This window comes from Saccostrea cucullata, unplaced genomic scaffold (genome assembly GCF_032062105.1).
Source record: "Saccostrea cucullata isolate Sc308-1 unplaced genomic scaffold, CSIRO_AGI_Scuc_v1 ctg2372, whole genome shotgun sequence".
NCBI lineage: Eukaryota > Metazoa > Mollusca > Bivalvia > Ostreida > Ostreidae > Saccostrea > Saccostrea cuccullata.
The window spans coordinates 4,991-77,079 of record NW_026928602.1 but is presented as its reverse complement, the minus strand read 5'-3'; the positions used below and the strand labels follow the sequence as shown (position 1 = coordinate 77,079).

Here is a 72,089-nt window from a genome sequence, read left to right as displayed (position 1 = left end):
TTTAAGTGATCCTAAAGAAATAATATTGCGAGAGAATATACAATGAACAAATATTATCAATGTTATGTCAATTTGTTTTCATAAGAGATTGATAAAGTTTTACCAAGATAGGATCTCGCCGTGCCTGGTGCAAATCTTTTCCGGGCATTAGCTAACCACTTTTCTCTGATGTTTTGGGGAGACAACAAAGAATTCAACAGATGACCAGATAGAAAAGACTTGCTGAGCATATTGCTCAGCAGTCCTCTCCCCTCTTTTCTTCTCCAGGCTCATCTGCCACATCTTGAATTGCCTTATTATTTTCTCTAGAAGTATTCATTAATAACTTCTCATTTTTCCATAACGAGTACTTCAAAAAAATTAAATTTTTGAAAAAATAAACTTACCCTTCCTCCACTCCGCGTTTGTGTGTAACCCTGTGTCAGCAACCCCTCCATCCATATACATTTCTTCTCCTCACTAAATATAATCATGACACTAATATATGATAGTGCTCTTGAAATAAACAGTTAATTTGTCTATAAACATGAAGATAGTATACAACTGACCTAATCTCTGCTGTTTTGGCTGTCATAATCTTCACCCCTCTTTTTGTTGTGACAGTACACCAAGTGAGAATCGAGTCGTCTAACGACAGACTCACATCCCTTTATTGGGCACTTCTTTAATCTTCATAGAGAAAAAAATGTTATCAAAAATTCATAAAGGTTAACAATTGGAGTTAAACTTAAATTTATAAATCTATTCATTTGAATCTTGAAAAATTTTCTTACTTGGTTTTGCAGGTTTTTACCTTCTCTTTCGCCGCTTGCTCTTTATGCCCATGCGCGATGGTTAGATGCCTGGGTAAATGGACTACTTCAATATGGCAATGCGGACATGCCTTTCTTCGCCTTTTTGCAGTTACTTGCCTCTTGGGTCCTGTTCTTAGCCATTTTCTGGTGACTTTTTTTCTTTTTTTCTATACAGATAAATGGATTGTAAAATACTCATGCTTATCCTGAAAACAAAACAATCCCAAAAGAAATTATACCAGTAGTCTGTCCAGCTTCCACCACAAGGGTTAGGGTTAGTTTCAGGCATTGTCTTTCCAAGTTTCACAACAGGGTTAGGGTTAGTATCAGGCATGGCCTGTCCAGCTTCCAAAACAGGGTTAGGGTTAGTTTCAGGCATGGTCTGTCCAGCTTCCACAACAAGGTTAGGGTTAGTTTCGGGTAGGGACTGCATTGACTCTGTGGGTATGGACCCTTTTCTCTGCAAAACAAAAATGGATATCATGTAAATTGATCCATTCTTCCAGTGTCATTAAACACCGAAATATATTATCTGGTTCCTTGTTTAGTTGCATTTTTCATCTTCTCCTTCCTCTTCCTCCTCTTCAAGATGGTACATAGTCCGGATCTATATCTTTTTCTATCTCTTCAACTACTCTTCGGAATTCTTCATCATCTTTCTCCACTGCTTTCTGTAACAAAGGGATAAAAAGAAAATTGTGTTTGATGAACCAATGTCTATGAGCATTTGTTATAAAAAAAACTTGTATTTACCCTTTTCTTGATATTGATTTTTCTTTCCGATTTGTAATTTGTATTATACATGAATACCTTAAGTTAGGGAATAACTGTCCTCTGATTTGGTATTTGCGACCGTTCAAGCTGATATAACGGTCGCAAACTGCATTAAATCAGCATTAACGGTCACAAACACCAAATTAGAAAGATAGTTATTCCCATTCTAATGCAATCTATGCATTTTGTTTGTTGTTTACGACATATTTTGTTGAGTTTCGTTATATGAAATATGTCACAGAGCATTGTGTTTTTGTGTCGCTCTATTATGACGTCCCAATTAAAAGCTTTCACTCTCGTTAATGCTCGTTTTTCTGCTTCAAAGAAAGTACATTAACCAATAAAAACGTGTTTTACAAACCGATTGCATTAGAATATGCAGCATATATACCTTCATCAGCTGCATGCGAAGTATATATATTTCAGTTGATTCGATACGCAAGAGCATGCTCTACGTATGAACAATTTCTAAAACGAGGTAAATTACTGACAAGCAAGTTGATGAAACAAAACTATCAGTCTCGTTTGAAGTCATCATTTCGCAAGTTCTGTGGTCGATACAATGACCTGGTCAGCAAATACAATTTATCTTTGAGTCAAATGCTGACTGACGTTTTTCATACCAGTTGTTAGTCCATTATTTATACACTGACTTGACGACGGATTTTTTCCGTTATTTCCTGATCATGACAACGAGCACACGGCGGGTGTGACCGGTCAACAGGGGATGCTCACACCTCCATGGCACCTGATCAAACCTCTGATGTTTCGGAGGTCCGTGTTTGCTCTGCCCCTATTTTGTATTGTTTAATAGACTTTGGTATTGAATACTGTTCGTTATCTCCGTATCCTTCACATAGCTACATGTAGAAGAACAAGATATTATATTGTAAATCAGTCTGGGTGATAAACCATGCATATGTTGCATATATGAACTTAACTTCTGTTCTGTACGCTGTTCATTTTTTAAAATTATAATTTCGTTAAAAATAAAACTGGCGGATAACAATTGGAACAACTAATCCTGATTCGTCAGCATCATTGGTTTTGTAACAAAACGTTCTCCCCTTGGATTGGAGCGACTAAGGCTAGTGGCATAGCACATTTTCTCTTTCTCAATGTAGTAAGTATGTTATGTACACACTTTCTCTTATCGTCGGAAACCCACGGGTGATCTCGTCTTTACTTATCACCCGTGGGCAAACTAGCTGAAATATTGCCGTAAAATATGCTAATTCGTTGTTTTTAGTCAACCAATCAGGAAGTTGGAACTCTTCAATTTTGAAAAATATGTTTATTACTTTGCTATTTATGGCAAATATTTTGACGCTCGTTAAAATATGCGAAGTTTGATTTAAAATAATGAAAGTCAATTCGTACAGGTCACTGAAATTAATATCCGTCAGATATTATGAAGGAGTACCTCTTTCTAACTGCAAAATGCACCGGTGAGTGAATTTAACAGCTGTGTTAACTACGGAATGAGTTTTTCATGTTTTTGGAAATGCTGAACATGCATACGTAACGTGAACTGTGATTCGTTGTTTCGCATCGCGACTCTGTGATGCGGCCAATCAAATGAGCCATGCATATTTAATTACATACGACGATTTTTCAGCGAGTTTGCCCACGGGTGATAAGTAAAGACGAGATCACCCGTGGGTTTCCTACGATGACTTTCTCTTTACGTTCTTGCGAATTTGATGTAAGCGAATGACGACATGCCAAGATTGCCACAAAGAAAGACGTTAATGCATATGAATTGCTCCAGGAAGGTAGAAGTTCTTTTCCTGACAAGAAATAGAAAAGGTTTCAAAATACTAACATATGACAAATATTTTGTGTTATAATTATATAGCGAATTAGTATGTTTTGCTAGTAAAAGGGAGACTGCCAAACATCACATGGTTTTAAACCAGTGTATAGATTTGAGGTGTGCAAATATTTTGAAATATATTTATAATTTGTCTGAGAGGAAAGAAAGGCTATATTAATCCAAAACAACATCCTTGAATTCATTTTGTTGAGTTGTAAATCAGATTAACATAATTTTGTAAGCTCCGGGGTCAAAGACAGGCTCTAAAAAAAAGAATGAGCCATACAACACCTTGACACCTTTTTTAGTACCATAAGCTGGATATCCCAAAACAGTGGTAGTGGTAGAGGGCAGCTATGTTGTTTAAGTATGTATCCCAAAGCGATTTTATATTATAAAGATATTTTTATTTCTTAATTTATTTTGTGCATGTGAAATTCGCCTATAAGTCGGCCCGCTTATATGTCGGTTGTATTTTTGACGTTATTTTGGTGGGATCTGCCATTGACTCGCTTGTAATTTGTTACAATTTTATGCCAAAATCGGATGACAATTACAAGTGAATCCTGGTTTTGAATAATATTTTTCAAAATGACACCGATATTTAATCTTAAATCATTAATCTTTTATGCTCACATAAGATACAAATAAAATTATTCCATTATGTAAATACTTGTATTTCATGCATAATTTTAGAATACATAAATTATTATATAACGGTTATTAATTGAACTCGAATTTGGATAAAAAACATGGGTTTCCTGGAAGAAACAGTCTTTTCACAAAGTTTATAAGCATTACACAAATATAGTTGATATATTTAAAACGATATGGGTTCAACAAAATTTGTTAACTTCCTTATGCTTCCAGTTTTGAAATAAGAGTACCATCCAGGACATTTCATGTATGTTTTTATAGCTGAAAGCCATTTACCTATTCATGTGTTTTATGAAAAATTTCCAGAGTTTCATTTTCCTATCAAATCAATACTAGGCATATATTTCTAAACTATGCTTTGAGAAATAAAACAGAGTGGGCTCAAGCTTCTTTCTTAGAAATACGACAATAAATGTAGTCAAAAATATGCCAAATAATACAAGAGTTATATCCCTTGTTGCAAATCTTCACTCTAAAGTCATATAAAACCTATGTAAATAAACTTGGTGAGAAGCAGAAGACAGTTATCAAAGTATGAAAATGCAGTTTGAAAAGCATAGAGTGTAGGTTCTAGTCCTATGGGATAGCTGACAGTGTAGGCATAGAGTGTAGTCAACTGATATTATCACTTGACACACTTGATCAAGACGATAGTGACAATTTGTTATCAGAGATAGGATTTATCTCTGGTTTTGCCACAAGGAAATTTACAATCTGCACATAGATCATTGATTTTAAAACAACTTCTCCAACAGTTAATGCACAGTGGATATTCGTCTGACCCTGTTTCGACACATGCACAGTAGTCTGCTTCTTTACTTCACTGAACGCCGTGATACGTGTGTGAAAAAGTAATGGTATCCTGCACAATGGTAATAAATTTCCGACATTCTTTGAAATGAATACATGGTGGAAATTCCATAGCAAATCACGCTAATGCACTCGCTATGTTAGTTACGGGTTTAACGTTTATCATGCGCTCTTTTGACAGGTCCTATCGAGATTGTATTCCAACGTTGACAAGACTCAAATGCCAAAGCGACAAAATCACAAGACGAAAGACCACCATTAAGCAATGGCTTAATGGTCACTCAATGGTGGCTTAAAGAAGTTAATTCCTTTAAGCCACCATTAAGGTCCATTCAGCAATAGCTTAATGGTCACTCAATGGTTGTTTAAAGAAGTTAATTCCTTTAAGCCACCATTAAGCTGCAACTTATAGGTGCTTAATGTCCAAACCTCATTAAGCTACCATTAAGCCACCTTTTATGTCAACAAGCATAAATTCGGGCACTGAGAACAAAGTTAGTTAATAGAGCCATAGGGGCTTGCTCCCGGTGTCTAATAATTATTTATTTTTAAAATAATCATTTACAGTAATAATAAAACAAGACATGCTTTATCATTACCGTATTTGATTTTATTTGAAATAAATAATTATTACATGCGTTGTTTTTATTATTAGTGTATATGATTTCTTTTTTTTTGAAATAAATAATTATTATACGCCGGAAGCAAGCCCCTGAGAAATATCTTAATTTTTCACTACCGAAAATAAATTTGTTGTTAAAAATTATCTTTATACATGAACACAAAATATACGTTACTTTAAAAAAAGTATTTTTATTTCATGTGTTAAAAGCAACATTCCGCTACAGAATTCACAGGAATATCAAGTCATATGTTCACATGAAAAAAAAAATCTCGTCTTTTTTTTTTTGGAGGGGGACTTCATGTACCGGTATAAAAATGTTTAGTTTTCAAAGATTGACTTTTACATCATGAATAATTTGAATTAGTTCGTTATTTTCATAATTATATAATGCAGCGGTAAGTATCTATCAAAATTTAGTCGGTCTTCAATGATTGTTTTTTCAAAATCGATTTTCAGAAGAACAACTGATCAGATGGAACATGACATCCGACCAAATTTATACACATAGAGAGAGGTCAGAGGTCGCCGAGCCGGTAAGAGCTGTTTAATTTCGGTGAAAAATGGGATAAAAACCATGGCACCTGATCCCACCTCTGACGTTTCGGGGGTCCATGTTTGATCTGCTCCTTTTTTGTATTGTTTAATGGCCTTTGAGATTGAATACTACGGTGAGCTGAGTTCACAGGTAAACCCGACACATATTCAAACAATGGAAGTTTCTAATATTGCAAAAGTACTGCCAAATCGTTGACAAAATTAGTCAAATAATATCACTAAATCATCACAAAACCACTTTCAACACAAAATACACAATCTTCACTTACTCGAATTCAATGAATATTGTGGCGAAGTTCAGCTTCTTCAAAGACCGTGAATATATCCGCACAAACGCCGCAAGGAGACTCAGTGGAACCAATATCTGGGTAAATGAACAATTCCCTCCACAAATTGAAGAGAGAAGGAAGAAGCCAGTGATGCGTCAGGCAAGGAAAGACAAAAAAAGAGGATACATCTAGTCCGTGATGTTCTTTATATCGACGGAGAAGGATACATTCCACCCGTTGGATCCGCTCCCGAGACAATTACATGTACAGCCCAGCAAAACCACCGACACCTGAAGTATGGAATAATACCCCCCTTTTTTTAATGTAAAAATGTAAGAGTGTATAATATCTCAAAAATATAAAATTTCCCCGTCAGACACATCTATATTTATCAGAGTGTCAAATTGATCACTATAGTAAATCAAAGTGCTCAAGTTATAACTACAGTGAATCAAATTTTTCATTGTGCCAAAGTTAACTTTAGAAAAACTATAATTAGCTATAGTAAACTGAAATTAACTTAGTATTTCTGTAAGGGGTACAGTAATAACTGTCTTATCCGACTGTAAATACCGATGTATTATTCCTTTCCCATTTTACGAATTTCATGTTAGTTTATGCTGTGCAATCCGACACACTGTCTTTTCCGACACAGAATTCGTCTCCCAGATACTCGCAAATAGACAAAGAAGCCCTTTGTTTCTACTGGGGAATACGGATATTCATACGTACCTATCTGAAAATTATTTCACTCTAATCACTGACCATAAGCCCATACTTAATATGCATTTTCCTCTCTGAACATTCCTATGACATAATTTACAAAATACGCACGAACACTGCAATGCAAATATGGTATTTAGATTGCTACTTGACTCTAAATAGACTGAGGGGACCGATGAAGTAGATATGTTTTAGAGTACACAGTTAGAAATGTTACCTGTAACTTCCGAAGAAGTACGAAATTCAACACGAAGAGACCCAATCTTATTCATTTAACATAATTTGGATATTATCTTCATTTAAAGTAAAGGCAGACATTATTTTAGAGATTCTTTGAAATCTCTTTTTTTTCATTTTTTTTAAGGTAACATACGATATTAAATAATGTAAAGAGAATAACATGATAAGCCCCTTTTTTGCAATTTTCTAAGCACCCGGGGCGTAAATTGGGATTCTACGGTATTCCATAAAGAATCCCCCCAATCTAAAACAAACACCATGATTTATGTCCGTGGCCCCTGATGAGGCTTCTTATAGCCGACACACTCTACAATTACTTGCATAATTTAAATCAAATATTAATTTGCTCTATGCAAAATACATATCTACTAGAAGTGAGGTTTCGAGTGTCGGGTCCTAATAAATCTCTTACAAGTATGATTGATTGATGTCGCTAATTTTCACACTTCGACTAGGGACAATGTCCCACCGGCATCATCCCGTGCATCGCCCTCCCTAGGACTGCGATCGACTTGTGTGGTTTATTTGGACATCCAACAATCCGGCCACACTTTTTGCTTCTATTGTCTTCTAAGACATTTTATTACCAGCACTTCCTTTACCAAATTAGCACTTGTTTGTAAAGGAATGAATTGCAACTTCAAAGATTCTTCATTACGATTCTATTATAAATCAAAATCATCAACTGGTTCTAGTATGCTGACATGCATCAGTACCCTTTATTCTGTTACTATGTACCAAGGATTCAACAAGCTATCTCTCAAAAAGGATTCCTCAACTATGTCAAACTGCGAATAAATGGATATCATGAAGGACCAGGTCCCTTCAAAGCAGGCAGCAGTCATAAACGATCTGGACATGTCCATCAATCTGCCGGAGTCCGACAGAGCAGTGGCTGCCACAAACTCTAAAATCTTTGACAAAATCGAAGGAATCTTATCCAGCCGACTACTAAACGCCAAGCGTAAAGAAAGTATTTCCCATGGACTAAGATCGGGCAGGTTTCCGTCTTGGTTTGGAGCCAAACTCCATTGCGAACTGAACCTACATAAAGAGGAAAACACAAAGTTTGCCACATTCTTAAAGACTTGCAGCAAAAAACCACTAGCTCCTTTGGCAATTCTGTGATCACATTTCTTGAACGCTCAATCCACGAAAAAGTGGCAAAAAACAACAAGCTCAGGGCAGATTTCTTAAGACAAAGGAAAGAAGAATTGGACGGCTTGACCTTTGCCGCATAATGAGGCTATCAAAGCCATCACAAAAAACACACTTCGGAATTGCATGACCACAGAGTCAAACTTAACACTCTGCCAAGCCACCCGTCCAGACCTAGCCACTCAGCCAACAAATCGGCCAGTAACAAATTCCACGACCGATCAAGGAATGAAAGCCATTACCAATACCGTGGTCACCGCTATATGCAGAGAAAAAGGCCATATTAAAACAACCTAATTACCTGGCGCTGAGTTTTACACAACGAGCATATTATAGACTTACTTTACGCCACTTCTATACGATGTACATAGTGACGGACTTTTATTTACTACCATGCCTGTGAAGTACATTACTATTCAGTAGACTTGCATTTATGTCTCTATATTTGATTTTACAGTTAAATTTATTCATGTAAACATCAATGCCAAGTCTCATATCTTATCAGTTCATGTTTGGTCGTTTGGTCTGAAATCGTATATTATTTGTGTCATTTTTGTTAATCTTTTAACAAATATTAATCCTCTTATTATCATCATATGATATCAAGACAGATGCTCATTGCCGCCTCTTTTATATGTCACTACGTATATCAGACGGATTATAATTCTTCAAGAAATAATTACAATAAAACCATAGAACATAACAGCCATACGCAGCGGTTAATATAAGTAATATTCTTAATCACAAAAGGGTCCAGTCTTGTATTCCACCATATTTCAAGTTAAAGACTACACCTTGTATTTCCTACAAATGTACATCGACCATTGCTTCCAAACTTTTCAATTACAAAAACACTTTACAAGGCCTGGATACCGACTATCTGAAACATAATCCTCCTTCGTGTTCATGTTCTTCTTCGCCCTATAACTATAGTCCTGCTGGACACGTTATTACAGGTGATATGAATATATAGTTAGTACTTAGGACCTTAGATCACTAATTTTAAAAGGTCCTAAATATAGGGAACCCCGATCCTTCAACTGGCGTCGGAATTTCATCAACTTTATGGATTCTGTTGAAAATTACGCCAGATAATGGGCCAGATATGAAAAAGAAGACGTTGACACCTTGTCAGAATGGATAAAATGTATTAGATCTATGTTGAAGTCGCGTATTAGAAGATTGAGGGGCAAAATGAAAACCATCTATATCCTTCTGTGTTCAATAAACCAGAAATGAAAAAAGAATTAGATAGATTACATGATCAGTACGTACTGGTTCCTGCCGACAAAGCAGGTAGCAACATTGTCTTTGTTTGTAAGGTTCATTATATAAACTGCATTCTAGAAGAACTTGGATTTAATTCTACAAATGGTAATCCTACTTATACTCATACTTCCTTTTCTAAGGAAGAAATTCTTCAAAATCACGTGTCAGTTTTGAATACTTTTAATATTCCACAGAGCCGAAATGAATTTGAACTACCTTATGTATATTGGATTCCGAAACTTCATAAAAATCCTTACAAACAAAGATACATTGCAGGTTCCAGTAAATGTTCAACCAAGCCTCTTTCGTTACTCCTCACTAAGATATTGACAGTAGTGAAGGAAAAACTTCAAGCGTACTGTGCAACTATATATTCAAGGAGTGCTGTGAATCAGATGTGGATACTAAAACATTCTAAAGAACTCTTGGACAATTTGAAATCACAAGACTTTACAAAAATCAACAGCTTAAAAACTTACGGCTTTTCAACTTTATACATAACAATAACCCCACGACAAATTAAAGTCCAGGCTTTTTGATATCATTGACAGCTGCTTCTTCATTAAAAATCGAACTCGTAAATTTATTTACCCTGTCATTGGTCGTTTGCAAAATTATTTTGTTAAAACAGATTCTGATTGCACACATAATTACTCTGAAGTTGACATCAAGAAGATGCTTGAGTTTCTTATTGACAATATCTATGTGGTTTTTGGAGACCAGGTATTCCAACAATCTATTGGAATTCCCATGGGTGCAAATTGCGCTCCGTTATTAGCAGACTTATTTTTATATTCATATGAAGCAGAATTTATGCAAAATCTTATGCGTGAAAAGAAGAAAACACTTGCTGTGGCCTTCAACTCGACATTTAAATATATCGACGACGTATTGTCAATTAACGATGGTAATTTCCATTCCTACGATATATCCTGGTGAGCTTGAGAAAAAAGATACCACAGAGTCTGACAATGCTGTTTCATAATTGGATATTTTACTTGAAAAAGACGCCAATGGTAATCTAACAACCATAACTATATGATACACGTGATGACTTTAACTTTTCTATAGTCAACTTCCCTTACTTATGCAGCAATATACCTTCATCACCTACATACGGAGTATATATATCTCAGTTGTTTCGATACGCAAGAGCATGCTCTACATGTGAACGATTTCTAAAACGAGGTAAACTATTGACAAACAAGTTGATGACACAAGAATATCAGTAGTCTCATTTCGTAAGTTCTATGGTCGATACAATGACCTTGTCAGCAAATACAATTTATCATTGAGTCAAATGCTGACTGACGTTTTTCATACCAATTGTTAGTTCATTATTTATACACTGAATTGACGACGGATTTTTTCCGTTATTTCCTGATCATGACAAGGAGCACACGGCGGGTGTGACCGTTCGGCAGGGGATGCTAATTCCTCTATGCACCTGATCCCACCTCTGATGTTTTGGGGGTCCGTGTTTGCTCTGCTCCTATTTTGTATTGTTTTATGGACTTTGAGATTGAATACTGTTCGTTATCTCCATACCCTTTAAAACGAAATCTGGCTACAAACCGCCATTTACATGCAGCGAACTCGAGGAGTATACAGATAAAACAAAACTGGAACTTTCCTCAATGGATATTGTAAAAAAGAAATCGAACACCTCAGTCTGAAAAAGCAACTATTTTATCTCTTAAAAATAACAACGACATTGTTATCAAAAAAGCATATAAAAGCAACACAATTGTCATCATGAACAAGGATCAGTGTGTCTTAGAAGCACAACGCCAACTGCAATCTAAACACTATATGCAAGTATCTGAACCCAACATGCTTAAACTGCATAACAGCATTCAAAATAAACTTTCCGAAATGCACACTAATGGGTCACTGGACAAAGACACTTCTAAGTTCTTTAATGACAAAACACCTTCACTAAAATGTGGGCACTTAAACCTTTTACTTAAAACCCACAAAATACCAGCAAACATTTACAATGCTCTAATAAACGGTCAGTGCAGCATTAGAAAATTACCACCTGGTAGACCAATTATTTTGCATTGCGATACGCCAACGAGGAAAATAGGACAATATTGCGATTACTCTCTTGTACCTATTGTACAAAAACAATCAACTTATATTAAAGACACTACGGATTTTATCACCAAAATCGAAGGCCTTACACTGCCAACCAACGCATTATTAATTATTTATGATGTGACGAGCATGTACACAAACATGGAATTCAACGAACTTCTTTCTTCAGTGAATGAGGCTTACACACAGGCCAATAAAACGCAATTACTCATTCCATATCCTGACCCTGAGGATCTACACTTCCTGCTGAAATGCGTCTTGGAAAACAATTACTTTGAATTTGATGGAAAATATTACAAACAAATAACAGGAGCCAGTATGGGGGCAATCCCCAGTCCAGAGCTCTGTGACATCAGAATGTATCAAATCACACAGATATAATGGCACAATTTCGTCATGCCAGCAAAATTGTCTTCCACGGCAGATACCGTGATGATGGTTTAATAATATTAAATGGAACGCGACCAGAAATAGAATTCTTCAATATCGGCAATCACTGTCACAAGCATCTAAGATTTACATTTGAAATTCCTCCATCTGCTGTAAACTTCCTTGATACTACAGTTTACAAGGGACCGAAATTTCAAAATCTTAACAAACTTGATTTCAAGTCGTTTATCAAACCAACAAATAACTTTCAATATCTACACAGACGGAGCGCTCATAGCCCAGCTGTGTTTAATGCATTAGACATGCAAGAAATACTACAGACCCGGAAATATTACATACAACACTCAATGGCTTCAAGGTGCACTTATCAAGGCGAGGCTACTCTACTTCGGAAACTTGATCCTACTATCGAAGAAACGATCAAACTAAGCGATCAAAACTCATCATCCCACACAATAAAGAACAGCCATTACGTAACCCTACTACTGGTTACTAAATTTAACCCTTGCGTTAAGGCACATTGATACTCTGATACGAGAGATAACTCTTAATGACACAAATTTCTATTATTCCTTTACAAGTTTAAGTGCCTTTTTGTCAAATTTTGCCCCGCAAGCCATGCTATAATTGCATGTATTTTATTCAGCATATACATTTGCCTTGGAAAATCATATAAGTTAAAAGAAAAAGAACTTTATTCGGTAATAACCAATATTTGCGCCCCAAATCAAACTTTGATGGAGATATATTTAATTAAGTTCTTAAACAGGGGAGTATATGCTGACTTCAAAGCACTGAAAATTTTCATAAGTAATGACGCCATATGTAAGTAATGACGTCACAAACATGACGTAAATTCAGTTTTTTATGAATTTTACAGAAAAATGTACATATTTCATCGATATTTTGAGTAAAAGTCACCGAGCGCATGTGTGTTCAGGATCAATATTTTGATATAATGTGTAGAATGATAATATCAATGAAATATGTCAATATTGTTCCTGAACAAACTTGCGCTCTATAAATTTTAAAGCTAAAATTGTTGAAATTTTGTCCATTTTGTCCTCTTTCTGAAAAAGGACATGAAATCGGACTAGTTTGTGACGTCATAAAATCAAAAATTATGAATACACTGCTTTGACACAATAATATTTTCTGTTAATTTATATTTCTCATACAATTTATTGAATTCAGCACATTTCAGGAAGTTTTCAAAACTTGACTTTTGTGGGGGCAAATATATGCAATATACCGCATATAGTTCTTTCATATGAGTGAGGAGAGGGTTTATGAACCTTAAAGGACTAAAAAAAAATAAAATATTGGAACACCATTCTTAGAAATCCAGAATGCAAAACTATTTAATTCTCAACCAATCAAAGCTTACAGCAAACACAAGAATATAGGTGACGAGATAATCCGATCTCACCTAAAACAAACACCATGATTTATGTCCGTGGCCCCTGATGAGGCTTCTTATAGCCGAAACACTCTACAACTACTTGCATAATTCAAATCAAATATTAATTTGCTTTATGCAATATACATAACTACTAGAAGTGAGGTTTCGAGTGTCGGGTTCTTATAAATCTCTTACAAGTTTGATTGATTGAAGTCGCTAATTTTCACACGTAGTCTGTTCTTATGCACAATAACAAATGCTTATCATTACCACAAAAGCCTAATTTGTCAGACATCAATTTTTATTTAATGACACTATGCATGATAACAAGCAAAGCTGTTTATGCTTCATATTTAAGTGATAGTATATATGATTTGTCAATATGAAAGATGATAATATAAAGGTAGGAAGAACTTTTGTTGAGATCAAATAGAATGGTTAATACACTTGTGGTGCATCTTTAGTTCCAAGTGACCATGATAGTGTATATATGGTTGTGAAGGAAGCTGTTATGTGCTTGTTGGGGATGGAGACAATTTAATTTTCAGCTTCACTGCAACACTATCTACCTCCAATCCGCATTCACTGCGGCTCAGCAGAAGATCTTCTTGACGACTCAGATCCATATATATATATATATCTACATTATGGGAGCAATTCTCTGTTCTACGACTAATCTGTTTGAGCTGTCGTAATTCGGGAAAGGACTTAAGGGCATCGGGGGAAAATTTTATTTCAAAGAAAGCAAGAGGCTCAACAGCCAAAATCATTCATCTGAACAATAATGCAGAATTTCCTCATTTGTTTATTTCTGTTAAGTAGTGTTTTAGCTCATCTCAACAAAGTTTTTTGGGCAGATTTTTTTGGTCCTTTTTGAATAAGAGTTTCATTGATGATGCATCAAGTGTTTCTTTGTACCACTCAGCTTCAGATACAGAGTTATGAGTAAGTATTTTATTGAACATTAATACAATAGTTAATATTTTCTTGGTTCAACAGGTAAATTTACAGTGCAAAAACGGAAAATTTTTATTTTGGCTATAAATATAATTCCGCATCAGGACAACTTTTGGTTGACAAGTTTTCCTGTATGTCATTTGTTTAGGAGATCGATCCCTCGGAAGTTCCTAAACTTCTTGAGGATCAATCTAACAAACGGTAGGGTTGTAGAAAATCTCCTTACCATAAGTTATTCCTTTTTAAACGTTTTGATGCGGATTTATGATATTTATTGCCAAAATAAAAATTTTCAATTTTTGCACTGTAAATTTATAGCCCATTTGGGATATTATATCCCAAGCAGACTATTATATCCCATTTGGGTGATTGGTCCCAACCTGTTCAACTAGGTTTAAGTTTTGGAGAAGGTCTGGCTCCTAAATCAACTTTTTCCTACCTTTAAACCTAAGTGGGTGTTGGATCTTTCGCCAGGGATGTACACAATCATGATTTACATATGTGTTACCTTACTGATCCAATCTTTGTATGTGATGAAACAATTTTTAAAGCATTACCAAGTAACTACAAGCCTTATATGTCTACCAAAACTTTTGTTTGATGTTGAACTTAAAATTGCTGTTGATTAGCTTTGATACCTATGTTCATACAAGTATTGAATCTCGACCATTTTATTATGTACACAAAAACAATTAATGCTAATAAATAATTCATGAATGTTGCCCATTGTCTGCTGTGGGGATTTCCCCTCAGCCAGCGATATGTTTAGTTGGCTTTTTTACATAATGAACTACTATGCATGCGCTATTTCTCTTGAACTTCGGTTAAAGTAGAAGCTTTCTGTTTGTAAAAGGTTTTCCTGCATTTCATCACCACAAAGATTTTTTGAGCATTTTTCAAGTCAACGGATTTCACGTCTGGCGACTTCCATATCACCGTCCATATAGGTAAATTGTATGATTTCGACGTCTAGACAGAGTAAATGCGATAGAGTCACTTAGTGCATTTTCTTCAGGTCGTCGGCCATTACGGTAGGACTGCACTGTTTGTAAACATTGGCCTTACTGTTACGATAAGTGAACCTTTCCGTCTATTTTCCTCATCTGAAATATGTGATCCGTAGATAAAGTACCTCCACCGCTGTGATTATTTAACACTTAAGCATGTGTCTGTGAATCAACAACTATATTTATTTCGCGCAATGTCGACTTTGTGTGAGTGAGACTCCCATGTTAACAGACTGAGCTCCTATATTGGTACACACTCATCTAGCTCTGTAGTGTTCAATATAGCAGGACTAAATGTAATTAAATTTAACGGGATAAGTGGTGTATTAATTTCCAGTGACTGACATTTGAATCTGATAAGCGCTGCCGTCCGCCAACATCAACCCCGCTACGCAATAGTGTGTTTGGGCGGGAACTGATGAGACTTGTGACGTTTGTGACTCAATAAAAGAACTGTTTGAATTTACAGAGGGTCACTGTCCTCAGTTTCTTTCCCAGGGAACGCTCCAGACACACCACACCAGATGAGTATAGGCATTGAACGTCGGATGCTAACCGGTTTCTTCGTGATGCATATCCCCAGTATCGAATTTCATTTATGAAATTAAGGGGGTTTACAGACAGCCAAAATCAATTTTGAGTGATGAAGTTCACCTCAATAGACTGGGTTTTCATAAACTAATTAGACAACTACGAGGCATTTCATTGTCACAACGTAACATTGTGGACTACTCTTTCCTGTACATATCATACTCTATACAGGTTAGAAGACAGGGGCTTCTAACTACATTGTATTAATGTTTATAAGTGCAAAAACTCTTGTTTGTAACATTCATTCACATTTACATGTCAACATTTTATTTATATTAAATTTGTTTTTTAAAAATGTACATTAATTTACATTCCATATATACAACTTACTTTGCCTATTTAAAGTGCTTGTGGCTGTGCTATGGCTGGTCATTATCGTAACCTTGACATTCTTAAGACGCAAAACACAGGTACATGTATCAATTAAGTACTAGACTTGAGTATATTTCGGTAACCAGTTGCTTGCTGACGTGGGAAACAAGGAACAATATGATTTATTTTTGTTTTGGAACCATTTGCTTACGTGGTCTCAAAACTATGTATAGCGTTTCTCGCTCAACAGGCGAAACAGTAGACTTGTTACCTACTGTTTTATCAACTAGATATTCTGTAGCTATAAGCATATAACGTTTGTGTTCCCGGGTTAACAACAATATGATACCTGTTAGAGAGTAAATTTGCTCTCAGTATGTATTTATTATACCCCCGCTCCGAAGGTATACTGTTTTACCCTTGTGTGTGTGTCTGTCCGTAACAAATTTTCGTCGCAGTTTTCTCAGCAACTACTTATTGTACATGCCTGAATTTTTGACACAATCTTCTCTGAGGCATGCTATACGGTGGGATACATTTTTGTTAAAATCTGATGTCAACTTCCTGTTTGTCTGTGCGTCTGTCCGCTTCATACATAACAAATTTTTGTTCATAGATAAATTTATGTTGCAGTTGTCTCGGCAACTACTCATCACAGGTGCTTGAAATTCTTACACAATCTTCTTTCATCCAAGCCATACGCTGGGATACATTTTTAAATTCTGATGTTAACTTCCTGTTTTTCTGTGCGTCTGTCCGTTTCATCCATAACAAATTTTCGTTGCAGTTTTCTCAGCAACTACTTATCACAGATGCTTGAAATTTTAACACAATCTTCCCTGAGGCATAACATAAGTTTGGATTTATTTTTGTTCAAATCCGATGTCAACTTCCTGTTTGTCTGTGCGTCTGTCCGTTTCATACATAACAAATTTTCGTCGCAGTTTTCTCAGTAACTACTCATTGCAGATGCTTGAAATTTTAACATAATCTTTTCTAAGGCATGCTATATGGGATACATTTTTTGTTCAAATCCAATGTCAACTTCCTGTTTCTCTGTGCATCTGTGTCCGTTTCATATATATAACAACTTTTCGTCGCAGTTTTCTCAGTAACTACTCATCGCAGATGCTTGAAATTTCAATAGGATCTTTTCTGAGGCATGCCATATAGTGGGATACATTTTTGTTCAAATCCGATGTCCCTTCGTGATCGGGAGGCCCGGGTACGATTCTCGTTCGCGGCGCTGCGTCATACCTAAGACGTAAACAAAGGTAGTGACTGTTCCTTCGCCAAGCGCTCGGCACTAGAAGTGAAAGTCACGGGTTTTTCGGATATGACCTTAAAAATGTGTCATGGTAGGCGCTGGCACGATAAAGAACCCTCACTGCTCAATGGCCCTGAGTGCCGGGTATAGGTCTAAATTTGAAGCCCTTTACCGGCATACGGTGACGTCTCCATATGAGTAAAAAATTCTCGAGAGGGATGTTAAACATACAATGAATCAATCAAATCCGATGTCAGCTTCCGTTTTGTCTGTCCGAGTCATACATAACAAATTTTCGTCGCAGTTTTCTCATTAACTATTCATAGCAGATGCTTAATTTTAGTACACTATTGGTTGAGGCATGCCATATGGTGGAATTAATATTGATATGAATCTGATGTCAACATCAAATTTTTCTGTGCATCTGGCTGTAATTGAACTTAAATATTAACACGATAGTGTTTATTTACATCAGAGCGAGGGTATCACTAGTGAGCATTGGCTCACAGATTTCTTGTTAGCTTTAAGCATTATGTAGCTCTAAGCATATTTTAGCTTGAAGCATGAACCACATGCGATTTTCCCATTTCTGGGTTACATATCTAGTGGTCAGGAATATATGGCTAGCTGAGAGCATATGAATAACTCCAAGCATAACACTAGCTCTAAGCATAAAGACAAGAGAAATAACCTTCCTAATTAGGAAGATATATGTAGCTTAAAGCATGTAAAAGCATTTTCTGCTTTAAATCTGTGACAATATCATATATTTTTATCTGACTGTTGATTATATATAGAAATTGTCACCAGACCCAAACGGCGAAGGGAGACTCATCCCCAGTGCACGTGGTTCCAGGAACCCCAGCAGCTACAAACCAGTCCGTTGAGGATCTAGTGAGAGCCTGCATGAACTCGATAATCCCCACCATTGAAAGCACGTGTAGGCAGGTCATTTCAGAAAAAAATGTCTACCGCGCAGACATTGACAGCATCAAACGCACCAACTTCAGAGCCACCTTCTAATGTACCCCAACACCCACAACGCCAAGATTTCTGCAGGAGAGATGTGGAGATTTCCCCTCAAGTTCTCTTGAACTTCGGTCTTAGTAGAAGCTTGCTGCCTGCCACCAACCACCCCTCCTCCAACTTGTACTTATTCATTTGTTGTTACTCATTTATGTTTTTCAGATTGACACCATTCTTGAGACCCATTTGGGTATATATTTTATGTCAATCATGCCACAATTGTATGTAGTTATTTGATGAAACTTGTTGCTCTCAGGTACAAACTAAATTTTATTTGTCTCTTATTTATTGATGTTGATGTATACATTTTATGTTACTTTTGTACATTTTTTATACTGTGCTTTGGATCCATTTTCATTTATTGCATTTTTCAATAAATGACCATTCTTTAAAGAAGGGCTATGTTCTTATTTGATGTGGTTGGTAAGGCAAGGCATATATAACACATGGATAATTCCATTTTCACAAGAATGTACCAGAGCTCCAGATAAGGTGCGTATTTGCAGAAATACGCATTAAATTTACAAAATACGCATTGAAAATTAAAATAGAGCGTACAATTACGCATTAGCAATCATAGATACGCATTACACCACGAAAGTACTGCGTACAAGTTGAAGAATACAGGTACGACTTACTTAATGTTACGAATTAAGGTTAACTCGGTGTTTGATTTTCCTCAAAACGGAAGTACAGATTTAAAAGCCTTTTGGTGACCAGGAATATTCTAATAATGACGACGGCGATTTCCATTTCGGGAGGAAAAATCGGAGATTTAGATTAAAATCAACTTCTATTTAGAAAGACTATGCACCCGGCAAAACATTTTTTAATTATGGGTCCTCAGCCAATTTTTCATCTCTCTCAACTTGCCACATTAACGAAGATTCTTTTCTCTCAGTTTACTCTTAGATGAGGGAAAAGTTATCTGTGTCTCTGACTCTATGGTCCTTGACCTACTGTGTAATCTTCCATGTAAAAAAAGACTGCTTCCTAATCTTAGTATAAAGTCTTGTTGGTATTTACAAATTTATTAATGCAGGAACTGACCTTTGAAGTTTTTTCCCTCTTCAGAAACACATATTTCGATCACAAGCTCAAAATAAAGTTCGAAACATTTATATATAAACAAAATACTCTTCAAACATTTTGCTGAAAATCAAAATCTGCATTGATTAAAGAATCAGGGAGTAAATACACTTTGGGGTAAAAAATTATATGGACCTCTGATGTACAGGTTTTTTTTAATCGAATGTTGACTTACAATGGGTTTAATATATTTGAATCTTCATTAAATGTTCCATGTTATGATATGTGTTCATGGAGTAAAAAATGGAACCATTTTTCTAAATTTGATTTTATGCCATAGTTGAAAACATGTAGTAGAATGAATATATATCTAGCAATACATGTAATTCAATATCAACATTGCTAAACAATATATTGACATGTGTGAAGAAAGGGGGTATTGTTAAGTTACATATACATGTATTTGTTCAAGGAATTATAAAAGGACTTTTTTATGTTTTACATTTAATATATATGTACACAAGAAAAGAATTAAACATGAATAGCTCGCTATAGTTTTTAGTTGTATCGCCTTAAAATTATGTCAGTAGAAAATAATAATACTACAATTATCAAATTGCTCTCTCGCCCCATTTTTTGGGGGTCAGTTGTCCGAAGAACAAGAAATTTTATTGGTGCGGCCTTAAGTTAAATAAATAAACTATTTCATCTTTATTGAGTTGTTTCCTTTTTAACTATTAGTGGAAGGCAGACAGACATAAATCTTTTCATAAACCACTCGTCCAGAAAAGCTAAAACTAATGTTAGTTTAATTATAAAATTTTCAAATCATGACACCATCAGGGGGGGCAATAGAAAAAAGTAGTACATTAAATATAAAGAAAAATTCCTTAAAATCTACTTCTCAAGAACCACTGGACCAGAAAAGCTAAACCTTTATAGAAGCCTCATGCGCTAGTGTTAATTCCAAAAAATATTGTAAATTGTGTAAATCATGAACCTGAGTCATAAATAATTGATGAAAAACAACACAAAGCTTACTCAGGTGAGCTCTGTGTCCAATGGGTCTTTTGTTTCTTTTCTGTTCGTTGTTTAAAGGTGACTGTCTGTATTTAGATAAATTTTGTAAATAAAGTAGAAAATATGCAGTTATTGGTTAAGGTAGTCCGCACTTGACAGCGGCAGTTAAGGGAGGAAAATTAATGAAACCAGAAAAATACCCGCGCAAGCGCGGGAAATTAAATTTATAGTTACAACTAGGGCCATGACAGCCTACAAGGAAGAACTTTGGCCTGAGCCTTAGCCAGTGTGTCGTACATTACTATGGAGTGAGCGGAGAAACATTACAGAAGCTGAAGGATGATATAAACTTCGTAAATAAATTACAGACTTCTCGGCCTAGTACTATAATAGTTTAGATTGGTGGTAATGATCTGTATATGACAAATGTAAGACCAGAAGGTTTTGCTTATGAACTACTGGAGTGCATGGAAACGTTACTTGAGCATGTCTTTTTACAGAAGGTATTCATTTGAGAACTGTTTATTCGTCGCAAACCAAGGTTTGTTGGTGCACAGTCTTACGAACTTTGCAAGCTTACAGTAAATCAGATGTTTAAAGACATGCTGGAGGTGCAACATGGCCTTTTGGAGACATTTAAGATTAATGCACAGCTCCCTGTACGTTTTAGACAAAGATGGAGTTCATTTTTAAACATTGGGGACTACGAAATTTTAAAGAAGCTTGCGATTGCCTGTACATCATGCAATACGATAGATTTATGAATTATGTAATTGTTTATGTTGGCGTTCTATAAAATATTATGTAATACCATGTGCACGCTATCAGCAATAAAAGTAATAATGAACATAGTCACTCATGATTCGTTGTAGAAATAGTCAGTCATGATTCACTGTAGACCGATTTCAAGTTTGGTTCCAAAGTTAAGTAAAAAAGTTACCCTGCCATGTAATTTGACAGAGCTTTCAATTTATTATTCAGAGAACCTGCGACTTGGAAAGGCAAATTACATAAACACTTAATCAAAATGAATGCATATTAATTTTCATGTAATTTGGAAATCATGACGTAACTTGGAAATATATTGCATTCTTGGAATATAAATCACATGTACTTTGGATATGGTAACTTACCTGATTTATGCCTTGTAATGTGGCAGTTATTATACATAATAAACGGATCCATCGTGTGAGCAGGTATCCAGCTTAAAGCAACAACACGGGAGCCCAGCGACCACGGGATATTATTGTCCGTTTTCTGTCCTATAGAGACAGAGCCATGGAATTCTCGAACAAGAGTTACCTGAAAACTTTCAACGACAATGAGACCTATGGGAATTTTCATTAACGAGGCCCTTACTTCTGTGCGATACAGAAGTATTTGTGAACAGTTGGTTATTTGTTAACTCGTACGTATATCCAACAATGCCCTAGGAAGCGACTGAGGTTCCCTCTCTGAGGACAATAGATGCAGTGGTGCGCCATCTGGGACATTCGTGTATATATATATAAATATATATATATATATATATATATATATATATATATATATATATATATATATATATATTGAAACAGAAAAAAATCCACAGTGCTCGGTAGTTTACAGGTAAATCTTTAATTAAAATTTAATTTAAATTAAAGCTAAACTAAAGGTTTTCGTGTTTCTTTTTTAAAAAGATTTACCTATATATATATATATATATACTGCACAAGTTCGCGTGTAGAAAGACCTCCTTTAGCACGAATGTTCAGCGTGAAAATTTTACAATCCAAATTTGCACACAACACAATTAGCATTTCATAAAGTTCCAAGGACACCTAATGCATATGGAACTTTATGAAATGCTAATTGTGTTGTGTGCAAATCAAATTTGGATTGTAAAATTTTCACGTTGAACATTCGTGCTAAAGGAGGTCTTTCTACACGCGAACTTGTGCAGTACGCGGATCTGAATTATATTAGCAGAACCCTCATCGTGTGTCTGCCTCAGAGTGCCCAGTGTATTCTATCGATAGCTCGTTATCACACGTGGGAGTCGGAATTCGACGTGTCATCATAGAATAACCGCTGTGAAGACAACCGTGGACAACCTTAATTAAAAAATGTCAACAGTAGGTCACCGTAACCTACTTTTTGATCGACATTTTCCAAAGACCCAAGATGCATCAACTGGCAAAGTTTGATGATCATAGGTCTAAAGTGGTTAGAGCATCTGCTCTAAAGTCGCGAAGTAAGGAGTCAATCCTTACGTCGCGGGTTCGAATCCCACTATGGGACGTGGAAACCGGTCCTTTGAATGAGACCGTATAAACCGAGGTACCGTGTCGCAGTAGGTGCTGGCACGAAAAAGATCCCTCCCTGCTCAATAGCCCTGAGTGCCGAGTATAGGACAAAACTTGCAGCCCTCCACCGGCAAGTGGTGGCGTCTCCATATCAGTGAAAAATTCTCTCGAGGGGTACGTTAAACAATATACAATCAATCAAAATATGCCTTTTAAACAATTGGAAAACAAATGCCTACAGAATTCAAAAAGTAGGTCACAGTGACCTACTTTTTCATAAATGTTTTAAGGCCTCAAGATGCATCAACTTACAAAAGATTTGGTGATTCTAAACTTCTCGGTGTCTGAAATAATGGGATTAAATGTTTTACAATAAAATTCAAAACGTAGGTCCCGGTGACCTACGTTTAAGTTGTTCGAGAACCCATGATGCATCAACTGACAAAGTTTGATCATCATAGGTCTTTAATTTTCCAAAATATGCCTCCAAATTAATTAAAAAACTAAAGTCTTTAAAATTTAAAAAGTAGGTCACCGTGACCTACTTGTGTTAACATGATGTGAAGTCCTTAGATGCATAATCTTACAAGATTTGAAGAAAATAGATGAATTAAAGTTAACAAGTGAGCAGCAAGAACGATTAATTGATTTGTTTCATGAGGAACCTGATCTATGGAATGTTTTATCTCCATCTTATTCAAAAAAGGACTGCAGACAAAGAGCATTGAGCAATATATCAGAAAAACTGAGAGAAGAATATGAAGGTCAGGAATGTAAAAGTAAGTTTTTTTTGTTTTCTGTAGCACACTGTCACATGTTATTCAACTTATGAATTATACTATTTGTTATTTGGTGAATATACAAAAAAAAATAGAAGTAACTTGAACTTGTACATGTATTTATTAGGTCACCTGAGTAAACTCAGGTGACCTATTGCTATCCGTTTTCGTCCGTTGTCCGTCGTGCGTTAACATTCGAACATTTTCAGCTTCTTCTCTGCAACCACTGAACCAATTTCAACCAAATTTGGCACAAAGCATCTATGGGTGAAGGGGAACAAAAATTGTGAATTTCATGATCCCTGACTCCCCCCCCCCCCCCGGGGCCTGAGAGGTGGGGCCAAAACCACTAAAATTAATGCTATCTTTAAAAATCTTCTTCTTTACTCCTGGACATCAAGCAGTCAAACTGTTTGCATGATTGTAATCAGCATTGAGTCCTCTACCAAAATTGTGAAATTCGTGGCCCTGGGGTCAAGGGGTTCTAGTGCTACGGCGGGGCTAAATAAGTATATAGTGAAAATGCATTATTTCTTTGAAAATCTTCTTCTCTGCTCCTGGGTATTAAATAAACCAACTAAGTACATGTTCATAGTTATGATGAGCAGTTGATTAGTTGAAATGCATTTTTGTTCCCCCACCTTGCCTATGGGTATTAAGTAACCAAACTAAGCAACTGCTAAGTGTATAGTTATGATGGTCATTGGTGCCTCTTTCAAAATTGTGAATGCCATAGCATCTGGTTTTGAACATGAATCAAATTCAATCACTAGGAAGTTGTTGCATAATGCTCAGGTGACCTATAATGCCTATGGGCCTCTTGTTTTTTGCTTATAGTCAATCAAATACAAGCCAAAATATCTTATCTCACAGCATATTATTCTAAGGAATTATCCAAAATAACCAAGTCTAGAAAGAGTGGCTCTGGCACAGATGAACTCTACACCAGTTCATGGGTTCATTTCAAGTCCCAGGATGCCTTTTAAAAAACACAAATTGTTCCCAGGGGATCACAGTCCAATCTTGTAAGTTACAGCAATTCCCAATGCCAAGAAACCTGACCGTTTGTATTAAAATAGTCACAAAATTCTTCTCATATCTCGTACGTCGTTACTTGATCGATTCCCACATTGTCGAATAAGACCAGGTAGATTTGTGCCCATTTCTTGTCTCCAAATCCCATAATTTATTGTCCCATTCTCAGTGTCCTCATCATCAATCATCTCTGGGCCTATATATTCTGTTGTAGATTTCCTTGTTCTCAAAAAGATATGCAATGCACAGCATGCAAAAACAATTCCCTCAACTTTTTCTGGTTCTAGAGGAATAGCCTTTTTAAATACCCCAAATCTACTTGTTAAAATTCCAACATTTTCAACTATTCGACTTGCTCTTGAAAGCCTGTAATTAAAAATTCTCTTCTTTTGTCCAGATTTTTAAAGAAATATGGTTTCATAATACAGGACTTTAAGGGAAATGCTTCATCCCCAACAATGACATACGGAACAGGTGTATGCCCCTGTGGTAAAGGTTTTTTTTAGGTGGAATATTAAGATCAGTTGATTCCAAAGCTTGGTATATGCTTGAATTTGCAAACACACCACCATCACTTACTCTACAATCTACATATATGAGTTTGTAATTAGCATCAACCAAAGCCAATAAAACTATGCTATAAAATTGTTTATAATTGTAATGATTTGATCCACTTTTCAGAGGACACTGAATTGTGTTTCCCATCCATGGCCCCAATGCAGTTAGGAAAATTCCACTTGTCTTCAAACTCATTAGCTATTTTCTCCCAATCTTCCCATGAATTTGGAACCTAAAATAATAAAATTCATACATAAGGCACAAATAATACAGTGGAGGATGATGATGAGCAAGAAGGTGATAGTACTTACAATATGTCAGAGACATCACAGGAAGAGAGACCAAGTCCTACTTGTACAAAAAAAAGAGCAAGACTAAATGGACCAGAAGCTGTGATGTTTCAGGCCATGTCCTGTCTACAGGATATCAGGAAAAGAACTAGCTTTAAGATCAGCCACCCCTTCACCCATTCCTGGTGAGGATACCCTTTATGGGAATTATATAGCCGAAGCCCTGCGCAAATTAGATGGGCGCGTAAAGTCACTTGTGGAACTGAAATTTCAAACCATTCTTTTTGAAGCAGAGTATGGACATTTGCAGAGTCAAGGGACTATGGGATATTTTCATCCTCAACTATTCCACAATACGGAATGAGCCAGCAACATGGAGTGGTAGCTAGCCCCCAACCTATGACTCATCAAGGAATCAGCCCCCAACCATTGAGTCAACACAGAGGAATGGGCGCGAACTCTGTCTTTGACCCATCAAGGATTAGCCCCCAACCAATGGGCCAACAGTATCTTGATATATGAATATCATACATTCATATTAAATTTTAACCATACCTTCATATAATCATCTTTTAGGCTATTGTATATAGCAGCACACGTCTCAGGAATTATACTAGACAATGTTGGCATTGGAATACGATACAAGTATGAAGACTTGTAACTTTCCCCTGAAAATAAAAAAAAAATGCATTTTAGTGTCCAACATTTTAAAATATTTGTGAAATCAAAGTACTGAAAGTACTGATACGAGTTGATGGTTGTTCAAGCTTATAAATTGAACACTGCTTTACTGATAAGGAAATGAAATTGCCTTTTAAAAATTGCAGAAATTTAGACTTCCATTTGATTTCTGATGTCAATTTCATGAGATGATGCACTGTATTATTAAATCCCATAAAGAAATAATGTCATGTGAAATAATAAGGAAAGCAATTCTTTTTACATTATATTTAAACATTTATTGTGTATTAGCTGCCCTATTTTAACAAATGAAATGAAACGCTCTTTTATACCTACAGTGTATCATGGTACAACAATATCTGAATGCCCTTAATGTGGATACAGCAAAAGTAATATCTCTTTAAAACAAGAGGCCCATGGGCCACATCGCTCACCAGAGTAACTTGGGTGATGCAGTTCTTTACCAGATTCCCTCTCTTTCTTTACCGATGATGCCCACTACCCCCTTCCCTTTATGATTTTAAAACTTTAGAATCTACACAACCCAAGGATGCTTCCACATAAGTTTCAGCTTTCCAGGCTCAGTGGTTCTTGAGAAGAACATTTTTAATTTTGTTCTATATATTTCTATGTTAAACTTGGATTCCCTATTGTGGCCCCGCCCTACCACCGGGGGTCATGATTTCAAACAATTTAATATCTACACTACCCAAGAATGCTTACACATAAGTTTCAGCTTTCCTGGCCCTGTGGTTCTTCAGAAGAAGATTTTTAAAGCTTTGTTCTATATATTTCTATGTAAAACTTGGATTCCCTATTGTGGCCCCGCCCTACCCCCGGGGGTCATGATTTTAACAATAAAATATCTACACTACCCAAGGATGCTTCCACATAAGTTTCAGCTTTCCTGGCCCAGAGGTTCTTGATAAGAAGATTTTTATTGACCCCACATATTTTTGTCTTTTCTTGATTATCTCCCCTTGTAAGGGGACTTGGCCCTTCATATTAACAATTTAAACTTCCCATCACCCAAGGATGCTTTTTGCCAAGTTTGGTTAAAATTGGTCCATTGGTTCTTGAGAAGAAGTCGAAAATGTGAAAAGTTTACAAACGGACGGACGACGGACAAAATGTGATCAGAAAAGCTCACTTGAGCCTTCGGCTCAGGTGACCTAAAATACTTTTCATTATTTTTGACAATTACTATTGTTATACTTATCATATAAGATTTTTTTAACATTGCAGTCTTCCAGTTTGAATGTGTAAAAGCACAATATACAGTAAAATACAAGAAAATGATTTTTTTTAGAAAAGAGAAAGTCGCCGTCACAATTTTGTTCATAATTTTCTCACAAGTGTAACGAGCATTAAGAATGCAAAATGTGTGTAATCTTAATATCAGAAGTTTTACACAGGACCCTGATTTACAAATAAATGCTTCAGTAATCTAAGTACGAACACAGTTATAATTGGACTACAGGAGAAAACTAATAATTATGTTCTTGAGCATATACACTTTACAACTGTTGCAAAAACACATGGTCACGGTAAAATATTTGTTGCATATCACAATAAGCTGTAAGATTTTACCTTCATGACACACAATAGACACAAGTTGGACAACTGCATTTTTTTCCAATGTAAATTGTAGTAGCTGAAATTCAAACATGAAATTAATATGATATATATAAACATATGCCTCCAACATTTTCTTGAGAATAAAATTTCTGCTATCAAACTGCGGTTTAAAAATGATATTGCTTCTAATTGATGTCACTACAAAGTACATACTTTGTACATCACCTGAGTATCTCGGCTTGAAAAAAAGAAGATCAGTTCCATTTTGAGAAGTTTAACTTTATAAATGGTCTCAAGCTCCCAGGGGGGAAGGGGCATCATTTGAACAAAAATTAAGTTGTAACAAGTTTACAACACAACAGACAACAAAGAAATCGGATCAAAAAACTCATTTAAGCTTTTGACTCAGGTGAGCAAAAATGTGTTTCGCCATGTTATTTTAAAACAATTACAAATAAAAAATTAGACCAGATAATGAACACAATAAATTGATATGAAATAAACTTTTTCCCAGAGGTGATTTTACAAGGAAAAGTTCTCAATATAAAGATACACATTCTTCATTTCACATTTGTTCCAGTTTTCAAGGGGAAGCTTGTCCTCCAACATACAAAAGACTGACAGCACAATTTTCTAATATATATCAATGCTCGAAATTGTTCTCCTACAACAGTAAGTTTATCAAATCTCCCAGCCATCCTTTATGCTCTGCCATTTGTGGTGTATACCTCTAGAAAAATAAAATATTTTACATTATCATTAAAACGACATATAAATAACAAGTAAAATTGAAGATCTGAAGGGTATTTTATTTATTATGACATTTTAAAAGTACCTCTTTGCTTTCCTGGAGATGCCATCTGGCATTAGGGAACCCCCAACATGGTAGTGATGGAGTTTAATTTCTCCGGAATGAGAAATTAACCAACAAACCTCCAGAAGCAATGAAAAAGGTTTCGTAAACAAATCCTTCAAGGAACCATTATGCTCTGGCCCTTATGGTTTATACATGTACTTCTAGAAAAATAACAAATTTTAAATTCTAAATTAAAACAACATATAAAATAAGATTTGAAGGGTATTTTATTTATCATGACATCTTAAATGTAAATCATTATCTTTCCAAAGCAATAAATTAAGATCACTTGAATTCCAATCCTCTGTAGGAATTCAAACCACTTCTTTATACAAAATGCTTACAAGTGCATTAGCAACACGTACACTGTTTACCTCTACTATCTTCTGAGAAATTGTTTGATGCTTTATGCATATCTGCTGCAATGCAAGTAATAGCTGAGACTTGCTTTGACAATTTTTCTTTGAACCTGATATTTTCCAGAAAATTTTGTCTTTTTCTTTTTAGAGCCCTTGACCACTGGCGGATTTAAGGGGGGCGTGGGGGGCGCACGCCCCCCCCTAAAATTTTCAAAGTATTATGTGACTAATATTTATAAAGCCACATTTTGGAACAAAACTAACCAAATAAGTGTTATTCTTCCTGGTTTTATTAGCTCTACTGGTCAGAGACCAGAAGAGCTTATGCGATAGTAATGCGTCCGTCGTCCGTCCGTCTGTCTGTCCCTCTGTCTGTAAACAATTTTTCAAAATGCTACTCCTTTTACAATTTTGATCTGATTTCAATATAACTTGGCACACAAGTAGACTACACTAAGATACATAATTCTGTGTATCGGTTTTTGATTTTGATAAACGGTGTTGCCGTGGTAACTAAAAATAGAAATTTCTGTGAAATTTCTTTAAAATGCTACTCCTCCTACAGTTTTGGTCTGATTTCAATATAACTTGGCACACAAGTAGACTACACTAAGATACATAATTCTGTGTATCGGTTTTTGATTTCGATGAACGTTGTTGCCGTGGTTACTAAAAATAGAAATTTCTGTGAAATTCTTTCAAAATGCTACTCCTCCTACAGTTTTGGTCTGATTTCAATATAACTTGGCACACAAGTAGACTACACTAAGATACATAATTCTGTGTATTGGTTTTTGATTTTGATAAATGGTGTTGCCGTGGTAACTAAAAATAGAAATTTCTGTGAAATTCCTTTAAAATGCTACTCCTCCTACAGTTTTGGTCTGATTTCCATTTAACTTGGCACACAAGTAAACAACACTAAGATACATAATTCTGTGTATCGGTTTTTGATTTCGATGAACGTTGTTGCCGTGGTTACTAAAAATAGAAATTTCTGTGAAATTCCTTTAAAATTCTACTCCTCCTTCAGTTTTGGTCTGATTTCAATATAACTTAGCACACTAGCAGACTACACTAAGATACAAAATTCTGTGTATCGGTTTTTGATTTCGATGAACGTTGTTGCCCTGGTTACTAAAAATAGAAATTTCTGTGAAATTCCTTTAAATTGCTACTCCACATACAGTTTTGGTCTGATTTCAATATAACTTGGCACACAAGTAGACTACACTAAGATACATAATTTTCTCTATCTGTTTTTGATTTCGATGAACGTTGTTGCTGTGGTTACTAAAAATAGACATTTCTGTGAAATTCTTTCAAAATGCTACTCCTCCTACAGTTTTGGTCTGATTTCAATATAACTTGGCACACAAGTAGACTACACTAAGATACATAATTCTCTTTATCAGCTTTTGATTTCAGTAAACGGTTTTGCCGTGGTAACTAAAAATAGAAATTTCTGTGAAATTCCTTTAAAATGCTACTCCTCCTACAGTTTTGGTCTGATTTCAATATAACTTCGCAAACTTGTAGACTACACTAAGAACATAAAGAGACTTTATCAAGGATCATTATTCTTTCTATTGCTGTTGTTAAGTTTCAATTCCCAACTGCTGAAGTACTTTTCTCTTCCTTTGCTATAAGTACAAACCAGTAGAGCTTCAGTCTCGACAGAGACTTCTGGTTCTTTAAATACACAAAAATCCAGGAGCTTCCGGTGACATGACTGTTATTAAACACGTCGCACTTTGGTACATCACTAGCCAATACCACTATTAGTAAGTAATAAGTAAATCGTTTATTATATAGTGGCATGTGTTACAATACAATGAGAATTGAGAAACATTCAATACATTTATTATTTAAACATCCGGACCTATATGCTATTTACTTTTATCAAAAATAATGAAAAATATGCACTATTATTGAGCCTGGTTTTATTCTAAAATACACGAAAACCCAGGAGCTTCCGGGGGCTTCGCCCCCTAGGCCCCCGCCTATGTGCTATATACTTTTAACAAAAATAATTGAAAATATGCACTGGTTAATATGTGCCTGGTTTTACTCTAAAATACACGAAAACCCAGAAACTTCCGGGGGCTTTGCCCCCTGGGCCACCACCTATATGCTATATACTTTTAACAAAAATAATTGAAAATATGCACGATTATTGTGCCTGATTTTACTCTAAAATACACGAAAACCCAGGAGCTTCCGGGGGCTTCGCCCATGCCAAGAAATCTTGTCCGATTTCGACAGCGATGGAGTCAATAAAAGTGTAATTGATGCAAATCACCCATATTCCCTAAACGCCAGCAAGACAATTTACGGCAGCAGTCTTCTGGGGGTGGATCCTAAGTTTTAAGCTTTCTTAGTTAAAGAAAAAATAAATTTCTACTCCAGGAAGTAGTACAAATACCCTAAAAAGTTACTGTCAAATATCTTTATTTACAAAATACGTTTATTTTTAAGAAAATATTGGACTGAAGAAAATAAGAAAAAAAACAACAATCAAAAGAAAATATTCACTTTAAAATGAAAATATACACATAGCCAATCGGGTAACGTCTACCCATTCAGTACTCGTCTCCATCTTGTTCAACCAGGAAATGATGTAAACTTCCGGAAATTTGGTACTCTTTTATTTATATTTCGACGCGGTATACTTCCACAACTACCCGATGACAATTTATTTTTTCTGAGAAAAAATATTTTGAAATTGAATTACGTAAAAGAAAATTGAAAGGCAGCTTATTTTATTGAAGAATTACTTTACTATAATTAATTTCATCCCCCCACACCCGAAAAAGACAATTGGGGGGGGTGCAAAGGCTTCTAAAAAAAACTGATATTCTACCTATAATTCTAACCCAGTAAATTTTAAGATCCCTCCCTCAAAACTGCAGACATTAATTGCTTCCGCACGTCTCCCAGGGGAAGAATCACAGATTAATGTTAATTCGGCTTTTATTGAGTTTGCTATACGGAGAGAATGCTAAGGTTTTCTTGGCATGCCCTGGGCCCCCATCAGAGCTTCGCTCTGGACCCACTGGGGGCCTTAAGGCGGCCCCCAGACCTCTTGCCTCGACAAAGTTATCCACGCCCCCCCTAACCACAAATCCTGTATCCGCCCCTGTTGACATCATCAATATAATGCATCTTTAAGATCATCAAAATCTCAATCTGATCTTTATTTTTTTTTTACATCTCAAATTGTTAATTCCATAGTTGTATGACACAGGATGCCTTTGTACTCGCATGTCATCCAGAACATGTGTATTTTTTTTTTTCACATATTCCCATTTATGAATATTTTTTTTTTTAATTTTATAATGAAAATAAATAAATAAGACACTTTCACCCTGTTATGTTACACTAAAAAAGTGGTCTATATTTTTCTGAAGCGATATGAGTAAACATAAATCAATTAAAATAACTTATTCCAGATTTATTATGAACAGGTGCATGTGGTGGATTTTGATCCGCTCCTGGCTAAAATAAAAATGGCGTCGTTCAAACAGATGCTTCGTTCTCATCGTATTTTTCGTGTGATACAACAAATAGAAATATTAACTTGGATAATTTCGTTTCGTATCATTGCATGCAGAAAAATTTTCATTCGATTTTCACTAAAACATGACCGATTCTCTCAAGAAAGTGGAAATCTAGTCGAAATTTCAATGGCATGTCCTGTCGCACGACTGCTGTTTTGTGTGTTTTCAAAGACTTGAAAATAATATTTCTAGTGAGGCAGTTGCCTCATTACTACAATGGAAGCTACTTTTGCGGAAAAAACACAAGGAAAAATTTATATAGAATCAGGCCCCTAAAGCCGCAAAAACAAGGTGGCGCTAATGTTTACTCGGTCAGTACCATACGAAGTCCTATCGATAAACTACTGGCTAAGTTTATATTTCAGAGCAACACGTGCAACTATACTTAAATGTACATGTAATTACATTTACGTACCTTCTAAAAATTTCCAAGTAAGCCTCCACAGTCCCGTCAATTTCTTTTGAAGTCACTGTTGTGCTGCCGATTTTGCGTGTTTTTGTTTACAAAGCAAAGTAGCATGGTGTGTATGAATATGAAAAAGTAGTTCGATCTCTATGTTAGGCCTATGTGTCATTTGTATAAATCCCAACGAACAGAAAAATTAACCAATGTTTTATGCAATTAGTTTGAAAATTTTAAAAATCGACAAGACATATATGCACATATAGGAATATGAGAAGTGACGAAATACACTTTAATTCTTCGGCGGTTTAAAATGCACTATTTTTTTGTCGGAACGACACAATAAGGCATGTCTGATGTCAATGAAAATGTTATTGTTTATACTTAAAATAAATTTCCTTTCAAAAAAAGAAACATTGACATGTCTTCAATATATATGTTCGCTTTTATTTATGTAGAGTTTCTCAAGATGTGATACAATTCATCGTAGAAGGAACTGAATAAACGAGGTGTGTTCTTTGGTCAAAATTAGGTCAACATTGTAAGCAGTAGCATTACTGAGTTGATGTCCATCAACTCGTAATAAAAATTGTAATTTGCTACTTTTTATTTATTATTCTTACCTGTTGCAAGATATCGTAGAGTTAAAGAAAGTCGTTCTGCAGGAGAAATTGATTTTCTCGTAATGGTGTCCTTTTTAACAATTAAAGGTGACACCTTATCCAGCAGCTCTGTAAAATCCACCTGTGTCATTCTCACAAAATTTCTGTAACTTTCAGGATCTTCTCGAAATAATTCTCGCATAAGTGCATGATAAGCCCCATGCTCTTGTCTGCGCAGAATCCATGGTCTAGTCCAACATGTCCTTCTTTTCCTTCTATTTCTTAAATGCTACCGATATGCAGCAGCCATAATAATTATTAAAAGAGGGGGCAAAATATCAAAATCTTCCATTGTGTTTACACGTGTTTATGCGACTAATGGCGGGAAATGATAAGCTAATAAAGTGAAAGCAGACATGGTAAGCAGAGAGTTAAAACTCTCTGTCTGCTTTGTAGAGTAAAATGCAGACCTAAACGCAGCTGCAAAAGCAGAGCGTGTAAAGCGGGCTTAAAATTGCCATATTGTGGTATAAATACATATCGGTGCAGATGGATTAACGGCGCAGATAAAAATAAAAATAGCATTATTTACATTGCTAGTACGTTTCTTTTGCATCTTTGCAAATTGCCCCTTTCCGTTTCTCTCCTCCATGGCACCTGATCCTACATCTGGTGTTTCGGAGGTCCTTGTTTGCTCTGCTCCTATTTTGTATTGTTTTATGGACTTTGGTATTGAATACCGTTTGTTATCTCCATATCCTTCTTACATTCTTAGATCCAATTACAAAAAAGCAGTAATTCGTCGAAAACTTAGTTTTGTAGATCTGAAGCGTCAACTCCAATCAAATACATTTTCCACTCCTCGAAATAACTTGGTTAAAACGTTTCCTTTTTCATCCATTTCACTCTCACTGAAGAGATCAGACACAGGTTATCTGGGATCAATCATCATTTTACAGTAGGTAAGCGATACTCATAACAGTCAATTGAAGACCATTAAAATTCTTCAATCACAAACAAGCTAAATGTTTTACAATTGCAATGACAAGTCGTATGTCAAGATTTCACAAAAAGCATAAAGAAACAAAACAGTTTGGTGAAACTTTTCAGAAAAAAAAAACATTCACTGTACCATACTGGCTAATCAAAAAGGACATTCCAAAGACAACCGATATCCCTATTGGACTTGATAGAACAAGTTGGACTTGAAACCATGAAATATTTTAACCACAAGGGAAAGGGTCACTTTAAAAAATGTTCCTGACAATAAGAAATGCAGTGCAAAAAACAAATTACAACAAAAACTAGAAAACTGACCAGTCAGCAAGGCCCCCGCTGAGGGGTATGAATATAAGGGTGCAACTCATGGAAGGAGGAATTTGCTTGATTACATTTTTAAAAAAATGAAGAATATAAGCAACTACTGTATTTTTGAAATTTAAAGAGAATTCCTGAATGTCCAAAAACCTGAAAATAGTAACCTTGTATTTACATAAAACAGGAAAGATCTCGTGTCTATATAAAAACTCAATTAAATGATTTAAGCAGGTGTTTTCTAAAATGCAAGCTTTCACTGAATGCAAATATCACCCAGGGTTGACCTCAACTTCAAAACAAATATCAGTTGCAGACAAAGGTGTTCATTAATATTCATGTGACAGATAAAGATAAGCCTCAAAATTTTCTGCAGCAAGCTAGATAATTAATCCCCAGGGATTAATTGTACTACTCTCTTGTCCTTTTCTTCTAAATTTACAATAAAAACTCTTTTCAGGAATGACAGAATGGGGTTATTATCTCATTACCTGTTAAAATTAACAACATTAAGGCGGCCAAACAAAAATAGATAAGAAAAATAAAATTAAATGATATTAATAAAGAAGGATATCTTAATATATATCTTGATATTAGAATTCAATAAAATTACCATAAATCATTGTGTACAGTATTTTAACCAAAATAAAGTATGATCAGAGAGAGAGGCCATCTGGCTCCATCCCACTTACGCTTCCGACGATCTCTACAGTAAGAACAACACCCAAAGTGACCACGAACAACCCACCCAGAGTCATTGTGCACCTTACACCATATGACGGGGCCTCATCAGCAGTTCAGTGGTGGCTGAACTTTCTGTCATATGTCAGCCTCTACCAAATGACGGACAGCCAGGCGTTGCACATAATTCCATTCAACGTCACCGAACCAGTTAAACATTGGTTCTACCAACTGGCCCAAGCGTCAAAGTCATCTTTATCAGCCTTCAAACATGTTTTCTTTGATAGGTTTAGAAAAACAGATGAGGACCTAGACCTGGACGATATCAAACGGGGCGCAACTGGACTCATACCTGTTCAGGTTTCAACAAGCAGCCGCAGACCTCACCATATCTGAGTCGGATCTGGTCAAAAAAGCCATCAAGGGACTACACCAATCCATTCGAGGTCACGTGTATATGAGGAAACCCAAAACAATGTAGGAACTGAGGACAGCGGAAAAACTGGTGGACAGGGGGCTCAACATGTCCCAACCAGCCAACGTGGACATCACCGCCACCATCAACGCATCAGTCAATGCAGCAATGGCCTCTATGTCTCAGATGATGTTGGAAACCCCGGTAGCCGCCTACAACCAGACGTCCACCACACAATACCCCCGCCAACCACCCGCACAACGCAGTCATGAATCACCACGAACCCTACATTTACAGTTTCAGAGAATGAATGAGACAACCCACAAGAGAGTCTGCTTCGGATGTGGTAAGTCATGTATTTCTAGATTTAATTGTAGAGCTAAGAATGAAAAATGTTACCAGTGTGGTAAGTTTGGTCATCTGAAGAAATTTTGTAAAGATTATTTACTTAAGAAAGCCTTAGGACTAACACAATAGGGACTCGAGCCTGCTCTCGGTTTTTCTGCTCAAGGGCAAAATTGCAAAATCAAACAATGGTGCTGCCAATATAACCTTTTAGATAGAATCTTAAAGTGGTTAAAACAAAGGTTAACTCGAAACAAAATTGTGCATCTGTGAATTTTACTCAATCGATAGAGAAAAAATACTGTAAAGATCTCAATCTTGGGTTCAAAAACGTTTGCAATAATAGATACAGGACCTTGTATTTCATGTGTGAGCCAATCATTTTTGAACAAAACAGATTTTTCAGATTCAAATTTTTGTGTAAAAGTGGGCCAAGGTCAAGGTCAAAAGGTCCAATTTGGTGGTACATGTTCCCTAAAAAAGGTCTTGTCACAAGGAATACACATGTGAAATATGAATGCCGCTCCACTAGATCAAAAGTTATAGGCAAGGTTAAAGTTTTTGCGGACAAACAGAGAGACAAACAGACAGACGGACACGACAAAAACTATATACCCCCGAAACATCGTTTACGGGGGCATAAAAATAACTTCGTTTTTTAGGAAGAAATATTCCGAAGCGATAATTATGTAAAACCTGTGTGCAAACCTAGAAAGAATTTGATATTGTTGATTTTAATCAACACGACAATTATCAATATTCCAAATGGTAGAACTTTTTTGTAATGTACTTAAAGAGCTGTAAAAAGTATATCATAATGTGTTTATTCACCGTTCGAGTGATACTCATCAATACTCAAACTTATTAATAACATGCCAACTCGAAGTAAAAACGAACGAGTCGAAGAGATAATCCGAATGAAAAGTATGTTAACTCGTTCGTGAACTATTTCCGAAAGAGACGAGTTTTACACCAACCCAGCAAATAATTTCTCGCCAAACTATCATGGATAGAAAATATGTCAATGATTTTCGCCTTTCAATTTTAAAGTTGTGAAAGAGAGGATTGAATATTGTTTAACGCCGAGTCGGCAATATTTCAGCCTTGTTTCGTCGGAATGAAAAGGAGGAGAGCTCTCTGTTCTCGTTTAATAACTTTTTAATATTGTAGACATTTACGTCATTGAGTAGTTACATGTATTTCACAAGGATTTTCATAGATTTATTCCGAGTCCCAAGTGAAGCGCGTTTTTCTCCATATTTCTGATCTACATATTTACTACATTGGGACACTCTTTGTTGAGGAGAAAGGAATATTTTTTGTTGATTGTTTGGAATAACTTTCTGTGCAATTTTGGGGGTCTATGTTGGTGTATGAGGCAATTGTTGATCATGAATGTCCTCCATGCTTATAGATTTCACTGAGGGAAAGATGGTGTTTTCAAGTAAATTTCTTCAGTTAAGATGTCATCTAATGACTCTCTATCAAAATCATCAAATTTCCACTTCAAGAAATGAAAACAATTGTCAGAAGGATATGGAGATAACGAACAGTATTCAATCTCAGAGTCCATAAAACAATACAAAATAAGAGCAAACACGGACCCCCGAAACATCAGAGGTGGGGTCAGGTGCCATGGAGGAGTGAGCATCCCCTGCTGACTGGTCACACCCGCCGTGTGCTCCTTGTCATGATTAGGAAATAACGGATAAAACCGTCGTCGATTCAGTGTATAAATAATGGACTAACAATTGGTATGAAAAACGTCAGTCAGCATTTGACTTATTGATAAATTGTATTTGCTGACAAGGTCATTGTATCGACCATAGAACTTACGAAATGATGACTTTAAAGGAGACTGCTGACATTCTCGTTTCATCAACTTGCTTGTCAATAATTTACCTCGTTTTAGAAATTGTTCATACGCAGAGCATGCTCTTGCGTATAAAATAAATGGAGTATATATATATATATATATATATATACTCCGTATGCAGTTAATTCGGTATATTTTGCACCCTATGTAACAACTGATCCAGAGCAAAAAAGATTCCATGATTTATTTTTTTCATTATATAAGTCAACTGTAACTTTGATAACAACCGGATTTTTGAGATTGGACGTTAGTTTTCCAAAATAATGAACCATGGTGTATTTTTCCAAAAGTGATGCAATCTCCATCTGAGTAAAAAAAAACTCGAGAATGAGTAAAAAAAACTCGAGAGAGGGACGTTAAAGCTGAACACGATTTGTAAAAGAAATGTGTCCGCCATTTTTGTTGGGATTCTCGCTATATCTGAAGACCCTTATATATAGGGCTTGACTTAAGACACTTTTAATTGTAATCAGTCGACACCGGTGTAAACGGACGTATGCTATACAGCACTTGGTAGCAAGACAACAAAGAAATTTACAAGGATAGTTGTACAGGTCATTGCAGTATACAAAAACACAGACACGTAACTGCAAAAATGGTGAACAAAGGCAATGCAAGGTAAGCAACCCGAACACGGGTCGCCATTCTACGTTGATACCCGTGACAAAGCAATCAGATGAAACGAATGCGAAGAGTATACCCTGGTGTTGATATAATGTAGATAATGACATCGAAGATGATGTATGCCTATTTACGAGTCGAGTCTAGCTTTAAACAATATACAATCAATCAATCTATAGTTTCTTCAGGTTCTTGATTAGCCTGTCTGAATTTGTAGACTTCAAATTCCCAGTTCTTTACTCGAGCAAAGTACTCGGTTAACCTTGTTACTACTAGGTAACCTCTGGAAGATTTCTTTTACGTCCTTTCTAGCATAGCTAAGCAGGAGACTTTTCTTAACTTTATCCCCTTTTCAAGAATAAGACTATCAAGTGTCAATTTCCTTTTCCGATTTCTTACCAGTAGCTGAATTTAGGAGACTTTTGATATCATCCGTGTCATCATACTCATCAGATGTCTCCCTCATATTTCATTTACCCGAGAACCATAAGCATGGTTTACCTCAAGAACTTAATAGATGGGGATCCTAGTTTTAGATGGTAACCTTCTGAATCATATCAGGCTTTTTTATTCTACCACGATAAAGTTTTGTTTAAGTGAACAAGTCTTTGATTTTTATGATAGAAAAAAAATCTTAGTCCCCCACGTGCCGTCTTAGATGGCGAATGCAAACACTGCCTATGTTCGCTGAAACGACTTATTTAAAATTATAAATCGATGGGAGAGATAGGGTACATGTTTCATAATTTGAAACAATTAAATTCAATGATAATCTAAATAGGCTCTCCCTTGGTCTTTTTTCCAGCCTACTTGTACATTATTTCAACTACTCCCGTCAAATGAAAAGAAAACACCATGCAGGTTCAAAAGAAAACATAATTTTTCAACCTTTGTATAGACAAACAAAGAAAAAATGTACAAAATAACAACGGTAAATTCCTGCATTGTGAAAAAATCTTATCATAAAAAAAAAAAAAATAAATCCTCCAACCTTGCTTAAGAAAACGCTTGCTTTGTAATCGAGTTGCAGGCATCTGCTGAGGTCAGGAACAAACTCCTTCACAATAGCCTCCAGATGAGGTCAGCCTTGCATAAAAGTTTTTCAAGGAATTGTTCATGAACACCATTATTTGTTATCACTACAACATGAAACCCCTCGCTTGCAAAAACCCTGCACCATCTCTAAAGAAAAAAAAACTGAATAATAATGACATTCCAAAGGAATCCCTAAAGATTGATCACAAAAAAGAACAATGCTAAATAATTCCTGTGGAGTCCCAAATTTATTTCAAGTTGTAATAATTGAGTATCGGTATAATTGACTTGATATTGTGCAATGTCAAAAACTTTATCAAATGTTAATTTAAGTATTACCCGAGGAACTCTTTTAAATAAACAAACTTAAGAAAAAAAATGAATGTTTGACTTTCCTCTGGTATGTTTCACCATCGTTTTTCCAAGTAAGTCTTCACCTTCTAAATTTCAGCGAAAATTGAGAGATCAATAAGAGAATCCCTTGTTTTCTGGAACAGATCCACTGAGGGAGCTCTGGCCATATTTTGCAATGCACCCATAAGTGTTTCTTTCTCTCATTCATCGAGATCAATTTTTCAGCCCTGTCATCTTTCAAATTCAAGATGTTGAATGAAAGAATAAGCCGCTGGAAATGTATTTTATAGACAAGTATCATATTGTCTTGCTCTGTTTACACCATCAGATCTAAGCTTGTTCCACGCGATAAGTGCATGCATAGGTGTTTAGCTGCATCAGGAAACAGCTCATGTAGATAAGATATATTTTGAATCGGGAAGTGATAAATGTTTTATAAACACTTTTAAATGACCACATGTGATAAAAAAAGAAACTGCATGTCAAAGACTTGGAGAAAAAATCAATTTCTAGATATACTGCCTTTCAGTCAATTTGCTATGTAGAAAGTTTCTTGCATCTTTATCGGGACTGTTATCAACCTCATCATTCTTGTTGGATTCTTCACAAAAATGTGTGTCCGTCCGTAACAAATTTTCGTCACAGTTTTCTCAGCAACTACTCATCGTAAATACTTGAAATTTTAACACAATCTTCTCTGAGACATGCCATATGGTGGGATACATTTTTGCTCTAATCCGATGTCAACTTCCTGTTTGTCTGTGCGTCTGTCCGTTTCATACATAACAAATTTTCGTCAGAGTTTTCTTGGCAACTACTCATCGTAGATGCTTGAAATTTTAACACCATCTTCTTTGAGGCATGCCATATGCTGGGATACATTTTTGTTCAAATCCAAATTCCTATTTGTCAGTGCGTCTGTCCGTGCATAACAAATCTTTGTCGCAGTTTTCTCATTAGCTATTCATAGCAGATGCTTAATTTTAGTACACTTTTTGTTAGCTCACCTGAGCCGAAGGCTCAAGTGAGCTTTTCTGATCACATTTTGTCCGTCGTCCGTCCGTCTGTCCGTCTGTCTGTCCGTCCGTCTGTAAACTTTTCACATTTTCGACTTCTTCTCAAGAACCACTGGGCCAATTTTGACCAAACTTGGTACAAAGCATCCTTGGGTAAAGGGGATTTTAAATTGTTAAAATTAAGGGACATATCCCCTCGCAAGGGGAGATAATGAAGAAAAGACAAAAATAGTGTTGGGTCATTAAAAAATCTTCTTCTCAAGAACCACTGGGCCAGTAAAGCTGAAACTTATGTGGAAGCATCCTGGGGTAGTGTAGATTCTAAATTGTTCAAATCATGACCCCCAGGGGTAGGGCGGGGCCACAATGGGGAATCAAAGTTTTACATAGAAATATATAGGAAAAATCTTTGAAAATCTTCTCAAGAACCACTGGGCCAGAAAAGCTGAAACTTATGTGGAAGCATGCTGGGGTAGTGTAGATTCTAAATTGTACAAATCATGACCCCCGGGGGTTGGGCGGGGCCACAGTGGGGAATCAAAGTTTTACATAGAAATATAAAGGAAAAATATTTGAAAATCTTCTTTTCAAGAACCACTGGATCAGAAAAGTTGAAACTTATGTGGAAGCATCCTTGGGTAGTGTAGATTCTAAATTGTTCAAATCATGACCCCCGGGGCTTGGGCGGGGCCACAATTGGGAATCAAAGTTTTACAAAGAAATATAAAGGAAAAATCTTTGAAAGTCTTCTTCTCAAGAACCACTGGGTCAGAAAAGCTGAAACTTATTTTGAAGCATCCTGGGGTAGTGTAGATTCTAAATTGTTCATATCATGACCCCCGGGGGTAGGGTGGGGCCACAATGGGGAATCAAAGTTTTACATAGAAATATAAAGGAAAAATCTTTGAAAATCTTCTTCTCAAGAACCACTGGGCCAGAAAAGCTGAAACTTATTTTGAAGCATCCTGGGGTAGTGTAGATTCTAAATTGTTCAAATCATGACCCCCGGGGGTAGGGTGGGGCCACAATGGGGAATCAAAGTTTTACATAGAAATATAAAGGAAAAATCTTTGAAAATCTTCTTCTCAAGAACCACTGGGCCAGAAAAGCTGAAACTTATTTGGAAGCATCCTAGGATAGTGTAGATTCTAAAATGTGCAAATCATGACCCCCTGGGGTTGGGCGGGGCCACAATTGGGAATCAAAGTTTTACAAAGAAATATAAAGGAAAAATCTTTGAAAATCTTCTTCTCAAGAACCACTGGGCCAGTAAAGCTGAATCTTATGTTGAAGCATGCTGTTTTAGTGTAGATTCTAAATTGTACAAATCATGACCCCCGGGGGTAGGGCGGGGCCACAATGGGGAATCAATGTTTTACATAGAAATATATAGGAAAAATCTTTGAAAATCTTTTTCTCAAGAACCACTGAGCCAGAAATGCTGAAACTTATGTGGAAGCATGCTGTTTTAGTGTAGATTCTAAATTGTTCAAATCATGACCCCCAAGGGTTGGGCGGGGCCACAATAGGGAATCCAAGTTTTACATAGAAATATACAGAATAAATCTTTGAAAATCTCCTTCTCAAGAACTACTGGGTCAGAAAAGCTGAAACTTATGTGGAAGCATCCTTGGGTAGTGTAGATTCTAAATTGTTCAAATCATGACCCCCGGGGGTTGGGCGGGGCCACAATAAGGAATCAATGTTTTACATAGAAACATATAGAAAAAATCTTTGAAAATCTTCTTCTCAAGAACCACTGGGCCAGAAAAACTGAAACTTATGTGGAAGCATACTGGGATAGTGTAGAATTCAAATTGTTTAAATTATGATCATTGGGGTAGGGTGGGGTCACAATATGTATTACAAGGGGGAAATCTGGTAAAGAACGGAATGGCCAAAGCTTCTCAGGTGAGCGATGTGGCCCATGGGCCTCTTGTTGAGGCATGCCACATAGTGGGATTAATTTTGATATGAATCGGATGTCAACTTCATATTTTTCTGTGCATCTGCCTGTAATTGAACTTGTGTATGTTAACATGATAGTGCTTATTTACATCAGAGCGGGGGGATTACTAGTGAGCATTGGCTCACAGATTTCTTGTTCACAATCATTGATGTCTGCTAAACAGAGTCAACCTGTGCGCAAAGCTCCCCCAATTCCTAAAGTCATGTCTTTTCTCTACTCCTATTTCGTATTGTTTTATAGACTTTTGATCTTGAATGCTGTTCATTATCTCCATGTGTTTCATTAAAGGATATCAGGATCCTTCACATGCTGAGATCTTTCTGGATGTCACCTGAGTACATTCCGATAACCTTGGTTGGTACATAAATGTCGCCTGAAAAGTATTAAGGTGTGGTCAGGTGACGGAATGAAATGTTCTTGAGACACGGGGGCAAATCCTGTAGACACCGGGCTATACTCTGGCACTGATGGCTTGAATCTTGATACCAATGAAGGTGCGGTTGACGCTAGGTCAGACGTTGACAGCGTTGTCTTGGCTTGCGAGATGAATTCGGGTGACGTCGAGATGAACTTTGACAACACCGGACTATACTTGGTTGATGATGAGCTACATCCTCCTGACCCTTGGTTAAAAGGAGACCGAATAGATTTTCTTAAGGGTTTCGTATTTTTCAGGGCTGTCATGCCTGTAGCCAAAAACATTATTTTGTTTTGCCCAACACTTTATGTAGGATGCTTGCAGTATAATTGCTGCCGCTGTCTGAAGATTTTTTTTTAAATAGATGAGGTGAAACTTTTCATAAATTACTTTAACCAGTTCTTATTTTTTTTTCTTTGAAAAAAAAAAAATTAACCGATCGAGAAACTCTAATTATAACAAACGTCTACAATTAGTGTTTATAAGACTTATATTCTTACTGAATCTGCGTCGAGTAAAATATTTTTAAATCTTAATAAATGAGCTACATCCGCCTGACCGTAGAGTGAACGGAGATTGAATGCAGTGCTCAAGGGCTTCGCATTTTTTAGGGTTGTCATGCATGTAGCCAATGAACGAGACGTACAATTTTTCGTTGCTTATTTTTTTTTGATTTTCTCGAGAGCAGTGTAATTATGTGGAGTGTTTATAATTTTTTTCCAGTGTAATCTTCTCAACTCTTTATATTAATCAATTGCTTTCTCACAATTTCTTTTGCGCAGCTCCTTATGTTATTGAATATTCATCTTGAAAATCTTTTTTTATAATGTTGACTTCTTCCTCGTTCAGTCGACACGAACTTTTTCCTTCAATAAAATGCAATATTATACTAATATAATAAAATATTATACTAAATGAACATAAATTCGAAGCCTATCTTAAAACGTTTTCCAACACAAACTTACCTGACAATGCATTGTAACGGATTCGTAATCATGAGCATACCTAACCATATTGATTTTCAAATATAATAAATAGCACGGCGGTAGGAACCGGTGATTATATATAGTATACTATAGAAAACAGCTTCTTTATGCGAACCAAGAAAGCCAACCCGGGGTGCGTTCCCTGTTAGGTTGTGTCCGGTCAGTATTTTACTTTGTTTACTTATTACCTTGAGGTAGATCAGAGTAAGAAAGAGAAAATGCATTTCCACTTTATAACCACCAGTTGTGTACCCCATCCTACAGGAACCACTGACCCTAGTGCAACATGGGGCAACATATTTCAAAATTTTGGAATTTTAGCATAATTTTTAATTCATTTATCTCAATGGTTGGTTAACATCATAGAGCAGATTTCAAAGCATTAATTTATTTTTAGGCAAAGCAACCCCGCCCCCGGTAACCTGAAATTAACGATTTTGAAAGAGACACCTTTTTTCATCATAAATATGTAATTAGATCATTAACATATTGACTAGGAGCAAAGGAAAAGATTTTCAAAGAATTCATGCTTTTCCACTATTTAATCACTAAAGACCTGCCCTAACACCAGAGCCCCTTACTCAGGGGACATGAAATACACAAATTGGGAAGAAGCATCCTTCCTCATCATACTAAGTACATAGTTCATGGATTTATTACAGGAGCAGAAGAGAAAATTTTTAAAGAATTGATGTATTGATGTATTTTTACTATATAATCAATAGACCCCGGCCTAACACCAGAACCCCTTACCCAGGGGACATTAAATTCACAATTTCGGAAGAGACATCTTCATCCAACATAACTATGTACTTGCTTAGTTTATTTAATGCCCAAGAACAGAGAAGAAGATTTTCAAAGAAATAACGCATTTTCACTATATAATTAATTTAGCCCCGCCCTAGCACTAGAACCCCTGACCCTGAAGTCATGAATTTCACAGTTTTAGTAGAGGACTCAATGCATGCCAATAGTTTGATTCCTCTATGCCCAGGAGTGAAGAAGAACATTTTTAAAGATTTATTGATTTTAGCGGTTTTGGCTTCCACCCCTCCCAGGCCCAAGGGGGGCATGGACCATGAAATACACAATTTTTGTTCTCCATAAGTGCTTTGTGTCAAACTCGGTTGAGCGGTTGTGGATGAAGCTGAAAATGTTCAAATGTGAATACACGACAGACGACGACGAAAACAGATACCAATAGGTCACTTGAGTTTACTTAGAGGAACTTACTATCCAAATTGACAAATTATGTTTAAATATACATTTGAAATTACTCGTAAAGCATGAACAAACACAAGTTTTATGCACAGAAAAATTTTTGTGACTCATCCGCCTATGGAGGAGCTTTTTTATTTAGGTCAGCAGATGAAAGATAGTAAAAATGAAAATAATGAATTATATAGTTATGAACTTTTTCATTGTTCTAAGTAGGGATCTAAACATTGCCATTCTGTCAGTGTGAATTTTTTTTCTCTCTGCTCCATTTGCTTCTTATTACTATGTGCTTAAAAAACCTTAACTTCTGATGACTGTGTTCGTCGCTTTTTCTTTTGACTTGTACATAATGATGAAGCTGAGCTATTCTCTCCATCTTAATCAGATTCATGCTTTCTCTTACTAGAAATGGGTTGGATTTCTTCAGAAGTTTTACCTGTAGATGTAAAACCACTAGATACGAAACACGTTGGAGTAACTGCATGGTCTTTGCCACGGATATCCTCCATACCAGAGAAGAATGAAAAGTCTTTCTTGTCATTTCTCAAAAATGAAATACACATACTATATGCATTTCTCAATGATACTTGATGATAAAATTTAACAATTCCTACGTTTCTTCTACACATCAGACTTGCCATTATGGGCGAACAAGTCTTCAACCAACCACTCACTTGCGTCTCCGAGTATCTATAACCTTGTTCTCTCAGCTTCCCCGATCATCATTCTCACTTTAAAAAGTCCCAGATTCCCTTGAAATTTTATCTACCTGTTGTGTTTTTAACTCCTTTAAGCATGTAGATTATTTGTTCTTGCTTTCCAATTCCGCTTATCAAAACCTGAATAATCTCTTTTTTCCCCAAACTCACCAGGAAAGATTTTTAAACACTTGTGACGTGACAACCAAAACGAGCAGCATGTGACTTAAATCTACAACATCTGCGAGCGGCTGGTATGTGACAAGACACACAGAGCACAGCTGCTCGAAAAATAGACGATAAATTAAACAAACTTGTGTCTAACCTGACTCCTTTCCAAAGCGTTTCTAATTCATTTGCAATTCATTTACAATAGGTTCTAAACAACTTTTAATAATGTGTGGCTCTTTTTTGAAAGCAGGTATTAATCCAGCAATAATTACCTTTTCATACTTAAATCTAATGCTTCTGGGCAAATTTAACAAAACAAAATATTTAACCCCTACTGAATAATCGTTCCTATGTTTGAATGGCTGGAACCAGCCTATGTTCACCAAAAGAGCAACCCTCTGTATGAAAGAAAGGGTACCCCATTGAAAGAAAAAAATTTTCCATACTCTTAAAATGTTGGAATCTGAATCCCAGTTTTGCCAAAATTGCCCAATTTCTTTCCGTTTCAAAATAGTTTCAATGCATTACATTGTAATAACACTGTTCAAACAGTATACTTTCAATGGATAAAAATTTCTGATGTTATCTTTGCAAATAACCTGTTTAACTAAGGGAGAATTATATTTTACATATCTCTTTCTAACTTAACTGTCAGCTTGAGGATTGTTTTCAATTACTTATCCCATCTTTCCCAGAGTCCAAAAAATCATATAAACAAAAACATGAGGTACAAACAACAAATCGTTTAAATTCATCTCTATCTACCTTCATTTTTTGTTGGGTCAAATTTCTGAGATTTTAGACAAAAAAAATATTGGACCAGACATGATTTCGTGTTTGTAGAATGTTTTGTAATAATACAGATAAAATTTTATATTTCTTGGTGTCTTGTAAGTTCATGGTGTCTCTCGATACCTGGAATACAGCAAAAATTAAGCCCCCACGAAAATAAATGACAACACAGTTACCAGTATAAATGATGAATTTATGACAGATTTTTCTTGACTGTTTTACAGAGAACAAGAAAACTGAAGAAGACTTAAACTAACCTCAGCAGAGATAAACTTGGAGACATTGACAGGTCAAAGCTGATGGAGGTGATGGCCCCGGATTACTTTTCCTCTGAAGAGTCTGAGGAAGATTAAAGACGAAATTTTCTTCACTTCTAATGGTTGCCACATTATAAATATGTATTTGTATGATAAAATAATATCACAGATTATATAAACCATATAATATGTAATGTTTTAGCATTACCCATCATCTATTTATGCTGAACATGACAGTTTGTAAATTTTCTATTCAATCAAATGATGGATATGGAGATAACGAACAGTATTCAATCTCAAAGTCCATAAAACAATACAAAATAAGAGCAGAGCAAACACAACCAAAGTTACAGTATTTCAGAATAAGCAAAGACAATCCTAGGATTATGTTACTGCGAAAGTAGGCAGACAGTCCCGAGGTGACTGTAAACGTTCTCAAGACTACTGCTACAGTGGCCCCCAGTGCTCTGCTTACATGTACACCAATTCCTCTCAAGTGTCTAAGATGCACATAGGGAATGGTACCTGTATGAAGTTGCTCCGTATTGTGCAAAGAAGTAAAGTTGCCCCAAATTAGTTGTCATAAAACCCCTCATCAACAGAGAATCTCCTTCATTGACTCGAAAATGCAGGTAATGCGAACTGGCACAATTAACCAAATTGTAAACACTAGTTGTTCAATAATCTTTCTTCTTAAAAAAATATTGAGACTTTAATATTTGCCACTGTTGCTTCATGTTTTAATGTGTTTTTTTTTTCAAATATCAAACTATAGATAGTTTATTAAACATGACGTTTTTCATACCATTTGTGTCTTTATTATTATACACTAAATTGACTATGGATTTTTCCGTTATTTCCCGATCATCACATGGAGCACATGGCGGGTGTGACCGGTCAGCAGGGGATGCTCACCCCTCCATGGCACCTGATCCCACCTCCGATGTTTTGGATGTCCGTGTTTGCTCTGCTCCTATTTTGTATTTTTTGAAGGACATTTGATCTTGAATACTGTTCGTTATCTCCATATGTTTCATGTGTAACAGAGATTTTTGCTCTTTCGCTTTAAATTATATGAAAACACTGAACAATCAAATGGTTGAATTGTCTAACACTGTATGTTTTTTTAACCAATTTGAAGTAACTGGTACAGCAGTCACTTGAGATTTTCAAAGTACATGTAACTGTTCAAATCAATTCTTATAAGCAATTTTTCATGCACAAAGTCATAACTTGAACCACTATAATTTGAAAAATGAGTTCTATTAAAAGCTGCAAGCATTGATCAACATTTGTAAAAAAAATAATAATAATAAAATAAAATAACATCATTATTTTTTGTGAGCGATCTATTTACATTTTGCTGTCTTGAAGTTTCCTGCAACCTTGTAATGTCCTCTAATGAAGCAGTCTGTGTGTGTTTATATTGCCTAACACTGTCATAAACCTGTCAAAATCTATACCTGATTGTCAGAAATGTGGAGATGGCATATGCCTGCAGTCTAGTCCATTCATGTATTTATTTCATAATAAAATATGTTAAATCAAATCATAAACCTGATTGTAAACTTCAAGTGCTTAACTCTAAATTATTCAATTTGATTTAAAAAAAAAAGCACTGATTTAAAGACCAGACTACCAAATGTTTTAGAAGAAAGTTTAAAATAATAAACATTACCTTCTTCAGACAGGGTGCTGCACGTAACTTCTAAGATAGGAATTTTAAACAAAATCAAACGTTTTCATACAGAACCTTCAAAGAAATTTATAATTTAAGAAATCCACTTAAAGTACAGTACCAACCAGACACAATCTAACACCAGAAATATCCCAAAGTGTGCTTTGCGGGAACAGCTATTATAAAACTTGGCTATACTCCGGAGTTTGTTGAGATCAGATCAGCGTCTGCAAAAGAACATCCGCTTTCATTCATACATATGCATGTGGTAGACGGCTGGCTTGACCTTTCCACAAGTAGTTCATCTCAATAATGAATAATTATATTAAGTGATTGACTTTGTAGAATACATGTATGTATCTGTGAAACTCTTGGCCTCATTCCATAGCCATCACTGGCGTTTTCTTTGGTACAGAGTGCATCTTGCCATGGAGAATTGGGATTGGATTATCTGCAGCTTGGAGAGGGGGTCTTGAATTGATTGAATTGACTTTTCCATATTGACATTGTGTTATATTTATTGTACAAGTATAGTTTTTCGAGTTTTTTTGTGAATTAAGAAACTTTCATAGTTTTATGTTTACAATTATGTAGTACAATTTTCTTCAACTTCTTTTCTACTCAATAACGAATGTTGCTCAATTTGACTTGCGACTCGAGAAGTCTCCAGTCAAGCACTGTGCTATGTCTAAACGAAAAGTCATTTAGTGAAAAATGAACTTGAGGTTTCACTGTACCCGGGGTGTTCAACCACAGAAGAAAGCTGTTCATAAGGGATATTTCTAGGAAGAAATTCATGATATACTCCCAGAAGGTCTTTCAACAGGATTCTTCAATCTGAACTGTAGTGACCGGTCCACTCGACAGTAATGTTCTTAGTAGTGCTTAACACATTGGGGCGCTGAAATAAAACCACAACCTCATATTTGCCTGACAGCGGGCTCATCTCCCAATGGACTTGCAGTTGTGGACAATACATGCACCCACAATAGCACATGTTTGTCATAAAATGTTATTCTAGAAGAAGCTTGGGAACACTGAAAAAAATTGCAACAAACTAGATACTATAATCTAACCGGTTTGTTAAAAGTCCACACTGTAGACTATTGTTTACATGTTATGACATAGATTATGTTCACAAGCTATAAGACAGATTAATATCTGCAGAAGCCACACTTACAGTAATCTCCATTCCAATTGTTAATGAGACCTTTGATTTATTATGGATGCATTTCTAATATTCTCTGGGAGTTCAGTCAACAGTTTGGCTCCTGCATATCTAAAGGAACGTAGACCATGTTTTAGAGTTCTTAATTACCCTAGATACCAGTACTGTATTACTTTTGTCCGTCGGATGGGACGTTAAATTTAAATGGTGACCCGTGCCCCATGGAAAATGCCTGACATTTTTCTGGATTTGCTTTCATCATCATAAGTTATAGTAACAAATGATAGTGTTACACACAGACAGAATGTATAAATTTAAGACCTTGAACTTTGACCTTTTGACCTCAAAATCAATAGGGGTCTTCATGATGCCACAGGGAGTTATGTAAAATTTCATTGCGATAGCTCAAATGGTTCTAGAGATATCGTGTGGAAATGAAAGTTTTATAACAGACAGAATTTGCTTATTTATGACCTTGACCTTTGACCTTTTGACCTCAAAATCAATAGGGGTCTTCTTTAGTCCATAGAGAGTTGCTATGCTAAATTTCATTGCAAAAGCTCAAAGGGTTCTCGAGATATCGTGTGGAAACGAAAGCGTTACAGACAGACAGAAAGACGGACGGACAAACCCAAATTAATATCCCCCACTTTTCAAGCGGGGGACAATAAACTATAGTAATTTAATTCGCGTATGGTGTTTCTCGCGAAATAACGTGATAATTCATTCCACGTTTATATTTAGGAATATACAGTAATCATTATATATATGTTTTTTTTTAGCTCACCTGAGCCGAAGGCTCAAGTGAGCTTTTCTGATCACATTTTGTCCGGCGTCCGTCTGTCTGTCCATCTGTCCGTCTGCCTGTAAACTTTTCAATACTTCTCGAATTCCTCTCAAGAACCGCTGGGCCAATTTCAACCAAACTTGCCACAAAGCATCCTTGGGTAAAAGGGGTTTAAGTTTGTTCAAATGCAGGCCACGCCCTTATAAGGGGAGATAATTGGGAATTAATGAAAATTTAGTGGTTTATTTTAAAAATTTTCTTCTCAAGAACCGCTGTGCCAGGAAAGATGAAACTTAATCCTCAGGTAGTGTAGATTCAAGTAAATCATGACCCCCGGGGGTAGGGCGGGGCCAAAATGTTTACATAGAAATATATAGGAAAATTCTTTAAAAATCTTCTTCTCAAGAATGACAAAGCCATAATTCATCATATTTATATGGGAGCATGCTCATTTGTTCAAATCATGAGGGGGGTAATTTAAAAAATCTTCTTCTCAAGAATGACAAAGCCATAATTCATCATATATATATGGAAGCATGCATCATGACCCCCGGGGATAAGGCGGGGCCAAAATGGCCGACCAACGTTTTACATAGAGATGTATAGGAAAATTTAATTCTTTAAAAATCTTCTTCTCAAGAATGACAAAGCCATTATTCATCATATTTATATGGAAGCATGTTCAGGTAGTGTAGATTCAATTTTGTTCAAATCATGACACCCGGGGGTAGGGCGGGGCCAAAATGGCCGTTTAACATAGAAATATATAGGAAAATTCTTTAAAAATCTTCTTCTCAATCATTTTCTAAAAAATAGCAAATCCATGATTGGTCATGGCCCTCATGGGACTACTTTTGGATTTAAACTTTACAATAAAAAGCCATTTTATACTAGTCCTACCCTTGGTGCTCAAGAGCACAAAATTAAGCTCCTCCTTAAGGTGTACTTAAAGTCAATGATGTAAATGGCTGACTGTGATAAGGGGGGGGGGGTGCGTCTCGACTCTTTGTTGGGTTCAGCAAATTCGGATTTGGCATCCCTGCACGTTTCTCCACCTATCCTTGACCTTGGACACTTCTTTGAGTAACACCAGCAGCATTGACCATAGATGTTATATTTCCATATTCACTGTTCTTTTCTAATTAGTAACAGTGTTTAATAATTTAGATTCTAAACTAGGATGTAGCCTTACCTGATTCTGGATTATATTTGTTTTTGTTAAAGTAAGGTTTTGATTTCTTCCCTTTCTTTGTTTTTAGAGCAAACGCTTACAGCAATGATTGTGTTATGTTTATGTAGGAAGTGAAATTGCATTGTGGGTGACCAAGTGGAAGTCGTTTAACAGTGTTTACTAACCACTGTGTTAGATAAATTAACAACATATTAACGACTGTGTTACCAGAGCATTTGGTAAGAATTGAACGCTCTGTAAACATTTAATGCTGTGTTAAAATAACAACCTGACCCATGTCACCGTAAGTTTGACGGTTCGTGGTTCTCTGGCTCTGGAGGTAGGACTCATACCCAGGGCTGCTGGTTAACATACATCATTTCTTCTTCGTCGGAAGTTTCAAATTCTGTTTTTAATTATGAGGCGGGAGTTTTCAGAAAAATCCAAATAATCAATATCGCTAATTTTGAAGTCTACAGACACGTGGTTGCAGGGCAATGGCCGTAATGACGTCATAATCAAAATATAACGTCGAATTAAATCACGTTATTTTTCCCTATATTTTTTTCTCATGTTCCTGAGTCTTGATTCTGCCATACACATGTGATAACCATTATTATTATTTATCATCAAAGAACTTAAACACTTGAAAATATTTATTTGTCCCCTACGTTATTGGTGCAGCATTGTTTTGATATTCAGCATTGAAAGGCCGATGTCAACTCTGTATTGTTTTAATATAACCATTTGCCATTTTTTCATGGAAAAAAATGTTTGCACATATTTTAGGATGCATTAGAATTTAAAAAAATATGTTGTTCAGAACTGTATAGTATAAATTTCTTACAAAATATGATCGTCAAGCCAGATAGATATTTAATTTGTTGACAAAGAATAATTTACGAACATAAAATATTTTTTTGTTAATAATTCTGAAACCTATGGATATATTTAATTTTTAATTTTTTTTTTAAACCACAACAACTAAGGATTTGTAATAAAATCAAATTGTGCAGAGCAGATCTCCATTCTAATGGCAACATTAGACTCTGACAACTCCAAACAACGGGTTGGGCACTCTGAAAAGAAAAGAAACAAATGCGAGTGGAACAGCATGTGCTAGATTTCCTTCAAGACAGGTGAAGAGAGTTGGAAGAAGGCTAATTTCATCCTTTATGAATTGTCTTTTCAGCTCAGAATAATGTCCTACTTCTCAAGACTGACATCTCAGAACAAAGATTTCTTCATCAAAACAGAGAAGAGGCGGAAGCTAAAGTTTTTCACCATTAAAATACGCATAAAGGAGAAAAATAAAATGAATTAACTCCATAAATCAAATAAATCAATAAATAAATCTCTTTACTATGTTCAAGCAGGGAGTGAAAATCAAAATTTAAACCCCATTTTCGAATATGATCAACTTGATTGCATTGCTTGGTGAAAGGAGATCATCATCATTGTCAGCATTTGGATATGAACATTTAAGAGCTGCAAGCACCAAATTTTCAAAATGCTGTGGTCTTGCATTATCCAAAAGACTATACTGCTTGCCATCCTTGTCCATATTCATCTCTGAATCAATCTCATAACTTTCTGTGAAGGAGTCGACGCAAGATTATACAACTTGTGTTATATTGCCTCTTTTGAACATTACCAATCTTTCTTTTCAGCCAGGTTTCTCCAAGAGCCAGAATCAATTTATCATTCTACGCAACTGTTGTCACATTATCTTATGTGATTATTGAAAGACCTCCTTCTTAACCTACGGTGAATGTTTTCCTTTGATATGTCCTGCCAATATTATTTTCTTTGAGCATTTCCTAATGTGATTGATTAACTGATTGTTTATCGTTATTCTTCCCTCTCGAGAATTTTTCATTCATATGGAGACGCACTCCAATGTGACATTTAATACTTTATTTTACTAAAAAAAAAGAACTCATTCTCTGCAGTCTGCACAAGGACAGAAATTATTTATGTCAAAATAATTTTGCACTTTTTTCTGCTTTACACTGGGTCTTGAGTTCTGAAAATTCATATTTCATAAAAAAAACATGATGTTGTATCATTTTGTAACTCTCAAATTCAATTAGAATTTTCAAATACATAAATAAAATAATTTAAGTTACTAACAGCCTTCAAATAAACAACCACTTTATAGCCTGAATAGGCTGTTCATTGTTTTGCCGTACAGTATATAAGCCTCTCCCAACATTTTGGACTGCAATGCATATACTAGTATCTCAATCTGCCTTATAAAGATTTGTTTTACTAGTTAACAAATAATACACAGTTATATAGTTCTGAATTATTTCATGTACTGTAATTCCAGGATGCTTCGATGTGAGAGGAAGAATTTTAAATGCATATGCTGTACCCCAAAAAAGAGACAAAGAGATATCTGCAAGTATTTACAGAAGTTCCTAAATCTGCTTTAGACAATTCCATAATCTGTAACAGATGCAGACACAAATACAGGAATGATGGGCAGATTCGCTCTTATCACCAGTCTATGGTCGCCCAGCTTCAAAAAAGTTACGATGAAGGCACCAGAACGCCCAACTCCAAAAAGTCCTCCATCTGTCTTTACAAAATGCATCAACAGTAAAGAATCATGTATACTGCTTTATCTGCAAAACACCAGGCCTTGGGGCCATAAAACTTAGACGAGCTCACGTTTTATCTCAGTCTCAATTTTACCTAAGAGATATATGGAAAAGTGAGACTGGGATTCAAAGTGGGCTCGTCTATGTTTTATGACCCCAGGCCAAGACCCAAGTTGGTTCTAGTGTCTTCAGCATGTTGGCTCTCTGTTTTTTTATGTTTTTTTTTTGTTCAGCTCAATATTCTTATTGCAGAAGGTAACAAATGTCTAAACCTTTGAAAGATGGCATTTTAACCCCTGAATCATTGCAAAATCTAAAAAGGACAGACCGTGTATTTCTATACAAAACTTCTGTACTGGACCTCCTTTTCAAAATGCGTCATTTCTGCAAAGGGAAAAAAGTACTGGCTTGATTTTGACAACAAGGAAAGTCTTACCAACAAGGATTACACTTCTTTCACTGACCAGAGAAACTTTCAATGATTTATATCAGATCATACAGCATCATATCAAAAACACTCCATCCAGGAGTGCAAGTGTCAGAACAACTTTTTCTGTGCAAATTGAACTTTGCACTCTCTACACAGGAAAGATTATGTGATCTCTGTAGTGTGAGAGAAGTTGGAGATGAATTTTACTATATTTTAATTACAATTTTTTCCAATGATGAAAGAAGAAAATACATACCTGAAATGTTTACAAACTGAAAAATATTTAGTTTTTTAAATTTTTTTATTTAATAGTGATGATAAATTTACCTTCATTGGCTTATCTAAATGTTGTAAAATTGCAATGTTTTTACTCAGGTGAACTGTAAGGCCCGTGGGCCTCTTGTTCAAGAATTAGTGCATTTTCACTATATAAACCAATAGAGTCCCGCCCTAACACCAGAACCCCTGACTTAGGGGCCATCAAATTCACAATTTTGGAAAAGGCATTCTCGCTAATTATAACTATGTACTTAGTTTGTTTCTTTTTGTTTGTTTACTCAGGAGCAGAGAAGATTTTCAAAGAAACAATGCATTTTCACTATACAAGTATAATCTATTCAGCCCCGCCCTAGCACTAGAACCCCTGACCCTGGGGCCATGAATTTCACAATTTTGTGAATGCAGTACTCAATGCAGATTACAATCATGCCAACAGTTTGAGTGCTTTATGTCCAGGGGTATAGAAGAAGACTTTTAAAGATTGCATTAAAGGTACTTGGACACAGATTTGAAGTCAATATTTTTTCTATAATATTACGACATATATATTTTAAAAGCATTTCACACAAAAATTAATTAAAAATCTTATTTCATTAGAAAGTTATTAAAACTTGAAATTTTTTGGCGGGTTTGATTGACACATCCTTGCACTTTCACAAATTTTAACCTTATTCTTAATCCTTAGGAAAAGTGGCAATCTTGTGGTGTATTACTGAGAAATCTTAAAACTTCTATCCAGAAAAATAGTTTTATTCCGAGTACAAATGATAGAAAGCAAAACTCCCTCACAAGTATCGTCATTCCTAACTAAGGGTGGCTTACAGAGTTTAGCAAATCGAGCACACTCGTATTATGTACACAGTTTTTGTAAACAGGGCTCGAGTTCTGTTATTGTTTCTATTTAGAATTTACCGGGTGCGTTCAATCGTCACAGTCGGCTTACCACAACTGCACGGACTGACAATATATTGTGTTTGTTTTGCTTTCGAACATGTCTACTCTGAATTTTCTGGATTATAGTATTAATATTTTTCATTTATACACAACGAGATTGCCACTTTTCCTAAGGATTAAGAATAAAATTAATTTGTGAAAGCGCAAGGATGTGTCAATCAAGCCCTCTAAAAAATTTGAAATTTTAATATCTTTTATATGAAATAAGATTTTTAATTAATTTTTGTGTGAAATGCTATTAAAATATATAAGTCGTAATATAATAGAGAAAATAATAACTTCAAATCTGTGTCCAAGTACCTTTAATTTTAATGGTTTTGGCCCCACCCCTCAGGCCCCAGGGGGGCAGGGGCTTTAAAATTCACAATTTTTGTTGCCCTCTACCAACATATTCTATATATCAACCAAAATTGGTTGAGTGGTTGAGGAGAAGAAGCTTAAAATGTTCAAATGTTAACGCACGGAAAAGCGAGAAATGTCCAGCAAGAAAAGCGGAATGTTACAAGTGTCAAAAGAAAGGTCACTATGCTAAATGTTGTAAAACTAAACAAAAGTCAGAAAAAAAATTAACTTTCAGAAACATCCGCCAAACAAGAACAAAGTGAAATTAGTATACTCAGATGATGAATATTATGTATTTATCGTAAATGCCGAGAAACAATCATATAATATATCTGTAATAATAAGAGGAGTACAGACAGACATGATAATAGATTCAGGAACAAGTTGTAACCTGATCTTGAATGGGAAAGAATTTCAAAGAGAAGTATGACTCGTGCAAATGTTCAAAGAATCTTTTTGCATATGGCAGTAGGACTCCATTAATTGTTGCAGTACGTTTCACAGCAGAAATTTCAGTTAGCAAAACTACACATGGCCGAATTCACTGTTGTGGAACGTTATGTATAAAAACTTCTGGATAAAGATACTGCGTTATTACTGAATGTGTTCAGACTAGGACCCGAACTGTCGCAACATGTTAACAGTATATCAAGACGAGACCAGGTGCTACACCAGTTTCGTGATGTATTCAGTGGACTAGGGAAACCTTAATTACTTTCAGTTGGAGACTCCCAGACAAAACAGTGAAACCTGTTGCTGAGCGTGTTCGATCCGTACCGTTAAGCAATCATACGGGAACGTCATCAGATATCTGTAGTAGATGAAATCCTCCAGAACCTGAACCAAAGCAGTGTGACTTGAAACTTGCGCTTCACCAGATAGAGCTGAGTAAACAATCCAGGAGCATCACAACGCCTAAGACTCATAGAAGACTATTTCGATACAAGCGCCTTCTGTTTGGAGTTAGTTGAGCGCCCGAGATGTACCAGAGTATTATATCTCAAGGATGTCCTGGTGTCATTATTGTTCACGGTGAAATCAAGGCAAAACATGACAGAAATCTGAAAGGACTGTTACAGATACTCTGATAAAAGGGCCTTACTCTTAACCTTGACAAGTGTCAATATTGGCTTCGTCGCGGCCAGTATTATAGGGTTATTGAACTTATATTGGCACAAGTTGGTTGAACAAAAGCACGAGCTTGCGAGTGCATTTGTACAGCCAACGAGTGCCAATACTAGTATTCACCAATACAAGTTCAATAACTCTTTTATTATGTAGCTAAAACAATTCCTCATAATTTTTAATAACTATCCTAACTAAAAAGAACTCAAATAATTTGTTAGTATCAGATTTCAAATTCACGCCTGTCCTGCTGGTCAGACTCCAGTAATTATATAAGTGTTCAATATCGCATCATTCAAGATACGGCGAAATCGTAATCGTAATCGTTAAATTTAAGGTGCACAATGGCAATTTGTAATAAAGATTTTGGAGAGGAGTTGCGGATAAGAGATGGGTACCCCAAAGCGTAACAGACGGACGGACATACCCATTACAATATACCCTCTCGCTTTGCAAGCGGGGGTTTAAATATAGAGTAATAGTCACATCTTACGGCATCAAGGTGTTTCCTTAGGCCAAATGTTATAGAAATAGCCATGTTGCCACTCATACATTTTTCTCTCTCCAGCAATAATGTTGCATCTTTAAAAGGTTTGAGAATTTTTGTCAACAACAGAACATTTCTGTCACAAGATGAGATCACCGGACAATCAAATATTTCATCTTTTCCTCGAGAATATCCAAAACAGACTGAATCATGTGAAGTTGCTATTTCATCTGGTCGCATTTAATGCTTGGATTCTTTAATAATAATTCAGAAGCGTGAATAGATTTTCGGACATGCGACACAAGTTTGGACACTTAGACAATAATCTTCTTTTTTTAGGCTGTTGTCAGATTTATCAAATGCGGCTTTAATGACCAGCTGTAAACAGTGGGCATGCTTCTTATCTTCTGTGCTTTCAGCCTCACTATCCGAGAGAAGCTCCTCCTCAAGACCTTTCCCTACTGATGAACTAAAACCAGGGCATCAAATTTAAATGCCTTAACAATGTAAGTGGCACATCACGGATGATACAGAATTACTCGTTGATATCAAATTTAAAAATAAATACTAATATTCATGTAGAATATTTTCTCCTGTAAGTCTGCCCTTAAATGTCGTACATGCAATCATCACAGATTTTAATTCCCATTCAAGAATAAAGTAAGCTGTGATTCCCAGAAATCTCTTCATTGTTCTGTTTGACCACAAATCAACAGTAAGGCATATGTGTTCTGCGTTATTTAACTGCTCTTATAGCAATCTGTGGAGTTCTGTGGTTTTGGTTCAAGGGACCATAATGGTCCGGGCGGGGGGGGGGGGGGGGGGGGTAAAGGATTAAATAGGGGGAAACTTTTGTAATTTTTTTCTCTTTAAACTATAATTAATTTTAGATCATCCAAATTTAATTGCTCTTGTCAGCAGATATAATTTATCATCGAGTCAAAAGCTGACTGACGTTTTTCATACCAATTGTTAGTCCATTATTTATACACTGAATTGACGACGGTTTTTTTCCGTTATTTCCTCATCATGACAAGGAGCACACGGCGGCTGTGACCGCGGTCGGCAGGGGATGCTCACTCCTCCATGGCACCCGATCCAACCTCTGATGTCTCGGGGGTCCGTGTTTGCTGTGCTCTGATTTTGTATTGTTTTATGGACTTTGAGATTTAATACTGTTCGTTATCTCCATATCCTTCTTAGTTCTTGAAGCAATTTTATTAAAAACAGATGACGGATGGCAGTGATTTTTTTGTTTTCGTTATATAAACGAAAGATTTTTTTCCAAACTATCATTATTTTATCAAAATTTCCCTCAAAAGTTACTGTTTAAACAACATTATCTTTTACCTTACAGTATTGTATGTCTTGATTACCCAGACAAAAAGAACCACAAATCTTCGTGGTCTTCTGGAAATGTCAAAATTCTGAGATTGAGAGCCATCTGTTTTAACAACATTATATGGAACAAAACTCACAAACCCCTTTCTGTGTCGTACTATCTTTCCTCTTCAGATATGCATTAGTCGCCCACATGGCGCAGTGAATAGAGCGTCTGCTCTTGAGTCGCGAAGTAAGGAGTTGATCCTTACGTCGCGGGTTCGAATCCCATTAAGGGACGTGGATATAGGTCCTTCGGATTATATGTCTTCAGAGTAGAAGATGATTCTATCTATGAAATTACAAACCTGAAGTGGCTTTCTGATGAATGTATGTATGTTACAAGATTTTCGTCATCATTTTGGAAAACCATAAGGAAAGGGGCAGATTCCTCTTCGGTGTCGAGATGCTTCGTCGGTATATTTTGGACATTCTAAATACAAGATGGTAATGCATAAGCAAATACTTTTATAATAATAATGACTAACATTAACTAACATTAATATTTGTAAATAGTTCTTGCATCGACTGAACATTATTCAAAAAAGCTTCGTGTAGGTGTTAAATAAGAACACTCCGAACGGATATGACTTACTGTTAATGGACAGTCACATGATATGCATTTTGGTTGAATTTCATGGTTAAGCAAGTAATTAAGCATGAGTAATTTTGGAATGGCCAATACGTATTTGTGAAATAAAAACCTCATCTTGACGCTTTAGACCGAAATCAGACGTTTTGTTTTACCCCCCTCCGAAGGAGAGGGGGGTATGCCGTTTTAATCCACCCCCTAACCACTCACTATTGCTGACGTTCTTTATCTTGAAACAGTGTTGTTGCTCTCCTCCATTTGTTGACTCTGTTGTCTCTTATACATGTAGTTGTTCCTGTTGTACTAGCTTTGGTTTAGGCGGACTTCGTGATCTGGTTGTCCGTGAACTTTGTGATCTGGGTGGACTCCTTCGGATTAATGGTGGCGTCTGTTCTCTATACGGCAAAGGAGAGAGTCCCCTGGTAGGCCCATTCCTGTACATCTCCGATGATGAATAATGTTAATTTTGGCTTGTTCATTGATTTCAACTTTGTATAACAAATCATTGATCTTTTGTAGAACAAGACAGGGACCATCATACTCTGGTTTTAACTTGTCACTCTCAAGGTCAGCATCTGGACTCTCCATTGATATAGAGACTAAATCACCAATCCGATAATGATTCAGGTTAGATTTCTTGTCATATTTATCCGTTTGTATCTCTATTGCATGTTTTAGGTTCTTCCTAGCTATCTGATGTGACTGAAACAGGTTCTCTCTTAGAGTATACAGGTAATCACCATATGAAACACATTCTTCTGAACATTCTGAGTCGGGATATTAGACTTGTAATGGAATTTAATTTCTTTTATTATAAGCAGTCTATGCGAAAGTTTTTTGGACCACACAGGACATTCGGTCCTGTGTTATCAATGAACACGCAGGACCGAACAAATTTTGTCAGACCGAAAAACCTTATGTAAAAAACTGAAATCAAATGCCTCAAAATGCAAAACCAAGGAAATCTCATTTATTGATACTTTATTCTTCTCTGGCAAAGAATTCAATAGCCTTAAAATTTTCTCATCTGACATATATCCTTCATAAAATTTGAAAAAATGTCTGCTTAAAAGTCTTGCTCGTATATGCTATTCACAATAAACTCCTCCGACTGTTCACTTGGTTCGACCACACTGTCCTGAGACTCTTGACTAGGTTCGGACTCCTCCCCATCACTTGGTATGTCAGTCACATTTTCAGCATTTTCTTCCCAGAGTCTGCAGAAATGGTCTCTTCCACCACCACCACTCGTGGAGTCCTCTTGTAATGGAGTTGTCTCATCTGCAGGGACTGACTGCAATAATATGAATAAATTCAATTGCTATAATATCAAAGTGTTCATTTCAGATTTGTTGTTAATCCTACAGTAATCTCACTAAATAGTGATGTTTTAATGTTTTCAAAAGACTGATAACGTACAAGCCAAAAATTCAAAGCAGGCTCTTGGTCATATCTGTAACACAAACAGAGTCCAAGATGGCGATGAGAACTAGTTTATTACAACACGTGCAGCATTATCATGAATGACATGGAAGATAACTCTATTATAACATTTACAAATGACACCAGTGTAAGAGTTACTGTTCTTAAATATAAATTATGTCACATCTCCCCTTTTAGGTTAACTATGAAATGTTTGTTAAAATTACATTTGAAATAAAGAATTTTATCATTATAATAAACAGCTCTCAATATTCTTACTATTTTGTTTAACTACAACTAACAAAACTGAACTACAAAACTGTTCAATGAATGCACACATCAGATTCAGAAATTCACTTTAACTGTTTGCATTAACACTCCGTCACCAGCCTGCGAGGTGGTTTGATGACTTGACCACTCGATGTGGTAACTAGCTGGGTTGCTTCCAGAATTGATCAACGGATCATTAACACTGTTAGAGTTATCACGAAACGAATCACAGTAACCGTTAACAGACTCTTCGGTATCTACTGGTTGTTCTGTGCTCAGTTCTTTCGTTTTGATAAGGTCTCGGCGGTTCCTCCTCACTTTGGTATTCCCTTGTTGTACGTTGTTGGTGTTTCTGCAGGTCTAACGACTCTTCCTGGTGATTTAATAAACTGTCCTGGAATCCTAACACGTATTACAACTCCGTTGTCAAGTGGTTTAAGAGGTTTTGAGTTGCGATTGTAAAGAGACTTTTGTGCATCTTTAATGTTCTGGAGTGCCTCGCGAACAAGTTCCGATTTAAATCCCAACCCATTGGTCGCAAATTGGATTTGACGATGGGTACGAGAGTTCTTATGGTTCGTCCAAATAAAAGTTGTGCTGGTTAATGTTTTACTTCTTGTATTTCTGAATTCCTCAACTCCATAAGCGCAATATACGGATCCTTGTGGTCATCCTGTACCTTCCTAAAAAGGTTTTTGATCGCTCCTCTATGGCACCTGATCCAACCTCTGAGGTTTTAGAGGTCCCTGTTTGCTCTGCTCCTATTTTGTATTGTTTTATGGACTTTGATATGGAATACTGTTCCTTTTCTCCATATGCTTCCTCGGTTCTAAGTTTTCTACCAGGCTGTCGTATTACATAGAAATAAGATTGGAGAGATGACCTGGAATTCGAAAAAATGTAATCAAAATTTAGAATACTTATAAATATAAGCACCTACATATACACTAGACAAAATGCTAATGCACCACCTATGAGAATGCATATTTTACTTTTTCTGATATATATGATACTTAAATATGTTACGTAAAGACAGAGTAAGGCATATTTATGTCAAATCTTATATCTGTAATGTTTACTGAAGTGTGACCAATTCATAGAAACTTTTTTCCAACTCTGTTGGCCTCCTGAATTAATTTTAATTGATCGGCAATGTTGTCTCCAAAAAGCATTTTAGTCACAGGAACCTGGTTAGAACACAAATCCTTATGCAGATCAGGCTTGATGTTGCTCCTTCTAAATTCGTTCATGTCATCGTTGACCATGGAAACGAGAAATACAGCATCCATAAACAGTAAAACTTTCGATTAGCGGAGAAATTTCCTCATTCTCTCCTTTTGTATCTTTTTCCACAAATTTTTCTAACACATAGGCAACCTGTCCAAGAGCCCGTGAAAGAGATGATCTCGAGTTTTGAAATTCGATATCTTTAGATCTTATGTTAGTCGTTATCTTCCTCCAAATTCGGAATTCACCCGCAAAGCTGAGAGATACTCAAACTTTTCAGGTCTAGGATTCTTTTCCAAGAGATCGGTTCATCTTTCTTGGTTTGCCGATAACGAACAAACGAATTTAGAATCTTGAAAAGTTCCGCATTAATAGAAGGGCCCGTTTTTTCAGAAGATGTATATTTGTCTGAAAGTTTAGACAAAATTGAAATATTTAATTCGGTCTTTGCCTCATCTTTTTCCCGCGAGGAATTTTCCTCTCTATTTGGCTAAACTATCTCCTAATCGTCATTTGATAACTTTGCTTTCTTTGAAGCTGTCAATTCGCGCATTAGTGGATTTAATTCTCTTAAAAATCAAAGACTGGAAGTCATGGAATTGATTCTGTTGTAATTCTATCTGAAGCTTGACTGCGGAACAGATTGCTGTTCCTTTAAAGGAGTACTGGTGCTGGGTCCGGGATTTTGAGGACTACCGAGATTGTTCGAGGCATTTGCCACATCAAATGACGAATCATTCTGTTTGTCGACTTCAAATTCCTTTGCAAGTCTTTGTCATAAGGAGTCAGTTATAATGCAAAAACTGAAAATCACGCGTGTAATTTATTTAAGATGATAAACAAAACACGTGCGCTTGCACTGGGTATAGCAGGAAACTGATCTGGGAACTAGCAAGCATATCAGATGACACCACGTGTCTGAATGCCGTTTTATATAATATAATTTCATCAGAAAGGAAAGGATGCTGAATGCAACAAGGCAAAAGAAAAAGCTGTCACAAATGAAGTGGGGAAAGGAAAGGATGCTGAAAATAAAAAAGCGGAAATAAAGTATGTTCAAAGTGAAGAGATGAAAGGAAAGTATCTCGGGAACGAAGAGTCTGAACTACATTAATGGACAGAAAAAGAAGTGTTTGAAGTAAGAGCAAAAATGGAAGAGGAATTTACCTCTTCAAAAAGCCGTGTAACACTGTGGCAGAAATTGATTGATAATAATGTCAATATAAGTACAAACACATACAGGATAAATAGAAGTTGACCACAACAATAAAACCGGCCATGACAAAATAACATGCAAATACTATGACACATTTTGTGAATTCTTCGGTACGAAATCAGGCACTTATCCAAAGTTTGTGATGGATACAGATGATCATGATGATGGAGGAAATACAAAAAGCCTCCGGCAAAGACTTAAACCAGAGTGAGACCCAAAGAGGCCCTTAAATGAAAATGATGAAAGAATCGGCACAAAAATCAGACAAAGTTAGACAAGAACTTAGAGGGCAACAAAAAGAAAAAATGGCAAGATTTGACAGGTTTTTAGACATTTTCGAAAAGTCCATTTAAATGATTGAAATCCAAGATAAAATTACATTTTATTTTTGAAATATATTGACACCCTTTCCTCGACAAATTCCTGAATACGGGGAATGTGTTTCCGATGCATCATAAGTAAATGAACAGTATAATCGTTCAATTTATCGACACAATAGAATTCTTCCACATTATCCTCTCAAAAATATCCAGTACGCAATAAGATGCTGCAACTGAACCTTATGTCGTCATATTTTCCCTAAAATATCAGAGCTGTAAAAGATAAATAAATTCCACTGGTTTAGAATATAACTTGTACTCCTACTTGAATGACCTTTAATATTCCTGATAAATAATTTTAAACCTAACTTACTAATTCATTCTATTTAGTGTTTGCCAGCTATAACTCAGGGATTTTACTTCCATATTGTTTACCTTCGTAACAATATGTGGTGTGAAATTAACCCGTTCTATAGTAAATTCGTTTGAGCGTATGCATGACAAATATTTAAAATTACTCGAGTTTACCCGGGTTACCCAATCGAAGTAGGCCATATGTAGCCGATATATGGTATATCCATTTTATATAGAAAAAGCTAGAGGCACCTCAAAATTTAAACGAAAGTTTAAGTCTAACAAGTTGCTGTCCTTTAAAAAAGGACTGCAATACGTGGACCATATGTATGTTTTTTCTAACTGACATTCAATTAAGAAAATTTCTAGGTGTAGGGAATATTCATGTAGGTTTGTTCACTTTTTCTACAATGATATGCCTACTTATATTTGACTGTAGCCTCAAAGCAAAATTTTATATCCGATTAGCGACCTTTAGTTTTGTCAGTTTCAAAAATCGGGTCATTTTGATACGTGTAACTCATACAGGCTGGGACTTGACACCTGTTCTGGATTTATACGGAAGAAATTTATCATGGGAAAAATAGATATCTAATGATTCACGAGTAGCACAGCTCTGTAGTACGCAGATTTTTTTGTCGGAAGCCCCCCCCCCCCCCGCCCCACAACAAACACATATTAAAAGCCGTTGCTACAGAATTTTATCAAACGATATTGAGATTGCTGAAATATCAAATTATTTTGCGAGCCTTGATGCACAAATTAAAACTAATGCCGGTGAAAACTCGCTATATCTTTTTAAAGCTATCTCTATCCGCTGAGTGACATTTTTAGCTCTACTGGTCAGAGACCAGAAGAGCTTATGCGATAGTAATGCGTCCGGCGTCCGTCCGTCTGTCTGTCTGTCTGTCCGTCTGTCCGTCTGTCTGTAAACAATTTTTCAAAATGCTACTCCTCCTACAGTTTTGGTTTAATTTCAATATAACTGGGCACACAAGTAGACTACACTAAGATACATAATTCTGTGTATCGGTTTTTGATTTCGATGAACGGTGTTGCCGTGGTTACTAAAAATAGAAATTTCTGTGAAATTCTTTCAAAATGCTACTCCTCCTACAGTTTTAGTCTGATTTCAGTATAACTTGGCACACAAGTAGACTACACTAAGATACATAATTCTGTGTATCGGTTTTTGATTTCGATGAACGGTGTTGCCATGGTTACTAAAAATAGAAATTTCTGTGAAATTCTTTCAAAATGCTACTCCTCCTACAGTTTTGGTCTGATTTCAGTATAACTTGGCACACAAGTAGAATACACTAAGATACATAATTCTGTGTATCGGTTTTTGATTTCGATGAACGGTGTTGCCGTGGTTACTAAAAATAGAAATATCTGTAAAATTGTTTCAAAATGCTACTCCTCCTACAGTTTTGGTCTGATTTCAATATAACTTGGCACACAAGTAGACTACACTAAGAACATAAAGAGACTTTATCAACGATCATTATTCTATATATTGCTGTTGTAAAGTTTCAAATCCCAGCTGCTTAAGTACTCTTCTCTTCCTTTGCTATAAGTTCAAACCAGTAGAGCTTCAGTCTCGACAGAGACTTCTGGTTCATTCAAGTTGTAAGTAACATGTATCTGTATACTGTAACTTCTTAAAATGCTTGTACCATAGAATCAATGTTTAGTTTGTATATAAAAGTATATGTGAAAGAGAAAATCGGATCTGCAAATGAATATGTAAATGCGATATGCAGATTTAAAAGTGCGATTTGCAAATGAATGGCATTTTTAGCTCTACTGGTCAGAGACCAGAAGAGCTTATGCGATAGTAATGCGTCCGGCGTCCGTCCGTCTGTCTGTCTGTCTGTCGGTCTGTAAACAATTTTTCAAAATGCTACTCCTCCTACAGTTTTGATCTGATTTCAATATAACTTGGCATATAAGTAGATTACACTAAGATACATAATTCTGTTTATCGGTTTTTGATTTCGACGAACGGTGTTGGCGTTGTTACTAAAAATAGAAATTTCTGTGAAATTCTTTCAAAATGCTACTCCTCCTACAGTTTTGGTCTGACTTCAATATAACTTGGCACACAAGTAGACTACACTAAGATACATAATTCTGTATATCGGTTTTTGATTTCGACGAACGATGTTGGCGTTGTTACTAAAAATAGAAATTTCTGTGAAATTCTTTCAAAATGCTACTCCTCCTACAAATTTAGTCTGATTTCAATATAACTTGGCACACAAGTAGACTACACTAAGATACATAATTCTGTATATCGGTTTTTGATTTCGACGAACGGTGTTGCGTTGTTGCCAAAAATAGAAATTTCTGTGAAATTCTTTCAAAATGCTATTCCTCCTACAGTTTTGATATGATTTCAATATAACTTGGCACTCAACTATACTACACTAAGGTACATAATTCTTTATATCCGTTTTTGACTTCAATGAACATTATTACCTTGGGTAATAAAGATAGCAATTTCTGTTACTCTCAAATTTGCTACTTCAAATACAGTTTTAGTCTGATTATTATATAATGTGGCTTGCAAGTAGACTACACTAAGAACATAAAGAGACTTATTCAAGGATCATTATTCTCTTTTTTGCCTGTGCAAATTTTCAATTCCCAACTGCTTAAGTACTTTCCTCTTCCTTTGCTATAAGTACAAACCAGTAGAGCTTCAGTCTCGACAGAGACTTCTGGTTTAATTCGAATAGGGCGAATAATTAATTCTACGGGCAAGTTACCTAAGGTGCGAACTCTCTAGCATTCTCACGCATGCGTAGCCTGTCGTTTGCCCAGGGCATCCGGTTTAACCTCGCTTATATATTTACTAACAATAACTGTTATTTTCATCGTGGGGGCATGAAAGTTTCCAAAACAATTGTAGAGGACAGGTAATTTATTACTCTTCTGTTCGGATTCCGAATGTCCCTAAAATTTATGTGAAATGAGTTTCATTGCCTCTATTTCAGCAAGGCACAGAAGGAATAAATTGTTTTATGTTGTTACAGGGAAGAATACGAAGTCCCCTTTGGCGTAGAAAGTACAACCCCACCTGTCCCTAGTACATCAGATCCAATAACAGCGAGAGTGGATGAGGGCTGTGATATTGCAACTAGATTGCGCAAGAGACAATAAGGTTAGAAAATTTTGTTAAAACGTGTAACATAAATATTAGCAGCTGGTAAACCGATTTCATTAAAAATTATCTACCTTATGAAATAACGTGCTCCAGATTGTCTTAAACAAACAAATCATGAAATCAAATATTTAAATAAAATGACACTACATGTCTACCCACCTATTGTTTTTTTATTACATTTAGTAAAAAGTTGTTCAAACCTTATCTAAAGAAAAAGTAATTTATGTATTTTGATCTATTTTCATTAGTCTCGAGACAGAGGAACCAGTAGCGCTCTGGGCGCATTTTGTCGAAAATGTACTCCAAGGGAGGCCCCTTGATGTCTTGGACGTTACGGAAGAGGTGTCGTGGAGACTACAAGTCTATTTGTTAGCCGACAGAGCCTCTTTCGGGATGCCGCGGAAGAAATACAACATGCCACCAACCTGCGTCTCCCTTTGGAAATTATTTTCTATGGGGAGAACGCGGAAGATCTCGGGGGCCGAGGAAGGAGTTTCTTTCGAATTATATTGAAGGAGCTGACGAATTACATCTTGGCCGAGGATGGGAGTCTCGTCAAGAATGAAGAAGCGCTGGCCCGGCAGCATTTTTTCTATGCAGGACTCTTCATAGATCAATTTCCTTTCTTACTAGATTCCAATCTAATGTGTTTTTTTTAATGCTGCGCGTTAGTAGTCATCCTCTGTCAATGTTTTTAGGACGGAGTGCTATCCAGGGAGGGCTGTTCAACCAGTTGATGTCTGTGTTGAGCCCTCCGGACTCAGAAGTTCCGGCTGAGGAGATTTCCAAACCACAAATAGAGACCATCATGTAAGAAATAGGGCATCAAATGATGATGCGTAAGACTAAGGCCAATATCTGACGTGGAAAGTACCCAAGAAACTGAGCCTTCTAGTCCTGAAGCTCCTAATTTAAATCATAAAGCAATTAAGTAATTCAAGTATCAATATTCATGAACTCTCTGACTTGCACGAATGAAATAGTGACGTACAAAGATCAGAGCAGGGTATGGAAGATCTTACCGTTTTCTCGGAAACTTTAGAAACTGATCCCCCTCATCTTAGTAGTGAAGGAAAGGAGGAGGAAGAAGAAAAGAGCCAGAGACTGAAGAGGACGGAGATGAATATCCTCCAAAATCGTGTGAAGATTCCGAGAGTTCTGATGAGGACGACCAAACAGTGTCCAAACTGTTTAAGAAGAAATTAAAGAAGTTTGGCATATCACAAAGAATGGCAGCCATACACATTTTAAGGTGCTCACAGTCTAACTTAAATGATCTGTTTTGAAAGGCTGCGGGACCAAAAACTTCCAAAGACTTGACCCACAGAGGAAAAAAACCTGTACTTTGAGACGCAGAAGTAGCTGTCTTCTAAGGTGAAACAAAATGAAACCAAACAGAAATGTACCCAACAAAGAGGTATGAATTGTTTGATTTTATTGCACCTACCATTTCATTTTAGGCAAGCATATTTATTAATTATTTACAAAAAAGATTTATTCCTTAGTATTGCTCATAGTTGTAAAGTAATACTTAAGGTTTATAAGGTGAATTTTGATTGACAGTTCAATACTACAGATATCCAGTTGTTTAACTTGTATTTGATTATTTGGTCTAGACAACACATGCTGAGACGTAACTGCACAACAAAATGACATAAGTCAAGGACGGCTCATCGTCTGAGCAGACTGTGAATGTTCTGGTTAGATGAAACAGGGACGGTTTAAAGAAATTTATCCTAGCATTTATTAGATAATGACCCAATCTTAACAGTGATTATCTCAACCAGGGTTTCAAGCACGACTATATAGAATTCATTTCCATTCAATTGATCCATAGAGGTCATCATTTTTTCAGCTTATTGGTGTAAAACATCAGAGAGGTCAAGGTGAAAAGGGAAAACAGGAACAAGGTTTCACCTGTTCAGCTTGCTGTGTTTGTGAAATTGTACAAAACGGACAATTTACCATCAACATAAAACAGCAGCTCATTGTAGAAGCCCTTAATGTAGATACTATTAAATCAGGACGTGGTTTAACAAGCAAAGGGCCAGCTGTCTGCACCCAATTGCAATTAGGATACTGATACTTTGTATGTTATTTTCGAGGACTTCCGAATGTCTTCTGCTCCTGACAAATCAGAGGTATTCTATTTCTTTTACACAGTATAATCTATGCATCAGCTGGGCCATTTCTCATAACATGAACGAGAAATTAAAAAGAAGATTTTAAAAGAAATAATGTACTTTTACTATATGATTTATATAGCCCCTATGGTTATTTTTTAAAAAATCGAGGCGGGCGTCTTTTATTTTATATTCTTTATTTTTTCAATTTTGTAGATTTTTAGTGACCAGGTCAATCAGTGTAATTTTATCTACAATACCCGAATAAAAGTCATAGTTAAGGTTCAATTATCTCTTACTTCACATCATCACCAATCTTTTTCAACCAATGACCCTTGTTTAAAATATATACGCATGTATTACAGCAATTACCATCTTTTCAGCTGCCAAAATCATGTCGACTTTCGCGGGATTAAAACGAAAGTAGAATGGTAGATGAATACCGATCCCGATCAGAATTAAGACGAAGAAAAACAGAAATTAAAAAATCGAAGCGGGGGTATAAAATCGGGGCGGGCGGGGATGAGAATCTAGAACTATTTTTATTATGGCCTAAAGTTAGAAAATTTTAAAACATGTAACATAAGTATTACCAGCTGGTACACCGATTTCATTAAAAAAAATTATCTACCTTATTAAGTTATCACATGCTCCAAATTGTCTTAAACAGACAAATCATGAAATCAAATATTTAAATTAAATGACACATGTCTACCTACGTATTGTTTTTTTATTTCATTTAGTGAAAAGTTGTTCAAACCTTACCTAAAAAAAAAATATGTATTTTAATCTATTTTCATTAGGCTCGAGACATAGTGACCAGTAGCGCTATGGGCGCATTTTGTCGAAAATGTACTCCAAGGGAGGCCCCTTGATGTCTTGGACTTTACGGAAGAGGTGTCGTGGAGACTACAAGTCTATTTGTTAGCCGACAGAGCCTCTTTCGGGATGCGACGGCAGAAATACAACATGCCACCAACCTGCGTCTCCCCTTGGAAATTAATTTCTATTGGAAGAACGCGGAAGATCTCGGGGGGGCCGAG

At 36.0% G+C, this 72,089-nt stretch overlaps 1 protein-coding gene, 1 long non-coding RNA gene and 2 pseudogenes across 2 annotated transcripts; 1 reads left to right on the top strand and 3 right to left on the bottom strand.

Annotated features, from left to right (window-relative positions):
* Positions 1-17,957: 17,957 nt before the first annotated feature.
* Positions 17,958-43,535, bottom strand: LOC134278140 (uncharacterized). The gene is made up of 2 exons (XR_009994387.1): positions 43,425-43,535; positions 17,958-18,110 (listed from the first exon to the last, which is right to left on the bottom strand). It is a non-coding gene; the product is annotated as an uncharacterized LOC134278140 (long non-coding RNA).
* LOC134278126 (uncharacterized) lies at positions 18,681-26,102 on the top strand (annotated as a pseudogene).
* Positions 43,536-46,205: 2,670 nt separating the features above from the next.
* Positions 46,206-46,588, bottom strand: LOC134278138 (uncharacterized). Its single transcript, XM_062760452.1, has 2 exons — positions 46,429-46,588; positions 46,206-46,285 (listed from the first exon to the last, which is right to left on the bottom strand). The coding sequence occupies exons 1-2, from the start codon at positions 46,586-46,588 to the stop codon at positions 46,206-46,208; spliced, it is 240 nt and encodes a 79-aa protein (XP_062616436.1).
* A 14,729-nt stretch (positions 46,589-61,317) lies between these two features.
* LOC134278137 (uncharacterized) lies at positions 61,318-68,548 on the bottom strand (annotated as a pseudogene).
* Between the last annotated feature and the right edge of the window lie 3,541 nt (positions 68,549-72,089).

Coding starts and splice junctions, on each gene's coding strand:
- LOC134278138 (XM_062760452.1), bottom strand. CDS start 46,588: ATGTGTATTTCATTTTTGAGAAATGACAAGAAAGACTTTTCATTCTTC. Junction 46,286..46,428: donor AGAAATCCAACCCATTTCTA/GTAAGAGAAAGC, acceptor CAAATGGAGCAG/AGAGAAAAAAAATTCACACT.